General features: G+C 47.1%; 4 protein-coding genes and 2 non-coding genes across 10 annotated transcripts in view; 3 read left to right on the top strand and 3 right to left on the bottom strand.

The window, feature by feature from the left end:
* Nucleotides 1–2,778: 2,778 nt before the first annotated feature.
* Nucleotides 2,779–8,883, top strand: SMIM9 (small integral membrane protein 9). Its single transcript, XM_043459870.1, has 4 exons — nt 2,779–2,796; nt 4,276–4,477; nt 5,412–5,541; nt 8,743–8,883. Exons 1-4 carry the CDS (start codon nt 2,779–2,781, stop codon nt 8,768–8,770), a joined length of 378 nt encoding a protein of 125 aa, XP_043315805.1. The 3' UTR covers nt 8,771–8,883.
* A 6,072-nt stretch (nt 8,884–14,955) lies between these two features.
* Nucleotides 14,956–43,620, top strand: MPP1 (membrane palmitoylated protein 1). Its single transcript, XM_043459300.1, has 12 exons — nt 14,956–15,188; nt 26,431–26,574; nt 26,956–27,034; nt 27,935–28,020; nt 33,646–33,714; nt 35,293–35,489; nt 37,499–37,605; nt 38,357–38,437; nt 39,223–39,303; nt 40,405–40,607; nt 40,857–40,931; nt 42,960–43,620. Exons 1-12 carry the CDS (start codon nt 15,087–15,089, stop codon nt 43,134–43,136), a joined length of 1,401 nt encoding a protein of 466 aa, XP_043315235.1. The 5' UTR covers nt 14,956–15,086; the 3' UTR covers nt 43,137–43,620.
* A 1,016-nt stretch (nt 43,621–44,636) lies between these two features.
* Nucleotides 44,637–56,997, bottom strand: DKC1 (dyskerin pseudouridine synthase 1). The gene is made up of 15 exons (XM_043459138.1): nt 56,857–56,997; nt 56,158–56,225; nt 55,621–55,707; nt 54,085–54,176; nt 53,701–53,885; nt 53,004–53,068; nt 52,590–52,716; nt 51,660–51,790; nt 51,101–51,244; nt 49,428–49,548; nt 48,156–48,274; nt 47,470–47,573; nt 46,665–46,743; nt 45,889–46,017; nt 44,637–45,575 (listed from the first exon to the last, which is right to left on the bottom strand). The coding sequence occupies exons 1-15, from the start codon at nt 56,870–56,872 to the stop codon at nt 45,510–45,512; spliced, it is 1,533 nt and encodes a 510-aa protein (XP_043315073.1). The 5' UTR covers nt 56,873–56,997; the 3' UTR covers nt 44,637–45,509.
* On the bottom strand, nt 46,814–46,942 carry LOC122436185. The gene has a single exon (XR_006267943.1). It is a non-coding gene; the product is annotated as a small nucleolar RNA SNORA56 (small nucleolar RNA).
* Nucleotides 51,424–51,555, bottom strand: LOC122436180. The gene has a single exon (XR_006267938.1). It is a non-coding gene; the product is annotated as a small nucleolar RNA SNORA36 family (small nucleolar RNA).
* A 12,265-nt stretch (nt 56,998–69,262) lies between the features above and the next one.
* Nucleotides 69,263–69,743, top strand: part of GAB3 (GRB2 associated binding protein 3) — a 77,306-nt gene continuing 76,825 nt past the window's right edge. For 2 of the 5 annotated variants that reach the window (XM_043459534.1, XM_043459532.1), the window contains exon 1: nt 69,266–69,743. This exon is cut by the window's right edge and continues 70 nt beyond it. In XM_043459534.1, coding sequence (XP_043315469.1) covers nt 69,742–69,743 — 2 coding nt within the window. In that variant the 5' untranslated portion in view covers nt 69,266–69,741. The other 3 variants (XM_043459537.1, XM_043459535.1, XM_043459536.1) reach the window with 3 other exon arrangements.

Genomic DNA, 69,743 nt, shown 5'->3' with positions numbered 1-69,743 from the left:
CAAGACCCTGATGAAAGAAATTGAAGATGACACAGATGGACAAAAGACACTGTGTTCATGGATGGGAAACATTAATATTGTTAAAATGACCATGCTACCCAAGGCAATCTACAAATTTAAGGCAATCTTTATCAAAATACCCATGGCATTTTTCCAGAACTAGAACAAACAACTCTAAAATTTATGTGGAAACCAAAAAGACCATGAACAGCCAAAACAATCTTGAGAAAAAAAGAGCAAAACTGGAGGAATCAGGCTCTCTGACTTCAGACTGTATTACAAAGTTACAGTCATCAAAACAGTATGGTACTGGTACAAAAACAGAAATATAGACTAATGCAACAGGATAGATAGCCTAGAAATAAAGTCATGTGCCTATGGGCACCTTATCTTTGACAAAAGAGGCAAGAATATACAATGGACAAAACACAGTCTCTTCAATAAGTGGTGTGGCAAAACTGGACAGCTACATGTAGAAGAATGAAATTAGAACATTTCCTCATACCATATACAAAAATAACCCTATATGCAAAACATAAAAAGAGACACAGATGTACAGAACAGACTTTTGGACTCTGTGGGAGAAGGCGAGGGTGGGATGTTTTGAGAGAACAGCATCAAAACATGTATATTATCAAGGGTGAAACAGATCACCAGCCCAGGTTGGATGCATGAGACAAGTGCTCAGGGCTGGTGCACTGGGAAGGCACAGATCGGGTGGGGAGGGAGGTGGGAAGGAGGATCGGGATGGGGAATACATGTAAATCCATGGCTGATTCATGTCAATGTATGGCAAAAACGACTGCAATATTGTAAAGTAATTAGCCTCCAACTAATAAAAATAAATGGAAAAAAATAATAAAAGTAAAACATAGACTTTATTTAGTTTTTGAACTAAAGAGAATTCTTATTCCTGGATATAGAAGAACCTTATATTAGACATAGACATATATTAGACATAGAAGAAACTTAAATTGTATTATTAGGGCAAATAAAGCTCTTACATATTTGCATAAAAAAATAAACTCAAACTTGTATAATTATTTTGGAAAACAGTCTGGCATTATCTACAAAAGTTGAGCAAACAGATACCCTATGATAATTCTGTTGGGTAATGACCTAGACCCAGAACTGCCATGTGAAACAAGAGACAGGGCAGCACTATTTGAAACAGCTCCAAACAGGAAACAACCTTTGTATATATCTCCTAGTGGCTTATTTTAATTGCTGTATAGTAATCCATTATGGCTTCCCTTGTGGCTCAGCTGGTAAAGAATCTGCCTGCAATGTGGGAGACCTGGGTTTGATTCCTGAGTTGTAAAGATCCTCTGGAGAAGGAAAAGCCTACCCACTCCAGTATTCTGGCCTCAAGAATTCCATGGAGTTGCAAAGAGTTGGACACGACTGAGTGACTTTCACGTTCACTTTCAATCCATTATATAATATACATCACAATTCATTTCAGTTCAGTTCAGTTCAGTCACTCAGTTGTGTCTGATTCTTTGTGACCTCATGGACTGCAGCACACCAGGCCTCCCTGTTAATCACCAACTCCCAGAGTTTGTGTCCATTGAGTCAGTGATGCCATCTAACAATCTTATCCTCTGTCACTCCCTTCTCCTCCCGCCTTCAATCTTCCCAGCATCGGTGTCTTTTCAAATGAGTCAGTTCTTTGCATCAGGTGGCCAAAGTATTGGAGTTTCAGCTTCAGTATCAGTCCTTCCAATGAATAGTCAGGACAATGTATTTATCCATTGCTTTTTGGACTGATACATCATTTATGCCAGTTCTATGGATCTGATCATCCTTTTTAAAATTTTGATTTGTAACAACAGTTCTTTGTATGTTAAGAGCATTAACCTATTATCTGTCTTATATGTTATGGAATTTTTCACTTAATTTGTCATTAATGTTTGATCTTTCTTTACAATGTTTTTCTGTATGAAAACTTTACATTTTTATGCAATAAATTTATCAGTAGTTACACCTATGGCTTTGGGGTTTTATGACATGTTCAGAGTAGATTTTTTTATACCAAGATTACAAAAAACTCATGTTTTATTCCAGCATGTGTATGGTTCTATTTTTGTTTAGTCCTTTGTTTGTTTGTTTTTTGTTTTTTTGTTTTTTTTTTGTTTGTTTAGTCCTTGATCCATCTAGAATTTTTTTCTGTGTGTATGACTCTAACTTCAGTCAATGCATTCAAATGAATAACCAATCATCATATTAAACCATCCTTTTTTCCCCACTGAAATGAAATGCCATCTATTAAACTGCCATATATACACTATTTTAGGGTGTAGTCGATACCATGTGGCAAACAAAATATCTTAGAATTCTTCAAGCTCAAGAGGCTATGACTACCGTAAGGATGGGTTTTAGTATCAGCACAGATGTTTCCACATAGACCGAAGAAAACATCTGTATGCTTAGCTGTCAGATAGAGACTGGGGGAGGGTCAAGTGCAGTCAATGATATCATAAAAGGGAAGAGAATTCTATTTGGAATTTCAGAAGCCTTAAAGGAAGGTTCTGGCCAGCTTCTTCTGAAGACTGAGGCCGGATTCACTGGCTTCTTCGCCTCCTTACCTGACACAGGTCTCAGCAGTGGATGAGTTATCAGTTGTAAATGTCTTAAGTAATAGAAAGCTTGGATACGAGTTTATTTTTGCAGAGCTAGCAGTTGAGAGGTGGGCAGATAAAGGTGTTGGTTTCGTGGCCTAAAATTGTCATAGCTGAATCCAGGTCATTTTCTCATGCTTTTCCTGCTGATCACAAGATGACTCCTCCAATTCAGGTAACACTTAGAGAATGTTCAAGGCAGCATAAATGGTAAACAGTAGCACCATATCTTTTCCCAAGACAGCAGAAAGTTTTCCCGGAAGCCACCCATCAAATCTCCATTATGCTTCAGTGTCCAAAAGTGGGGCCCATAGCCATCACTAGCAGCAAGGATGGCTGAGAAAATGGTATCTTTTCAATACTAAACTTTTCTAGACTGTCAGGTTGTACGTAATAAGTAAAAAGGGGATGGGGATGACCAGCAATGAAAAAAGTCTGCCCAAAGTCTGCCCATTCATTTATTCATTCAAAAAAAAAAAAAACATTATTGAGCACCTGAGCAGCCTATGTGAACCAAACAGAGAGGAGTGTGCGTGGCTTGTTCTTGAGGAAATGAGACTGAGGTGGAGTGATCAAAAGAAGATGATAAGACGTGATTTCAGGGCAGTTTGTAGGGCCCAATCTGACTTACAACAAAGTGACATCTCCTTGGCTCTTCAGTGGAGAAGAAGCTGAAAGGAGGCAAGGATAGTAGCAGAGAGACAGATGATGGGTAGCAGTAGAGGTGGTGAGAAGTGGCAAGATTATGGACACACTTTAGAGAACAAGCCGACCCGATTCCTCTGATAGATCAGCTGTTAGACCCTAAACCACACAGTTTCTACAAAATATACTTCTATTTTCTCCCAAGTTGCGTCAGCAAAGCTGACTCAAACAGGCATGTGTGCAGTGGGAACTTACCACTGCACAGCAAGGAATTTGCTTATGTGGTAGTCAGTGGACTTGGTCCCTAACCTCATCATAAAAATGGCAGGAAGCTATAAACTCTTGTGACCTGTGACTCCCTTCACATCAGCTGCACTGACTGCAGAATTCCTGGGCCACCCCCATGATGGACTGTACCCCCTGATCCCGTGAAATCTATACCAGGTTAACCGTTTACACTGCTTATTTGCTGATTTAGTAATAAATCCTGAGTGCTAACACCACAAGAAGAATTTCAGGGGCTAGGTACTTACTGGGAGAAGGATATGGCAACCCACTCCAGTATTCTTGCCTGGAGAATCCCATGGACAGAGAAGCCTGATGGGCTGCTGTTCATAGGGTCGCAGAGTCGGACATGACTGAAGCGACTTAGCATGCATGCAGTAATAAACCCAACAACAAAGCAAAACACACACCAAAAAGATGTGGGACTGAAAAAGTGAAGTCAAAGACGACACCACCGATTTTCACCTGAACAACTTACAGCATTTCCCACTCATTGAGCTGGAGAAGGCTGAAGGGGGACCTGGTTAGGAGGGAACAGCAGGTGTCTCATCTGCTGAGGCTCAGTAAATTTCCGTCCTGTGTTCTTTCTTCGATGTGGAATCTTTTGCTTGGGAGACTGACTATTGTTCAGGATTCAGTGGTGTCAGTCAGTGAATTTTTTTTATGTTCATTAACAGCTGCAGTTTTGTGATAAAAAACTAAACCATCGTTTTTAACTTTTCAGACAAAGCAATCTTGCAAAGAGCCAAGGGAAACACCATCTGGCCTTGGCACAGGGGAGTCCATAGAAGTCCTGAAGCTGCTGAGCATCACATTTCTGCTGTGCTCTCTGACTTGCCTCTTGCTGGAGACTGTCGCTTCCTCTGTGTCACCTTTATCTGCCTTCAGAGTACAAGACCAGGATGGCCTGCCACAACGCTCAGTGGGTGTGTTTGCTGTTATGATGAAAGTTCCCATCTCCATAGTACCTAAGATTCCCATTGCAGATCAGGAAAAACTGATTTTGTATTTTAAAATAATCTTCATTATTTTTATTTGATTTTAATCTTCATGTACACTATTTCTGGTTGGGTTCAATTTAGTTCAACCAGCACGAGCCCACCTACCATGCACCAATCTGTGTGTTAAACGACATGGATTAGGCATTCACAGGTGGGCAGCCCCACCCATAGGTGTCAACCTTCCATGAAATAATGACAAATGCACCCTGAGGACAAAGGGAGAATTACAGTTGTTTGTGGGGAGGGGTCAGGAAGGACTTGAGGAAGGAAGCAAAATGTAAGCCAAAGCTAATAGGTCACTGACCCACAACTTAGGTGCTCCCAGAGCCCAGTGTGTTGCTTGGGTCCTTCCCGGCTCAAGTGAATTGTGGTGGGTGGTGACCCCTTGTGACTTTAGGTCACAGACACTTGTGTTTACCCTACCTCTCCCCTTGATCACCAGACTCTGTGTAGTTCCTTCTGCCAGCTTCCAAGGCCTGTTCGTCCTCTCTGGGTGCTCCTGGGGCTGGTGACTGTCTCTTCTCTTCACCAGACACTCAGGGACCTTTGCCTCCCAAACACCCTTCTAGGCAAGTAGTTATGAAATCAAGCTCCTCTCTCACAAAGTTCCACATTGATTCATGGAGATAATTGCTCCTATTTGACATACCAGAGGCAAAGATGAAACCATCTGAGGATACACTTTTTTTTTTCCCCCAAATGTGTATTCCTTTAACCGCTTAGCTTAGCAGAATCATTAAAAATATGGGCCCTGGGCCACTATAAGAATGTCAGATCTGGGACTACTCTTTGAACTTGAACCAGAGTTTGTATCCCAACTTCATCATTGACTCGGTGAACATCTGTGCTCTTCCTGCAGAAAATTCCAGGTCCTGGCTGAGCAACTTCAAGGATTACCTGTGTGATCTCGTCAGGAGCCAGATCCCTCCAGCAGCCATTTTTATTTTTCTTATCATGTCAGCATTACTGGGGACCCTCTGCTGCCTCACGTAAGCTTCTGGAAGAGGAGGGAGGGGAGGGAACCGGTACCTAGGGAGAGGCAGGAATGGCCATGTGAGCTCCACCTGTGAAAAAGTCTCCTCCATGTTCTCTTTTTTTCTCCATCCTGCTCCATCCCTTTCCAATCATTGACAGGTGACATTTAAAGACCAGTATTTGCAACTGATCACTTTTTTTAGTAACTTCATTAATTCCTAATTATCCTTTCCTTGGGTATAGGAATCATACATGGAAAACAAATTATTAACTCTTCTTTATTGCCTGGACTTCCCTGGTGGCTCAGATGGTAAAGTGTCTGCTTATAATGCAGGAGAGTGGAGTTCAATACCTGGGTTGGGAAGATCTCCTGGAGAAGGAAATGGCAACCCACTCCAGTATTCTTGCCTGGAAAATCCCATGGTCGGAGGAGCCTGGTAGGCTACAGTCCATGTGGTCGCAAAGAGTTGGACACGACTGAGCAACTTCACTTCATTGCCTCAAAAACTGACCAAAATATTTACTATTAAATCACGTGAAGCCAAAGAGATTCTTGAAATGTCTTACCAAACACTTAAGCTTAGCTAGTTAGTGAAAGTCACTCAGTCATGTCCGACTCTTTGCAACCCCATGGACTATACAGTCCATGGAATTCTCCAGGCCAGAATACTGGAGTGGGTAGCCTTTCCCTTCTCCCATGGGAAGGGACTCTTCCAGGGGAATCTTCCCAAGCCAGGAATTGAACCCAGGTCTCCTGCATTGCAGGTGGAGTCTTTACTAGCTGAGCCACCAGGGAAGCCCAGACAAGCCTCAATTTCATTAATCAATATTTTGCTAAGAGATGACCACTTACCTGTCTCTGTCCTGGTTACTAGAGATAGAGAAATAACATGATTGAATAATTACAGCCTGCTATATCAGGACTCTGAGGTGAGACAGAGCCCAGGTGGAGAAACCTGGATTGAAAAGGCTTTGTGTAGGGGACAGCTGTTTTCAAACTGCAGAATCTAATCAAGTGGCTGTGGTCAAAGATCAGGTGAAGGGTGTGGTTCCTGACAACCTCAAAACGCCCATGGATGGAGAACCATGTCTGGGAAGCAAAGTTGGGTATGGTTCCCAGCATACTAGACTGATTGGAGCCACACAGAACTCAGTGAGCTTATTTGTTGTTTGAGCTGTAAAGCAGTATTTGGACCTGGGAAGGACACGGGCTCTGAAGGCCCCAGAAGGCTTGCTTCCTGACACTTCAGATGCAGCCGCAGGGAACAGTAGACCAGAGGAGCCCCCCAGAGGATGGGCCGTGGTGGGCCAGGGAGCTCAATTTGATGGAAGACGGCCTGCTGAGTGTCTGACCAGCAGGATTCCAGAATGACTACAGAGCAGGGGCTGTTACATGCCTCCCGGTTTTCCTCTTTTCCAACGGGAGGGTTGATGGCGGTTGTCCACTTCCTGTTCCTTCACTGTATGGAAGATGGCGGAGGTGGTGATCAGGGGCACACGGGTTGATTTCGGTTCAAAGTTCTTTTTCCTGAGAGGAGCCACACCCAGACTTGAGACCAACAGGCACTCTGGAAGCAAGCTGGGCAGTGGGAGTGTGCAGCATCTTATCAGGATCCCTTATCAGGGATCAACGCCCGTGCAGGGCAGGGGCCGGAAGGGAGAAGCTGAACTGCCTTGCAAGCACAGCAAGGCCTCGAGTGACCTCTTTGGAGTGGTCTTCCCTTTATCAGTACACCTTGAGTGGCAGCTGTGGGACCTAGGCCACCCCAGGAAGTACAGGCTCTGTATTCACCAATCCTGTCCCTCCTTGCCAAGCCCAGAGGAAGACTGCATGTTGCAACTGCAGGAGCCGGGAGTCAAACCAAGATGCATGCGATTCCATATCTTTTAAGTCCTTGTGGCTTCAACTCTGGCCGGCAGGCCAGCTGCCTCAGAAACATCTGAAGGATTTCTGCGAAGATAGTTAGGCAACATGCCAAGAGAAAGACTTCCTTCTTTGAAGTAAATGGCTCAGCCTGGGGAGAAAAACCAATAAACCTTTGCTGGAAACAAGCAAGGACGATAAGAGCAAAAAAAAAAAAAGACGTGGATGACAAAATATAAAAGGAGATAGGGAAAGCAGGACCCCAAAATCTGGCTCTATCAAATAAACAAAGACTTTAGAGAAAGTAAGATTAGAGAAAAAAATGATAGATGCAGGAGACATATCACGAAATTTTTGGTAGATAAAGGACCAAAATAACACAACAGAAACAAATACTTCAAGGCATAATTTTGTCACATGTGGTGGAAACAAAGGAAAGCTTGAGTCTCAAGTCATACAGAAAGACGGGCACTTGGGACTGAGCCCACAGTGGACCGGCACTAATACTTGATTTTCTATGATTACATTTCGCAGTAAACACTGCAAACAGTCTCTCTGTGCCTCATTATTCACCCTCTATAAGCATTAGTGGTGGCTGCAATGAAGGCTTAGGATAAGCTGCTGGGTAGCTAAACAAATCCCCACTGAAGCCTGGAGAATTCTCAGCTCTCTGGCGGCAATCATGAGATGCAGAAATACTTGTATAAGGAATTTTTAGTATGGTTTTCACTAGCAAAGAAATAGAACCAACTGAAATGATTCTTGGCTGGTTAAAGAAAGCCGTGAACATTCATACATTGTTGTAGAAGACTAATCACATGGAATCAGAGTCATGAAATACTGTTGAGTTAAAAAAAACACCTATTATAATGGAAGATATACAATTCCACCCAATTTATTGTGAAAAAACTATACTTCCAGGGGAAAAAAACCTTGAAGGATCTAACCAAAGATTTGAACATCGGTTATCTCCTTCAGATAGTGACTAGGTGATTTTAATAATCATGATTCTTGTTGTTACTTAGTTTCAGGTTTATTTTTGTCTGCCCTTTTCAATCTTTCCACAACAAAGCATATTGTTTAATTAGGGAGTTTTTAAAAAGAAACTTCAAAACAAGAAAAACTATCTGAACTTACTTCCTCTCTACCTCTACATCCAATCCCACACTCCTACTTTCTCAAGTCGTGAAAGCCTTTTCCCGATATGAAATCACTTGGTTCATACTAACAAAAAGCCATCCAAAACCCTATCTTGGAAAAGGTGATATAATGACAAAGTAACTCTGCAGATCAAGACAGTGTGTTGGAATTTAAATTCAGTTCAGCAGTCATCATTCTCTTCCTTTCCCAGTGTTCTAATAGGTGAGCCAGTCCAATGAAGTATGAGAAGATTCAATGGGACAAGTGTAATGCTTAGCTTGCTGGATTCCAAGAGAGTGGAGAGTGTGCTATTTGTGTACAATAAGGAAGTATCTACCAGGTAAAATTAAATTGTCTTACATCTTAAATGATCTTTGCCTTTATTTTCTCCTTTAAAACATGCAATTGAAACAAAATGATAATAGACTCATTACTGTTTTAATTATAAAATCATACATCATGCTCGTGCTCAGTCGTGTCTGACTCTCTGTGACCCCATGGGCTGTAGCCCACCAGGCTCCTCTGTCTGTGGGATTTTCCAGACAAGAATACTGGACTGGGTTGCCATTTCCTCCTCCAGGGGATCTTCCCAATTCAGGGATGGAACCTTTGTCTCCTGCATTGGAAGGTGAATTCTTTCCCACTGAGCCATCTGAGAAGCCCCAAATAATACAGACTTATCACACAAAAAATCATAAAATATAGAAAGAAGAGAAAATACCCATAATTATAGCACCCAGAAACAAACATTCTTTACTTCTTGGTGTATCTTCTTTCAAACTTTTTTCTATTCTTATACTATCAGTTTCCCAAAATCTGTTCTCAAAAGCAATAGCTCTGTTTTAATAAATGTTATGAGACAATAGGACTGTGTGGCCAGTTAGGTTGGAGAGATGCTGAATTAAATAAGTGTAAATGTATTTCTTTGCTCCAGCACTTCTAAGAGCCTTTCACAAGCTAACATGGATCTCCACAAAAGAGTAGAACAGGCATTTCCCAAACAAATGTAAACATGGGCTTTTTTAATGGAGTGAATGCTGATGTATACACAATTGCAGAAAATCGCTCATTAAGATCCTTTCTTTCACCAACCTATCATATTTTGTAGCCTACTTTTTCCTTCACTCTATGACATATGGTGGCTATCTTTCTGTGTCAGTAAGTGCCGCATAGTATTTCTTGCAGTGGATTCAACTGAAGTCATTTAACCACCACCCCATAATAACTTACCCCATGCACTATACAGCCCATGGAATTATCCAGGTCAGAATACTGGAGTGGGTAGCCTTTCCCTTCTCCAGGGGATCTTCCCAACCCAGGGATCAAACCCAGGTCTCTCGCACTGCAGGCAGATTCTTTACCAGTTGAACCACCAGGGAAGCCCTAGGGTGTTCCTACTTGTTCACTATTATACATGTAATGCAGGTTATAGTTTTACAACTTATTCATTTGCTTTCCACTTTGCTGTGGCCACCTGATACAAAGAACTGACTCATCGTAAAAGACCCTGATGCTGGGAAAGATTGAAGGCGGGAGGAGAAGGGGACGACAGAGGATGAGCTGGTTGGATGGCATCACTAACTCAATGGACATGAGTTTGAGTAAACTCAGGGAGTTGGTGATGGACAGAGAGGCCTGGTGTGCTGCAGTTCATGGGGTCGCAAAGAGTCAGACATGACTGAGCGACTGAACTGAACTGCACTGAACTTGCTGTTCCGAATTGGAAATCACTCACCCCGTGAACACTATGGCACACCTCCTGTTCTGAGCAAGTAACAATGCAAACAGCAAGCTTGGCTAGAGTGGAAGACACGGCAGCGCCAGGGGGCTAGGGTGAGAGTAAGCTTGGGGAAGAGCTAAGACCTGGTGGGCCTCCGAAAGGATCTGGGTTCTCCTGGGAGCCCATGGAAAGTGGGGAAAGTCATTTGATGGGTGTTTTTAGAGGGTCATCTCAGTCGCTATGTTGAGAAGGTCCAAAGCAGGGAGACCAGCCAGGAGGTTTCCCAAAATCCAGGCGAGACATAGCCTTGTTGGCACCAGGGTGGGGATTGGCAGAGTTACAGTCAGTGTCAGAATATGGATGGAGGGAGAAGCGAGAGCTATCAGGATTTGATCAGTGATTGGATGAGGTATGGGAAAGAACTGAAGCTTCGAGAATGCCTCCTGGACTTTGGGCCTGAGCAAGCCAGGGGTGGGGTCAGGGCAAACCACAGGAGGTTAGGAATTTACTGCCTCAAAAATGCAAAGAGAAATACCCAACGGGTGTTCTTTTTTTTTTTTGGAATATACTTATCATTTATTCTTGAGGTAAATAGACACTTAAGAATAATTTAAATTACATGCAACTTAAGCAGCATAGGTATATAAAAACTGGAAAGCGGACACAAATCTGTTAATTTTTTAAAAGCTAGTGAGTTGTACACTTTTTTTTCTTAATTTTAATTGGAGGCTAATTACTTCACAATATTGTGGTGGTTTTTGCCCTACATTGACATGAATCAGCCATGGGTGTACATGTGTTCCCCATCCTGACACTCCCTCCCACCTCCCTCCCAATCCCATCCCTCTGGGTCATCCCAGTGCACCAGCCCTGAGCACCCTGCCTCATGCATCAAAAGGATGTTCTGATTGATACAGGGGTGAGATCCCACCACACACCCTCCGTCTCAGACGCCACTCGGTGGGAGGAGACCATCCTCTGATCAGACTTGAAGAGGAAGTTGAACTGACCAGCTTGCACTGAGCTTTCAGTCAGCCAGGGGAGGGAAATCTAAGCTGCCTCCTTACACACACCTTCACAGTCCTTTTTATCTTGCCCACGTTGTTCCTTAAGGCAAATTGCTGAACTGGGAATGGCTGGGTCAGAGGCTGCAGGCATGGTACCATGCCGGTCTTGTGCAAGGCTCACAGACCTTCCCCTCCTGTTCTCTTGAATATTCTGTTGTGTCCTTGGTTTGCTTTATATTTTTGCCAGTTATGTTAGGCAATCCACTATTTAATTTTGCTGGGATTTTACAAATTCCTGAAGTCTCCCTAAACTTGCTGCCCCAGACTTTTCAAGCTTCTTTTTTGCAATATAACCTACCTACAGCAAAGAGCACAAGTCAAAGGAAGTTTGGAGACTTCCCACAAAGCGGACACATTCACCGTCCTTCTCCCCTTTAGGATCAGCAGCCCCTCCTCACGCCACCCCCCCCCGCCCCCGCCGTAATCTTCATCCTGTCTCCTCATGCCAGAGTCTTGCCTGTTTTTAAGTTTTCTGAAAATGAAACCACAAGCATGCACTCTCTTTTGTGCTTTTCTTCTTTTTCGTTTTGAGCTTCTGCCACGTGGATGCCTGCCTGGAGCTGCAGTGACCCCTTTGTAACCCAACTGCATGAAAAGACCTCTACTCATTTAGCCCATTGATAGTGGACAGACACGTGTATTGTTTCTGTCTTTTGTATTCTGAATAAAGCCTCCAGAAGTATTACTGCACATGTCTAGCAGGGTACACGTGCGAGAGTCTGTCTGAAGAGTGTCATCTGTGATGGCCTTTCTGAGTCAAAGGCCAAGTGCCCCCATCACCCCACACCCTGAGAAGATATAACATCATAGTCTTCATTTTTTTTTTTTTTTTGTCAATCTGGTGGATAGAAAATATTATCTTATTGTTTTCTTACTTTGCATTTCCCTGACAACTGATGACATTGAAGATCTTTTCTTGTGTTGATAGGACATTTATCTTTCCCTCTTGTGAAATGCTTGTTAATGAATTGTGCCCATTTTTCAAATTTTAGCTTCATTTATTCCTTATTGATCAGTAGGACTTCTTTGTATACTCAGTATACTAATATGTTGTAGGCTAGAAATGTGGAACATAGTGTCCTTCATTCTGAGGGTTGTATTTTGATTTTAATGTTGTCTGATTTGGTGATAATTTTTTAAATTTTATTTGGAGGCTAGTGACTTTACAATATTGTGGTGGTTTTTGTGATTTGGCGATAATTTTCCTTGTGTCTGTTTAAGGACCCCTTTCCACCCAAAAGTCATAAAGGACATCTCCTATGCTGTCTTCTAACAGTTTTACAGTTTTGCCTTTCACCTTTATGTCCTTCAGCTGCTCGGAATAAAGTTTTCTTTGAGGTGAGGTCAAGTCTAATTTCAGTTTTTATAGAAAATTGTGAGAAACGATGTTTTTCCAGTCGTGAACTCTGAACTGAATTTCTGTGCCTCAAGGCAGTTCTAGCAATTGAGAAAAGCAGATAGCTGCAATAAATTCCAACAAGCAATAAATTCTCAGGGGCAAGGCCTCATTCTGAGCACTGAGCACACTGAACTGGAACCAGCCGACCAGCAACAGGCGAGCGCATGTTGAGAAGAAGACCAGCTGTATGACCTGCCCTCCTCGGAGTCAGACCACTTGCCTTCCCAGTACTTTTCCACTCTGATCTTGGCCTCAGGAAAATCTTCAACTACATTTTGCTGGAGGACTCCCTGCCTCTGAAGTTGTCCGGCGGCCATAGTTTCAATAGCCTGTGTGCCTTCACCTCTGACCAGTCTTGGTTTCTGTTTTGATCCCCAGTTGCCCAGCTGCCCTAAGTACACGTGTGTCCTTTCCCTACTGGTCTGTAACACCTCTTGTCATGTCACCATTTCTTGTCTCTTTTCTGTTCCATTGGTCTATTTGTCTCTTTCTGCGCCTGTCCTACACTCTCCTAGTTACATAACTTTGTAATATGTTGTGCTATCCGGAAGCCAAGTCCCTCCACATTGTTCTTCACAAGTCCACACACATTTTAAAATGAGATTTTCCAGTTTCACAAAACCTATCTGTTGAGACTTTTATTGGAATTGCATCAATATATACATCTAGGAGTGGGGTTGCTGGCTCAAAGGGGAGATGCATGTTCAGTTTGAAGAAACACAAAGCTGTTCTCCTAAATAGTACTGCCAAATGTAGACTCACAGCAGCAATGTTCAAGAACTCACATGGGTTCTCATCTCCTCTAACACTTGATATTGTTAGACTTTTAAATTTGTGACAATTTAATGGAGGCACAGTGGTTTGGTTTGATCACTAATGAGGTTGAACATCTGTTCATATGTTTATTGCTCATGTGTATTTCTCCATCTGTGAAATGCTTATTCGTGTTTTTTTTTTTACCCATTGATCTGCTGGGTTGTTTGTGTTTTTGTTATTAATTTGTAGACCTTTATATATTCATAATTGGAATTCTTCATCAGTTGTATTGAAAATATTTTCTGCAAGTCACATCTTGTCTTTTTTGCTTTTTTAGTTTGCCTTTTGATGAGTGAAATCTCTAATGTTAAAGTCAAGCTGATCAATATTTTTTTACAGTCGATGATTTGTCTGCCTTGTTTAAGAAATCTTTCTCTATCCCAAAGTCTAAAAGTTCTTTGCTGATGTTTTCGGTCAAAAGCTTTGAAGTTGTGTTTTTGACAGAGAAGTCCTCTATCCATCTGGAATACATTTATTTCTGCATATGGCATGTAGAAGGGTTCCAGGTTCCTCTCTTTCAATATAAACAAACATTTCCTAACTGTGGTTAATGAAAAGTTTCTCTTTACTCACCTAACATGGCACTTGTATCGGATACCACAATTACACACCAGCCAGTGTGCATCTCTGCATTTTCTAATCTATCTTATTGCTCAATTAATCTATCTGTGCACGGTATCTCACTGTCTTAATTTTAATAGTTCCCTTTCCTCTGTGTGTGTGTGTGTGTGTGTGTGTATCTATGTCTCCCTCTGTGTGTGTGTGTATGTGTGTGTCTGTGTCTCTCTACCCCTGTATGTGTCTCAGCCTTCTATAGTTCCTTGAGGGTAATCTTGGAGAAGGGAGCCATCAATCAATAACATGAGCTCAGTCTCTCAGCAGAGAAAACTGGGTGACTTGGCTGCAAATTCTTGCCCTTGGATTTTTCTCTTCGTGGCCAAGAAGTCCTGGAAGGTCGGAACAAGATTACACAGAGTAATGTACTGCTTGTAATACTGCGAGGTTATTCCCTTCGGGTCAAGGAGCCAGGTGTTTATCAGGCAAATGTGTGTACAGATGGCGCGCAGCTCTGAATTCTGTAAGCACAGGAAATGTTTGTTTTGTTCAGCAAGTCTTGCGTGCCTTCGCTGCTGGGGTGAACGCCACGAAGGTGTGAGGGTGCTAAGGAATCCCGCTCTGGTCTTCATAAGGAATGTTGGTCTTTTTGCTGCCACTGAGCATTCCATTTTTTTTTTGTTTGTTTGTTTGTTTTCGTGGCTTTAGTCGTCGGAGATGTAATTCTGCGCCCCTTCCGGGCGCCCAGGTGCGCAGAGCCGGGCCCCCGGGGGTCTCGGGGGCGGGGACCAAGCGGGGGCGTGTCCAGGGGGCGGGGTGGGGCGGGGCTCCGCCCCCGCGCGCCCGGCGCGCCTCCTGCGGGGTGGTGACGGCCCAGGCGCGCCGAGTCCCAGCAGCCTTCGCCGCCTCCGCGCGCCGCAGGTCCCCGGGCTCTCGCGCTCCAGCTTGTGCCCGGCCCCACGGCCCCCGCTTCCCCGGCGGCCCGGCTCTCCGGCAAGATGACGCTGAAGGCGAGCGAGGGCGAGGGCGGGGGCGGCATGCGCACGGCGCTTTCCGATCTCTACCTGGAGCACTTGCTGCAGAAGCGCAACCGGCCCGAGGTGAGCTGCTCCCGGGGTCCCCCCAACTGCGTGCGATGAGGGCCGGTCCCCGACTCTAGGCCCGGCCGCCCGCCCTCCTGCCCTCGGGGTAGGGGTCCTTGACCCCCGGGGCTCGTGCGGGACTTCTGGGCGCCGTGGCTCGGGACCCCGCGGCGCCTCTAGGCGGGAATCGGCAGAGGCCGCGGCCCCCGACCCCGAGAGCTGATGAAAGGTCGGGGGAAACTTCTGTGTGGACGGGGTCGGGGTCACGGAGAAGACTTTCAGGCCCAGGGGAGGTCTGCTTAAGTGCTTGTGTCAGCAGAAAGGGTTGGTGGTAAGAGCCAACGCTGGCCCCAAAGTGCTCAGTCACCATGCCGTGGCATTTCTGCGGGGGCCGCTGGTGCTGGGGGGTACCCGGGGGGCCTGTGTTTGTTTGTGGGCAGGCATCATCTCAGGAGTAATTCTGCCCTCCCCCGCCCCCCGCCCAGATTCCTGCGATGGCCCATAAATAGCGACTCACCTCTATCCTCAAAGATGGCCCATAAGGAATAGTTGATTCTCTTGTTATCTTGGGGCTTCCCTGGTGGCTCAGAGGGTAAAGTCTGCCCGCAATACGGGAGACCGGAGTTCGATTCCTGGGTCGGTAAGATCCCCTGGAGAAGGAAATGGCCACCCACTCCAGTACCCTTGCCTGGAAAATGCCCTGGAAGGAGGAGCCTGCTGGGCTACAGTCCATGGGGTCTCAAAGAGTCTGATAATGACTGAGCGACTTCAAGGTAAGGCTGCACGCCAGGCCCACTCACTCACCTGAAGGCTGAAGCTGGGTCTCAGTGGTCAGCCATCAGCCAGCACCCACCGGTGGCCCTTCAACATTCCCTGGCCTCCTCACAGCCTGCTGGCCAGGTTCCAAGAGAGGATGTCCACAGAGACACCCAGAGATAGAGGGCTCAGCAGACACTTGCTGGCCTGGGGACTCACAAGTGTGAATCTTTTTCCTAGACGGCCAAGATCTTCCAGGGCAGGGCTGTTTGTACACTCACTTTTCCCAGGTGAAATGCCTGATCCAAGGGGCCTCGGAAATGGTTCCCAAATTACTTAGTGCCTGAAGAGGTGGACGTGCTATGCAGCGCACCCATCCGCTTGGGCACACGATGAAACTGCAGATCCCCCAGGTCCCAGCAGACTGGCGAGCAGGCTGGGGACTGTGGACTGGGAGGCATCAGAGGGAGGCTGCATTCTGTATCTGCTTTGAGCTTGCTGCTTCCCTCAGGGCACCGTATTCAGGCTTGTCTGTCTTTGCAAATCAGGATCGCTGTTGTCTAGGCTTCCAGGAGCAGTGGGGATGATCAGGTGGGGAAGACAAAGTTGCAAGTTAGGCAGCAGCATGTGCATTGGAGGGGATCAGGCTCTGAAACTCCTTGATTCCCCATAAGCTTGGAAATGTGATTTTTTGCTTTTCTTCCCAACAGTCAACTCACTTGGCTGAGCCTTAATTCTGTCCCCACCCCCTGCCAAAGTCTCTTTGTTGAATTTTCTTTTGGTAACTTTATTGAGGTTTATTTGGCATACATAGAATTCACCGATTTGTGCAGTTCAGTGACACTGGACACATACATCCCACCCTGTAGCTGTGACCTCACAGTCCTTGAGGGTTGCCCCCCACCACCTGCCATCCCTGGAAGTATGGAACCCCCCCCCCCCGCAACATCTGGAAAACACTATCACTTTGCCGTTTTGAGGCTGTCCTACAAATGGACTCCAGTTTACGTAGGCCTTTCTGTGTGCCTGCTTTCACTTTGCACAACCTGAGCGTCACCTGTAACTCAGTGTCCCGACCCCTTGGAGATCCTTCTGCCCCTGGTGGGAAGGCTGGGGAGGTTCGCTGTGTGCAGTTTTGAACAGAAGCCGTCACTACTCTCTGAGTAAGCAGCAGTTTTTGTGGAGCCATGAGTTTATCCTGCAATACCAGATACAGTCTCCTGCCTATGTAGTTTGTTTGTATGAAAGGATTTGAGGGTGGGATAAGAAAAACTGGTAAAGCACAGAATGAAAAGCTTCCAGAACTGCCCAACTGTGGACCCCGGAAGGGGAATCTCCATGCCGTGAGGGGTGGCCTGACCCCAGGAGTCGGCTGATTTCTTATTTCCTGAGGTTCACCTTCCCTCTGAGGAAGCTGTTGGCTTTAAGGCAATTCAGAAATTCCTGTTGCCAAACACTTCATTGAGGAGGATTGCTTTCGGTAAAAGTTCTAAAGACTCGAAACCCAAAGTTTCCCTTCTGATCGTAGTCTGCATTTGATATTGAAAAAGTCTTATCAGAATACAATGTTGTAGTATGTTTGAGGTGGAGGCTCCATCCCCTATTTAACTATAGGTGTCCTTCCTCAGAGAAACATCTTATGAGCTCACTGTGACCTTGTTCTTTATGGCAGTCCCTTAGCACACATAAAATGGGTTGTAAAATTCCTACTTGTCTCTGCCGGCCTGTTTGAAGTTGTCCCTTTCCCATGACCTGAAGAAATAGGTTGCAAGTCCCTGAAAGTTCACTCGGGCCTAATGGCCAGGAATGAAGTCTGGCTCCAGCTGAGTATCCACTCAGCAGAGCTCCTGGCCAGCAGATTCGACCTCATCTGCTGTTGTACAGGTTTGGGGCTGGAGATATCCAGGGTGCCATCGGCCAACAGTGCTCCAGGCAGGGGACATTCAGGGCTCACAGAGGTCTGAGGTGGGGGAGATGAAATCAGGTGACATTTCATGGATGGCAGAGATTTTTTTTTTCCCTTAAGCACCAGTTGCTCAAGTTTTTCACTGTTGCTCAAAAGAGGAGAACTGACTCAAGGGCTGGGAAACCGGAAGACACGCTCCGGATTAGGGAACCAGAGTACAGCTTGGTGTAACATAGAATTTTCTGAGGCTTCACTTTGCCTTTTTCCTTCATGTGGAGACATAGAGTTGAGCCACATCCATACGCATCCGTTCCTCCATCCCTCTGTCCCTGTGGTTCATCCACGACCACAAGCCTCCAGCCACCAGCAGAGGCCACTGACCCTGGACTAAATTGTGTGGTGCTGCGGGGTTGACTGTGCAAGAAATAATCAAGCCGGCGGACCCGTGGCAGCTCACACCCATTGTGTCCAAGGGCCGATTTTACACATTTGTGCTCTGAAGTCACCAGCCTGCCAGTTCTGCTGCAGGTGCTTTGTTTGCCGGCATTCCAGGCACCTAGTTCATCAGGACTGAAGCCAGGACTTGCAGAAAATCCTGCCTCTGAGGCTCTCCTCTCCTCCCAGCCCTTTTGTGCAGCTCTTGTATTTGTGGGGAAACAGTGCCCCCTTTCTTCTGGTACCTTGAGCCCTCTTGGGTTTTCTCATGTTTTTTTTTTTTTTTCTTGTGTTCTTTCCCAAAGCGGAGCCTGCCCTGGCCCAGGAAGACTGATCAGCTGGTGTCTGGTGTGGGCAATCACTTGCCTACTTGGCCTGGGCCTTCTTCCGAGTCTGTGCAGGTTGCTCAGTCATGTTCAACTCTGGGCGACCCCATTGATTGTACAGTCCATGGAATTCTCCAGGCCAGGATCCTGGAGTGGGTAGCAGCCTTTACCTTCTCCAGGGGATCTTCCCAACCCAGAGATTGAACCTAGGTCTCCCATACTGCAGGCGGATTCTTTCCCAGTTGAGCCCCCAGGGAAGCCCAAGAATGCTGGAGTGGGTAGCTTAGCCCTTCTCCAAGGGAACTTCCCGGCCCAGGAATCGAACCCGGGTCTCCTGCATTGCAGGCAGCTTCTTTCCCAACTGAGCTGTCAGGGAAGCCCCACAGTACCTGGAAACAGTGGGCAGAGGGCTTATCTGTCGGCCCAACAGATGTTGGTTTTTTCCCTCCGGTCACTGGCACCGGCTCTTAATGTGATTTGGTGGCTCCTGCTCGAGTCATCCACCCCCGCCACCCGCCGCCAAGTTTGTTTTTTCATCTCTCTCTTTTTTTTTAATCCCAGCTTCCTCTGAACTGCTGCCTCTGCCCTTTGAACCCGCCACAGATGTTTCCTCTGAAGAGGGTTTCAGAGGCCAGGCCTTGCCACCCCAGCAGTTTGTGTGATTATGGGCCCCTGAGAGGCTGCGGAGCAAAGGGCGGCCCAGCACCCTCCTCGCGCAGGACGGCCATCCCCCATCCTGACTAAGCGTGGCTGGGGGCCCACCCCCGGCCAAGGCGGGTGCTGGTGTCCAAGTTGCGAAGTGTACCCCGCATAAAGCAATTGAGCACCTTTGCCCGATATTGTTTGCTCAGCATTGCTTGTATCACTTTGTAATCACCGGCATGGGTGCTTGTGACACTGGGAAGGATTCAACATTGTGGTCCAGCGTGGGGCCAGTAAGTCCCAGAACAAACCATGGAAAGTCTCTGCCACCCATTGGAAGGCGCATGTCTTACCAGCTCTGGAAACATGCCAAGTTCCAGCAGTTGAGGTGCAGGACAGGGGAGACGTGGGGCTGACTGCAGCCTGTGGCCCCTGCTCCACACGCATCTGTCTGTCTGTCTAACCCTTCCCTGTGGATTGTCTGCAGGCTGGGGGTGCCAAGGGCTGGCATGCCAGGTGCCATCAAAGAGTGGCCAGAGCAGGGTCATCAGGTGGTGCTTGGGGGGCGCCCCACGGGTACGAGTTGGTTCTTGGGGTGCCAGGTCAGAGCATTCCGGGTATCTTGCTCATCACTGGCAGCTTCTGAGGGAGTGTGATAGCAGCTCTGAGTCATTAGGAAGGGGGGCTGTCTTGACGGATAAGCACACTGAAAAGCCCAGCATTTGGCATAGCAAGTGTTGAACTTTCTGGGTTTGGTGTGTTCTACCTCTGGCAGGCTTTGCGGAGTCCTTAATTTAAACGCTGACATGTCCTGGAGCTGAATGAAGAGATGAGGCCCCCAGTCACGCAGGCATCCACCCCCTTGCCAAGTTCACTTTGTCTTCCGTGGATTGACTTTCGACTCTGTCCTTGTTGAGAATGTTACGCAGGGCTCCGCCATGTCTGCAAACCCAGATGAATCATCAGAAATGCTTTCTTGATGGTACTTTACAGCACATGATAAGAGAATCTGATCTGTGTTTCCAGACTTTATGGCCACCTTTACCTGCTATGGTTATTGATGGATCCCTGGTTACATGGATCGAACCCAGGTCTCCCGCATTGCAGGCAGATTCTTTACCAGCATTGCTGGGTTGTAAGACTCGTAAGTGGTAGTTGCTGGGAGATCCATGGAATGAATCTGTGGGTTTGATTTTGAGCTTTCTCAGCCCCACAATTACTACTGAACAAAGATTTGTAAATCAGAATCAAGGCAAGTCAGGCATGCAGTCAGTGATCCTTGGACTCCTCAGTCTATACATTCAAATCTCTTAATACCTGCAACATGGTAAAAACGAATAAGGTGCTTAATTTAACAGAAAGAATTCTTCCAACTTGATGCCACATGCTTCCAGGTCGCTGTGGGTAATGCTTTGAGAAGCTCTGGGGTCACTGTGTGCTGTGGCCAGTTAATTTCCAACCCCAGATTCCTGCAACTTTCTCCATGGTTTGTTGTTGCCTCTCCCCATTGGTTACTGTGCTCTCTTAGTTACAGCTCTTTGGGTGCAAACAAGTGCTACCTGCCAGCTATTTTGCTACTTTTCTGCAATAATTTCAACCCTGTCTCCTACAAGATCAAAAATAGTACATTGTCAAAACCATGGACTTGACATTGCTGTCACATGTGAGTGTAGCTCTGGGCCATTTTGTCACATGTGTGAAGATACATATACACCACCACTAGTCTGTTTTCCAGCTCTATAATTTTGTCATCTCAATAATGTTATATACCTGGAATCAAATCATTGGCAATATTTTTATTGCTGGGAATCGTCCCAAAGTCTGGATGGAACATAGTCTGTTGAGCTGCTCACCTATGATAGACACTCCTGGTTATTTCCAGGTTTGAGTTACTGTGAGTAAATCTGTATGAACCTTCAGTTCAGTTCAGTTCAGTCGCTCAGTTGTGTCCGACTCTTTGCGACACCGTGAGCAGCAGCATGCCAGGCCTCCCTGTCCAACACCAACTCCTGGAGTCTACCCAAACTCATGTCCATTGAGTTGGTGATGCCATCCAACCATCTCATCCTCTGTCATCCCCTTCTCCTCCTGCCTTAAATCTTTCCCAGCATCAGGGTCTTTTCAAGTTAGTCAGCTCTTTGTATCAGGTGGCCAAAGTATTGGAGTTTCAGCTTCAGCATCAGACCTTCCAATGAACACCCAGGACTGATCTCCTTTAGGATGGACTGTTTGGGTCTCCTTGCAGTCCAAGGGACTCTCAAGAGTCTTCTCCAATACCACAGTTCAAAAGCATCAATTCTTCGGCGCTCAGCTTTCTTTATAGTCCAACTCTCACATCCATGCATGACTACTGGAAAAACCATAGCCTTGACTTGACAGACCTTTGTTGACAAAGTAATGTCTCTGCTTTTTAATATGCTGTCTAGGTTGGTCGTAACCTTCCTTCCAAGGAGTAAGCGTCTTTTAATTTCATGGCTGCAATCACCATCTGCAGTGATTTTGGAGCCCCCCAAAATAAAATCAGCCACTGTTTCCACTGTTTCCCCATCTATTTCCCATGAAGTGATGGGACCAGATGCCATCATCTTAGTTTTCTGAATGTTGAGCTTTAAGTCAACTTTTTCACTCTCCTCTTTCACTTTCATCAAGAGGCTCTTTACTTCATCTTCACTTTCTGCCATAAGGGTGGTGTCATCTGCATATCTGAGGTTATTGATATTTCTCCCGGCAATCTTGATTCCAGCTTATGCTTCATCCAGCCCAGGTACAAACCTTCATGTAGCAGGTTTTGCACTCACATTTGTCTTGTTCCAGTACAGTGAAGACAGTGAAAGTCACTCAGTCACGTCTGACTCTTGGCAACCCTATGGACTATGTAGTCTGTGGAATTCCCCAGGCCAGAATACTGGAGTGGGTAGCCTTTCCCTTCTCCAGGGGATCTTCCCAACCCAGGGGTCGAACCCAGGTCTCCCGCATTGCAGATGATTCTTTAGCAGCATTGCTGACTTGTGAAGTACTCATTTTGTTTTCTAAGAAAGCACCTGATTTCCTGAATGGCTGTCCCATTTTACATTGGCACCAGCCATGGAAGAGAGATTCAGTTTCTTTCCATCCTTACGACTATTTAGTTTTGTCACTGGTTTTGATCATAGCTGCTCTGATGGCTATGTGGTGATATTTCGTTATGGTTTTCTTTCTTTCTTTCTTTTTTTTTTTTTAATAGCACTGGTTTGTTTTTCTGTTTTTGTCTCTGCTGGGTCTTCATGGCTGAGCACAGGTTTTCTCTAGTTGTGGCAAGCAGTGAATCCTTGGTTCCACAAGGACAAGCCTTCTGACTGTCACTAAATGCAACCCAAGCGTATGGCCAAAATCCAGCTGAACTAAAAATTCTCCATTCATTCCTTTGGCGGCTTCCCTTCTCACTGGTCTCCCAAGATCGGAATATCCTTCCCTTCATTCTTTTCTGTCCTATGTGTGTGGACCTTGATGTTGTCAAGGTTCTAACATTGACAGTCTGTTCTTTACCTACAATTGTTTTGCAACTTGCTGTAGGTCGATGCTAAAAAGGGAACATCGGTAGAGGCTTTTGTATTATTCTGACTGGTGGCCAACCCAACAGCTTTATTCTGTTTCTCACTGATACAGCTTCTCCCCAATCTTGTTCAGGATGACCAGACGCCCAACTCAGTTCTTCTTTTCTCAGCCCCTTGTGCATCCTGGGACAGCCGGTTCTCCAGTTCTGGTTGATGAGACACCAGCTTCCTCCTTCCTGCAGTCCTCCCCAGCTTGTTTCTTCTGGGTGCACATTCTCAGCTCTGCTGTCTGCTGGAACATTTTTGAAATCTCTCATCCTCATGACTTCCTTTTTTGTGTGTTTGGGTTTCTATTTACCCTCCCACCTTGGGCTCTCCTTTCAATAGGGCCCAGGGACTTTTCCCAGGCTCAGACTTTTCTGTGGGTTCAATCCCTCCTCTGGGAACTAGATCCTGCAGGCTGCAACTGAGACCCAGCACAGCCAAATAAATGAATATCTAAAAAACAAACAAACAAAAAAACAGGGTCTACACTACACACAAATCCTTAAGCTCCCAACTTGAACCTAAATGACACTCATTTAGGAAAATTCTATCTTGCCACAAGAGAAGGCTTTCATGTGCCTGTTTAGAGATTAATCTGAAATGAATTCAGTTTTCTTCTGAGCCCCTTCTCTTGTCTCCCAGTTCCTCTGTGTTGTTCACTTGTCCTTGCAGAGAGAGATGGCACGTTTACAAGCAGATATGAAGATTTTCTTCTGTTTCACAGCATACCTTTCCTCCTCCCCCTTTTTTTTCACTTAACAACATTTCTTCAAGATCAACCCCTGAACCTCCTTTTCGTGGCTCCACAGTATCTGTGTGTGCTAGGACACCTTGCACAGACATAGAGGTAACTCATCTACTGTAGATGGCCTTGAAGTGCCCTGTAGCTCTGGTGTCCTGAGTTACATCAGTTACGTCTCATCAGTTACTTTGCTAAATACAATCCTTTGTTAGATGCTTCTGCTTTCATAGCGCTGTGGAAGGCCGTGTCACGTGAGTTTGAAGAAGTGCTAGCTGCTGCCCGGGCAGTTTCTCTTTCTTAGGACTTCCCTGATTGCAATAGATCTTGAGAGACAGACACATAGATGGGGCTAGCTGTTCCTCCCTGGGGAATCTTCCTGTTTCTCCTTTGCCACCAACTGGCTGATGAGGTGTCCTTCTCCTGGTCCCACCCATTGGGAAGATCTTCCCTCCCCATGGTCTCTGAGGGGCACCCCCACCCCCACTATGGCTGGATCGCAGCCACCGTCCATGTGCAGCGGAATCCTTCCCTGTCGTCCTGATCGGATATTTGACCTGGAGTGGGTGGGAGCATTTTCAGAGTGCTCCTTGCCCTTCTCCAAGCCCTGGGTTACTTCAAGAGCAGTTAAGTTAGAAAGAGGAGGAAGAACCAGCAAAGGAGACTGAGGAATGTTTCAAGGAGATCCATCCATTTATTCTCATTGGCGTGTGATGTCAGAGCCACACTGTTCTTAAAATTCCAAAGTCCATCCACAGTAGGACAGCACCCGAGGGTCCCAGTTCCATGCTCTGTGGCCTTTTCTCACTCTCCTGATGCCATTCCTTCCAGTGTTTTATCTGCAAATTTTCAAACCCACTGCAAAGAACGAACAATTTGATAGTAGCTTCCATTTGACATACCTCCTAGATTCTACCATTAACATGTGGCCATGGATGCTTTGTCACGTGTCTATCCACAAGCCATTTATTCACCTTTTTTTTTTTGCACTTCAAAGTAAATTCTGTGACTGAACCCTGTGCCTACAGCCTGTGCCTTGCAACAGGACAAACCACTGGGATGAGAAGGCCACTTGCCACATCTAGAGAAAAGCCCAGCAGCAGCAACTAAGATCCAACACAGCCATAAAATAAATAAATGAATCTTGTTTTTTTAAAAAAAAGTTGCAAGCATCAGAGCAGTTCACCCCTAAAGGCTTCAGTGTGCATATCATGGATTAGTATTCAGTATTTCTATATGATTTTTTTTTAAATTTTGTGGTCCAAGGCCCATCCGGTGAAATGTACTGGATGAGTTTGAATAAATACATACACCTGTGCTTCCCCAACCCTGATCACAGTTTGGAGCATCAACACTCCAGAAGTTTCTCTCATACTCTACCCAGTTTACCCCTTCCCATCCCATCAGAGGCAACCACCATCTTCAACGTTGTTACTGTCGTTTTGGCATGTTCTAAAAACCTCACGAATGGGCTCATCTAATGTGTACTCTTTTGCCTAAAGCTTCTTTCACTCAACATCACACTTTTCAGACTGATGCATGTTGACCCCTGTGTCAACATTTTGGTCCTTTTCTTGTTTCTGCCACCTCCTGTGGGTGAATAAAGCCCTGTGAACATCCATGTGCAACCCTGTGTCTTTTCTTTTGGGTGAACACCTCGAAGTGTGGTTGACGGGCCTAAGATCCGTGTGTGCTAAACTTGTCTTTTTCGCCATCAGCTCCCTAGTACATCTTATGAAAAAGCCCAAAAGAATTTTTTGACCCACCCAATATTTCCCTGATTACAGTGCTTGTAGGCTCTTGTAGTGCATGTGGCCTTCTGAAATGAAGCATCTGTTCAAATGTTCTGTCTGTCTTTTCCTCGCTTGTCATCCTGTTATTGAGTCATAAAAATTCTTCACATGTTCTGGTATAAATAAGTCTCTGTCAGATGTATGTATTGCAGCTTTTACAGTCAGGCTGTGCCATGCCTTCATAGCTCTTGATCGTCTTTTGGTGAGAAGGTGTTAGTTTTGATGGGATCAGTTGTCCGCATCTATGATTATTGCTCTCTCTGCCTACTAAACCTTTGCCTGTCTCAGGGGAGTTTCTTTACTTCAAGGTCTTTATATTTTTTAGTTGTCATGCTGTCATTTGGCTCTTTCGTGTCAGATAGAAGGCACCTCTGCTTCCTCCCCGGTTTTGACAATGCACTGTGCTGCTTTTCTCAAAGCTTGGCTGTCTCACCTTTTCTCTTTGGCACTGCCAACTGTCTGGTTTTGTCTAGAAAGTCAGGTGGGGATGAACATCCCTGCTGCCCATGCGGGGTTGACCTGGCACCGTGGATTACCAAGACCAGCCTTCTGTCTGTCCTGCCCAGGCCAGAGGCCTTAAATTAACTTCAGATGTATCATGCAGAGTCTTTCCAGAGTGTAATTCATCTGGCTGTGCTGTCTGCATGGTTGGGGTCAAGGGATCACAGTTCACGTGGCATCTTGGGCCGATGAGAGGGGTGGCCCATTGGATAAATAACATGGCCCATCAAGTTGAATGCAGTCGGCTACCAGCCTAAGGAGATAAGCATAGGTTTACGTAGCTTGGGCTTCCCTGGTAGCTCAGATGGTAAAGCACCTGCCTGCAATGTGAGAGACCCGGGTTTGATCCCTGGGTCGGGAAGTTCCCCTGGAGAAGGGAATGGCCACCCCTCCAGTACTCTTGCTTAGAAAATTTCCTGGATGGAGGAACCTGGTGGGCTACAGTCCATGGGGTTGCAAAGAGTTGGACACGACTCAGTGACTTCACTTTCACTTTCTGTAAAGTGTTGTAGACCTGCAGTGACATCCTGGGGGTCCCCTCAGCCACTTGCTTCATCCAATCCTCTGCTCTTTTGCCCCGCCAGCCTGTGTCACCCCAGCTGAGTGCTGTGATGGAAGACATGTACACCAACGGGCCCGCTGCCCCAGGGAGCCCGGCCCAGACTCAGGGCCAGGAGACCCGGAAGGTGCGGCTCATCCAGTTTGAGAAGGTCACCGAGGAGCCCATGGTAACCCCTGTTTTTTGCCACCATCACCCCCCAACGCCCCCCCACCTCCAGAGCAGGCTTCCTGCCTCCTTCCAATGGTTGACACCCCAGGTGGTGGAGACAGAAACTCTTTCTCCCAAGAAATCACTTTCAGATGTCTTAAAGATCAGCTCAGCCTGGAGACGGAAACAGCAACTAACTCCAGTATTCCTGCCTGGAAACGCCCATGGACAAAGAGGAGCCTGTCGGGCTGCAGTCCATGGGGTTACAGGACTGAGCACGTGCACATGAGGGTGGAGGGTTGGTCGCCATAAACTGATAGAACTAAAACAAACAAACAGAAAAAGATCAGCTCAGAAATAGCTCACAGTTAAGCATGCTATGGCCTTGTCTGTCTTCCAGGGAATCACGCTGAAGCTGAACGAGAAGCAGTCGTGTACGGTGGCCAGAATTCTCCATGGGGGCATGGTCCACAGACAAGGTATACGTCCAACCTTCTTCTATACTTTGTGACATGACTATTTTTCCCTTTAGGTAACATTTGAGCAATTACTATATGCAACCCCTTTTATTTGCCTCTGAATACATAGCAGTGAAGCAAAGAGACCATCTCTGCCTCCTGGGGCTACCAGTTAAAATGAGAAAATAGGGAATTCCCTGGCACATCAGTATTTAGGACTCAGTATTCTCACGGCCGTGGGCCCTGGTTCAATCACTGGTTGGGGAACGAAGGTTCCATTAGCTGAACAGCATGGCCAGAAAAAAAAAAAAAAAACAACTAAGCAAATAGACATTAACACATATTTCAGTAACTGCTGTATCTCCTTCATGGGAAGCAGTCATCAATTTGCAGATGCATCCGTTAGTTAAAGCACTTTTCTTTGTATCTAGGGGAGTGCAGGTAAGATAACCACTCTTCACAGAGAATCACATAGATTCTAAACAGTGATTAACGTGACCACTTGGTTTTGTTTGGAGGTTTTAGCTTAAGAGCAAAAAATCATCAAGCTTGCTGGTGACTTCAGAGTGCCAAGTTCTTCACTTTCTGGTCTTCTTTTAGTGTGTATAGCTGTTATCAGAGGCCCCAGAGATCAGGGGCACTCTAGTTCTAGGACATTTTGAGGATCAGGTACTTTTATTCTTCACTTGGAGTCCTGACGTCAAGGCAGATGACATAGTCAACTTCCCAGTGCTTGCTGGTCCTCATAGGACCCAGAGGGCCATCAATAGAATATTCCGGTCTCTTGTTGTCGAATACTTCCAACCCTGTGTTTTTTTACACAATCTATTGCATCACGTGCTACAAATCACGGTTTCTTTCCTGCAGTGTTTTGACTCCTATTGACAGCTCTTGTCCGAACCTGTGTTCTTTTGTTGGTAGGCTCGCTTCACGTTGGGGACGAGATCCTAGAAATCAACGGCACAAACGTGACTAATCACTCGGTAGATCAGCTGCAGAAGGCGATGGTGGGTATCCACCCTTCCCTTGTCTTGGTGAAACATGGATCAGGATTGCTGTCCATGTACCACATTTTCCTGTGAAAGTGTTTATACCTCATTGAAGGGCCTCTTATCACTCAAGAAATGACAAATCTCTGTTTTCATTTAGTAAACTTCTAAAACAAGGCAGATGACCCAGAGTGTCTGTCTAGAAAGAGCTCTGTACTGAGGGCCAGAAGTCCTCAGTCTTTAACGGCAGCCCTGAATCCCACTCTGCTTTACTCCAGCCCCGTGATTTGGAGCAGAATTCACTTCTCTAAGTCATCTATAACACAAAGATGCTAGTAATCACTATTCTTCTGTTATAGATTTCTTACAGAGAGCAATTGGACTAATAGATGAAAAATCAAAATGACAGAATGATCTCTTGTTTCTTTCCAAGACAAACCATTCAATATCACAGTAATCCAAGTCTATGCCCCACTAAGGCTTAAGAAGCTGAAGTTGAATGGTTCTATGAAGACCTATAAGACATTCTAGACCTAACACCCAAAGAGATGTCCTTTTCATTATAGGGGACTGGAATGCAAAAGTAGGAAGTCAGGAGATACCTGGAGTAACAGGCAAATTTGGCCTTGGAGTACAGAATGAAGCAGGGCAAAGGTAAACAGAGCTTTGCCAAGAGAAAGCGCTGGTCATAGCAAACACCCACTTCCAACAATACAGAAGGCTCTACACATGGACATCACCAGATGGTCAATACCAATCTCAGATTGATTATATTCTTTCCAGCCAGAGATGGAGAAGCTCTATACAGTCAGCAAAAACAACACTGGGAGCTGACTGTGTCTCAGATCATGAACTACTTATTGCCAAATTCAGACTTAAAATGGAGAAAGTAGGGTAAACCACTAGACCATTCAGGTATGACCTAAATCAAATCCCTTACAATTATACAGTGGAAGTGACAAAAGATTCAAGGGATTAGATCTGATAGACAGAGTGCCTGAAGAACTATGGACGGAGGTTCGTGAGATTGTACAGGAGGCGGTTATCAAGACCATTCCCTAGAAAAAGAAATGCAAAAAAGCAAAGTGTTGTCTGAGGAGGCCTTACAAATAGCTAAGAAAAGAAGAGAGGCAAAAAGCAAAGGAGAAAAGGAAAGATATACCATCTAAATGCAGAGTTCCAAAGAATAGCAAGGAGAGATAAGAAAGCCTTCCTCAGTGATCAATGCAAAGAAATAGAGGAAAATAATAGAATGGGAAAGACTAGAGATCTATTCAAGAAACTTAGAGATACCAAGGGAACATTTCATGCAAAGAAGGGCACAATAAAGGACAGGAATGGTATGGACCTAACAGAAGCAGAAGATATTAAGAGGTGACAAGAATACACAGAAGAGCTATACCAAAAAGATCTTCACGACCCAGATAACCACGATGGTGTGATCACTCACCTAAAGCCAGACATCCTGGAATGCAAAGCCAAGATGGCCTTAGGAAGTGTCACTACGAACAAAGCTAGTGGAGGTGATAGAATTCCAGCTGAGCTATTTCAAATCCTAAAAGATGTTGTGAAAGTGCTGCACCCAATATGCCAGCAAATTTGACATACTCAGCAGTGGCCACAGGACTGGAAAAGGTCAGTTTTCATTGCAATCCCAAAGAAGGGCAATGCCAAAGAATGTTGAAACTACTGCACAATTGCATTCATCTCACACACTAGCAAGTAATGCTCAAAATTCTCCAAGCCAGGCTTCAGCAATGCATGAACCATGAACTTCCAAATGTTCAAGCTGGGTTTAGAAAAGGCAGAGGAACCAGAGATCACATAGCCAACATCTGTTGGATCATAGAAAAAGCAAGAGAGTTCCAGAAAAACATCTACTGCTGTCAAAGCCTTTGACTGTGTATATCACAACAAACTGGAAAATTCTTCAAGAGATAGGAATACCAGACCACCTCACCTGCCTCCTCAGAAATCTGGATGCAGGTCAAGAAGCAACAGTTAGAACTGGACATGGAACAACAGACTGGTTCCAAGTTGGGAAAGGAGTTCATCAAAGCTGTATATTGTCACCCTGCTTATTTAGTTTACATGCAGAGTACATCATGAGAAATGCCAGGCTGGATAAGCACAATCTGGAATCAAGATTGCCGGGAGAAATATCAATAACCTCAGGTATGCAGATGACACCACCCTTATGGCAGAAAGTGAAGAGGAAGTAAAGAACCTCTTGATGAAAGCGAAGCATGAGAGTGAAAAAACTGGCTTAAAACTCACCATTTAAAAAAACTAAGATCAAGGCATCCAGTCCCATAACTTCATGCCAAATACATGGGGAAACAATGGAAACAGTGACAGACTTTATTTCTTGGGCTCCAAAATCACTGCAGATGATGATTACAGCCATGAAATTAAAAAATGTTTGCTCCTTGGAAGAAAAGCTATCCCCAACCTAGACAGCAAATTAAAAAGCAGGAAAAAAAAAAGGCAGAGACATCACTTTGCCAACAAAGGTCCATCTAGTCAAGGCTATGGTTTTTCCAGGAGTCATGCATAGATGTGAGAGTTGGACCATAAAGAAAGCTGAGTGCCAAAGAATTGATGCTTTTGAACTGTGGTGTTGGAGAAGACTCTTGAGAGTCCCTTGGACTGCAAGGAGATCCAACCAGTCCATCCTAAAGGAAATCAGTTCTGAGTATTCATTGAAGGGACTGATGCTGAAACTCCAATACTTGGGCCACCTGGTGCAAATAACTGACTCATTTGAAAAGACCCTGATGCTGGGAAAGATTGAGGGCAGGAGGAGAAGGGGACAGAAGAGGACGAGATGGTTGGATGGCATCATCAACTTGATGGGCATGAGTTTGAGCATGCTCTGGGTGTTGGTGATAGACAGAGAAGCCTGTCCTGCTGAACTCCATGGGATTCCAAAGATTCGGACATGACTGAGCGACTGAACTGAACTGAGATGAGACATTGAACGTGTCCTCTAGATTCAGTTGTGCTGGGTGTTTGCCCCTCCAGATTCTTCACCGTGGTTCTTTAGCCCTGCACACAGTGGAGACCATTCCTGTAAGGAAAGCAGGAAAAATCACATGGAGTATTTGGGCGTCATTGGCCACTGCTGGTAGGAAGCACCCCTCAGGCACTTAGCATGGGAATAAAGCAGAGAATAGAAACTCGAAGACAAGTGTGGTTTGAACCAGAGATGAGAAAACTGAACATTGCCAGAATTACATGTTAACATTCCTTTTAAATTTCTGCCAATCTGATGGGTGCAAAGTACTTCATGGTTGCTTTATTTTTCTAATTTTATTCCCAGAGCCAAAGTTGAGCACTTTTCAAGAGCTCATTGGCCATATGCTTTTCCTTCTTGTATCTTTTTGCCCTGTTGTCTATTGGGTTGGTTATCTTTTTATAACAGAGTTTGAGTGAGCCTGATTGTTAGTTGCTCAGTCGTGTCCACCTCTTTGTGATCCCATGGAATGTAACCCACCAGGCTCCTCCGTCCATGGAATTCTCCAGGCAAGAATACTGGAGTGGGTTGCCATTTCCTTCTCCAGGGGATCTTCCTAACCCAAGGATCGAACCCGGGTCTCTGGCATTGCAGGCAGATTCTTTACCATCTGAGCCACCAGGAAAGCCCATATAACAAAGTTTAGAAGCACTTGAAAATTGGTTATTAACTGTCTGCCTATTATATGCACAATAATATGTTTCCAGTAAGTAAGTCAGTGTTAGTTGCTCAGTCATGCCTGATTGTTTGCAGCCCTGTGGTCTTCAGCCCACCAGGCTCCTCTGTCCATGAGATTTTCCAGGCAAGGGTACTGGAGTGGGTTGCCATGTTCTTCTCCAGGGGATCTTCCCAACACAGGGATTGAACCTGGGTCTGCTGCACTGCAGGCAGATTCTTTATCGACTGAGCTACAAGGGAAGCCCATTATGTTTCCAAGTTTATTGTATATGGTATATTTTGCCACATGACACAAATAAATTTTATATAGTTGATTATATTTACACAAATCAAAAAGAAGTGTAAATTTTGAATGTTCATATATTTGAAAAAGTTGTTTCAAGACTAAGGGATACAGCCTTGCCGTGGGCTCAGAAAAAAACCTGTGCATCACATTCTATTGAGAGGAAATGATGAAGGCCAGGTGCAGAGGAATGTGTTCTGTGCAGGGTACACTGTGAGGATACAAGTCAGCTCCTCAGGCTGGTGAGTGTGAAACACTCCAGCCAGGGTCCCGGCAGGAGACAGGTGACCCACTTCAGAAGGTGGATAAAGTGCTGAATGAAGGGGCTGTTCACAGAGGGGAAGGCCTAAAGATAGAGTGGAACAAAAGCCCCTGATGCTGGGAAAGATTGAAGGCAGGGGGAGAAGGGGACGACAGTGGATGAGATGGTTGGATGGCATCCCCAACTAGATGGACCTGAGTTTGAGTAAACTCCGGGAGTTGGTGATGGACAGGAAGGCCTGGCGTGCTGTGGTCCATGGGGTCACAAAGAGTCAGACATGACTGGGCAACCCAACAACAACAATAATTACTACCACCTGGGTCTGGGGCACGTGCTTTGGGTATTTGCATCAGGATCCAGGTCATATCCACACACTGTGGTTGATGGATACATCGTTTAAGACTCTGAATCCTTCTGTTTTCTGATCTGATCTTTGTGGAAGAAACTCGGTTGTTGGTCCTATAGAGTTTCTCCTGGTGAGAGTGGAATGTCTGTGGAAACATAAGTTGAGGATAGCTCTAAAAGTGTTTTTACCATTTGATTCCACATTTCTCTCATGGGGTTCTAGTCTGTACAAATCAAATGCAAATATATAAGGACATATGTTGAAGGGGGTCTCTGCCAGCAGGTTGTAAGAAAGAAAGTGAAGTCACTCAGTCATGTCTGATTCTTTGCAACCCCCTGGGCTGTAGCCCACCCAGCTCCTCCATCCGTGGAATTTTCTAAGCAAGAGTACTAGAGTGGGTGGCCATTTCCTTCTCCAGGGGATCTTCCCGACCCAGGGATCGAACCCGGGTCTCCCGCATTGTGGGCAGGCACTTTACTGTCTGAGCCGCCAGGGAAGCGCAGGTTGTAGAAGAAAAAACAAAGACTGGCGACAGTGGACACGCCCACTAATGGGGATGGTGGCTGAGGCCGCCGGCACACAAGGAATGTAGCTGAGCCATCAGAGAGAGTGAGTGAGACCTTCATATATCGACCTGGAAACAAGTCATTGAGTCATGCTTATAGTATAATCCCATTTTGTTAAAAACAACAAAAATGCATAAATATGAATATGTGTATGAATATCTGTACATGTTTGTATTGTATAGAAAAGTGTGGACATATGTGTTCATTTTAGGGGTTCATTTTAAGTACTTCTGGGGATCTTTTGTGGTCACTGGTGAAGAGGAGGGACAATCATTAGCCTTTGGTTCCTGTTGTTATGCTGGTTTACGGGGCACATGACATTTCTGTCTCGAAGAAACTGTTGTGCTACAACATTTCAAAGTGCAATGGTGGCTATTGGGGAAAAAAATAAAACCTCATGGGCCTTTAGGAGGGGAAAAATGACTTCATGATACCTCCAGTCAGCCAAGTTCATTTTACTTAACAGTTATTTCTTGTTTCTTTTTGTAATAGAAAGAAACCAAAGGAATGATCTCATTGAAAGTAATTCCCAACCAGCAAAATCGACTTCCGGCACTGCAAGTAGGTGGCAGCATTTTCTCTGTTGCGGTGACAGCAGGATTCAGACCCAGGATGTTCTCAGAATTTGATTGAATGTGTGATTCTAATCAGTGGAGCTGCCTAGTACTCTCTGAGCCAAATTGACACATGTTGCAGACTGGCAGGCCTTTGCTGCATGTCCTGCATGTGAGACCAAAGGCCCATCTCCTGATTCTGTGGCCCCCCGTCACACACAGCGCATCGTGGCTTAGGAGGGAAATCGCTTGGGCAGATGAACTTTGACAAAAATCAATCTGAAGTTTCTGTCCCAGGTTACTTAAAGTGTGATGGTATAATTTTCTTGTCAAGTAAACTTTTTAAGATTGAAGTTTTGGTATATATGGGCACATAGACAACAAAGTATGCAAATCGTAAGTATAAAACTAGATGAATTTTCACAAACTTAACACACCTATGTGACCAGCACCCTGAGAGTCCCCATCCCCATTTAGAGTCCACCAACCCTGACTTCTGACTCCAGAGATGAGTTTTGCCCCTTTTGGGAATTTGTGTAAATTGACTCACACAGTACGAATCCTTTAGCGTCTCGTTTTGTTCACTGGGTATGAAGTCTCTGCTGTAGCAACTGGTGATTCCTTCTTTTTTTGTTTGTTTGAAATTTTAAATGTTTTTTTAAAAATTTTAATCAGAGGCTAATCACTTTACAATATTGTGGTGATTTTTGCCATACATTCACATGAATCAGCCGTGGGTGTACATGTGATTCCTTCTTCTTTCTCATATGAACATGCTCTTGAGGGCCTTCAGCAATTCCAGCTTTTTGGTTCTTACAAAAAAACAAAAAACAGTGCTGCCATGAACCTCAGTATTTCTGAGTTTCAGGGCATTTCTGATGAGTTGTGGAGCATGTTCAACTGGTAATATTGTGCAACTGTTTTCCAAGGTAGCTGTACCATTTTCCAGTTCCAGCTCCACCACATCCTTGCTGAGAATTCTCTGGCATTTTCCCCCTTCCTTTTGGCCGTTGTGTTGGTGGTGTTACACTTTGCTGTCTGCTGGGAAGTGGAGTCTTCTCTCATTTTTTAGTCGGCCTGAATTTCATGAATCTTCAGAGAACCAGTGTTGCCTCTCTTGATCCTTTCAACCCTATTTTTTCCGTTTCATTGCTTTCTGCTCCTTCCTGCTTTCTTTCTTTCTCTGGGTTGGATTTACACCCCTGATCTTCCTATCCAAGATAGCTGGTATTAACTTCTAACTTAATAGCTTCTTCCAGTCTTTTTGGCTTCCGTGTATGAAAAAATACTAAATTTCAAGCATAGTAGGTGTTGTTTTTATTTGATAATTTGATAATCAAACACATTTTATTTGCTTGATTTGTTTTGATTTGCTTTGGTTGGAAATGATCTTCTTATTTTATGTGATATCAGCAGCAAGACTTGGGGCACATTTATAAAAGTAGCTGCTTTGTACTCCAGAGTGGACAGCTGAGTCCTAGTAACCACACAGCGTCTTTGCCTCCCTGCTGTCTAGGCAGTGCAGACCCTGCTTATTTACAGCCAAACTTTCCACTAATGCAGCGCCCCTTGCCTGCGTTTTCAGATGTTCATGCGTGCGCAGTTCGACTATGACCCCAGAAAGGACAACCTGATCCCTTGCAAGGAGGCGGGACTGAAGTTCGTCACAGGGGACGTCATACAGATCATCAACAAGGATGACAGCAACTGGTGGCAGGGGCGGGTGGAAGGCTCGTCCCAGGAGTCAGCGGGCCTGATCCCCTCCCCTGAGCTGCAGGAATGGTGAGCCACAATGGACAAGGACCCACGCCTGCCACAGAGAACTGCCCAACTTCTGCAATCTGTCATGCTGTGTATCCTTTCTGTTGCTCAATGAGGCCAACTTCCCAGTTTTCCTAGCAGAATGGACGGGGGCAGGGGCAATGATGCCCTTATGAGCTTGACTGGCTGTTTTATGGCTAAAGGAGCCTGACGAGTTCTCCCTGCATCCACGGATCTCTGTGGCCACAAGTGCTTTCCCTAAGCTTACAAAGCAGGCTGTGGCACTGGGACTCCATCTCCCCTCCCCCAGTGCCCTTCTGAACCATGATCTTCTTGAGTTCTGCAGAAAAAGTGAAAGTGAAGTCGTTCAGTCACGTCCAACTCTTTGCGACCCCATGGACTGTAGCCCACCAGGCTCCTCCATCCATGGAATTTTCTAGGCAAGAGGACTAGAGTGGGTGGCCATTGTCTTCTCCAGAGGATCTTCCCGACCCAGGGATCGAACCCAGGTCTCCCGCATTGTAGGCAGACTCTGAGTCCTGCTGAGAACAGTCAGATTTTAAGGATGTGTCCTTTATGCATATTTGTGGTACATAGAAAAGGTTATCCCTGTCCCCAAGTTGGATTGCCATCACTAGCAAAACACCCGTAAAATTTTTCACCAATGTAGAACAGTCATGAAACTTATTTGGAACCACACACACACACAAAAAACAGCCCTGAGTTGCCAATGCAATCTTAAGAAAAAAGAACAAAGCTGGACTTAGGACAGTCCCTGACTTCAGAGTATACTACAAACCTACAGTCATCAAAAGAGCATAGTCCTCCACTGCTATGTAGCAGCCTGGGTGGGAGGGGAGTTTGGGGGAGAATGGATACACGTATACGGATGGCTGAGTCCTTTTGCTGTCCACCTGAAACTGTCACAATATTATTAATTGGCTATACCCCAATACAAAATAAAAAGTTAAAAAAATAGCATAGTACTGGCACAAAAACAGACACACAGATCAATGGAATGGAACAGAGAGCCCAGAAATAAACACATGTACTTAATATCAATTAACCTATGACAGAGGAGGTAAGAACATGCAAAGGAGAAAAGACAGTGTCTTCAATAAGTGGTGCTAGGAAAACTGGACAACTACATTTATTTTACAAAATAAAATTAGAATATTTTTGACACCATTTACAAAAATAAAAGGGATTAAATACCAAAGTGTTAGACTAGAAAGTATAAAACCCCAAGAAAACATGGAGAACACTAGAGAAACATAGAAAACAGTATTTATTTTATATGTTATACTCTTTGTTTTTTCTGGCTGTGCCGTGTAGCTTGCAGGATCTTAGTTTCTCAAACATGCGTTGAACCCACACCCTTGACAGTGAAAGTGCAGAGCTCTAAGCACTGCATTGCCAGGGGAGTCGTTATATTCCATTTAAAGTTATAAAATAATGGCCTTATGTCCCTATACTATATAATACATCCTTGTAGCTTATTTATTTTATGCATAGCAGTTTTTGTATTGATACCTCTTAATCCTCTATGCCTATATTGCCCCTCCCTCTTCCTTTTCCTCAGTGGTAACCACGAGTTTGTCCTCCATATCTGTGAGTCTGTTCGTTTTGTCTCATTCATTCGTTCGTTTTATATTTTAGATTTCACATACAAGTGATAACTTAGAGTTTTGTTTTTCTCTGAGTTTTCACTAAGCCTCTAACATGGACTCTCTAGGTCCATCCATGTTATTGTAATTGGCAGAGTTTCATTCTTTTTATTAATGGCTGAGTAATATTCCTCTGTGTGTGTGCACATGCGCATATGTGCATGTTACATCTTCTTTATCTGTTCATCTGTTGGCGGACATGTAGGTTGTTTCCATGTCTTGGCTATTGTAAATAATGCCTTGAGAGAAAGGGCCGGAGGCAGATGGTTCTAGGGGTTTCATGTAGAGGGACTGCACAGGCAAATGACCCAGGGCTTTTGCATCAAGAAACCACTGATGTCCTCTGTTGTCTCTTCCCTCCAGGCGAGTGGCGAGTGGGGCCCATTCTGCTCCGAGTGAGGCCCCTAGCTGCAGCCCCTTTGGGAAAAAGAAGAAGTACAAAGACAAGTACCTGGCGAAGCACAGCGCAAGTACGCTCCCTGACTCGCCGCTGCTCCTGGTCTCCTGTGACCATATCCCTCTCCCCGGCTCCACACACTCAGGGCATGTGGGAGGAAGGCTGCCCCCAGGGATCCACCCTGACCACCTTCCAGACCTTTCTCAATACATCAGCCGACATCAGTCTGACCCAGTGCAGGGTTCGAGCTGCCTCAGACAGCGGCCTGTTTTCCTGAACTAACTCTGACTGTGTTCTTTACCTGCTGTGGGCACAAGCAGGTTTTAGATAAGAAAGGAAGAATCATCCATGACTAAGCTATTGTCTGTTAAATGCTTCCTTCCTGCGGGGAGCATTTACGAGAAAGATAGGAGCAAATCACAGGACCTGAAAGCACCTGCTAGGTCAGGAGTCTTCACGGAGCCGTAGAGGGCAGTTGTGTGACATGGGAGGCAGCAGGATCAGAGTCAGGATGACACTCACGTCCCCTGAGACAAGGGCCAGTGCAGGCGGTACTGGGGAGATGACGGTGCTAGGGCTGATAGCTGGGGCCAAAAGCTTACAGAAAGTTTGAGTGCAAAGAACTGACCAACAGCCATGTTGAGTTTCAATGGCAGGGGGTGTTGGGAAAACCAAGACATAGACCCCAAGGAAGGGCACCCACCATCAAAGGTCAGCCCCACCTGCAGTTGTCCCCACCAGTGTCTGAGCCTGTCTGGCTGATCTCAGCCTGCCCAGTTTGCCCAGCTCTGGGATGACCTTGGCTTGCTTTTCTTTGTCCCTAGTTTTTGACCAGTTGGATGTTGTTTCCTACGAGGAAGTGGTTCGGCTGCCCGCGTTCAAGAGGAAGACCCTGGTTCTCATCGGTATCTTCTTGTTGCTTTGCTACTGGACACATTTCTGTTTGTGTTCCACTGTCTGCAGGATGTACCCTACCTCCATTGCCTCCCTGCCTGGAGGATGTAACCTACCTCCATGTCTTCTCCCCATTCTGTTCCTTCAAAAAAAAGTAGGCAGTGAGGAAGAAAAGGAAGTGAGAACTGTGTCTTGGGCCTCCATATGGAGCAGATTTAAGAGTTTTCTGAGCCCTTACCAGGACTCACCTTGGTTCACGTTGCTAGAGAGCGTAAACCTGATACGGTTTTCAGCGACTAATTCTTTTAGGTGTTTTATCCGTCTGGCCAGCAGTAGGGATGCTCTAGGCCTATGCTTGCGTTCTCCAGAAAAAGATTTAGGGCTCTTTGAAATGGAGCAAGTCCTCCCTGTCTCTACAGCAAAAAGGTTAGTTGGTTAGAGGATCGGTATTAAGGTTCTGTTTAAACTTGCAGGAAGAGCCTGTTCCATTCATTTGGGGGGAGTCTAGGAAGGCAAATAGCCTTCAGAAAGAAACCGAAAATGCCCTGTGGTAGCCAGCTCCTATGTGCCAAAGACAGCTGTGTTCTGAATTGTCATCGGGACACTAGGCCCTGAAACCCTTGATCCTCCTGACCCCAGCCCTTCAGAAGCCCATGCACTTTGCTTTGACCTGTCACTGATCGTGAGCTCTGAGAGATGAAAACCCAAGTGTTAATCCTCTTTCTAGCCCTGTCTTTGTTTCTGGGGAAAGAAATGGAAGCATTGATCTGCATGCCTGTCTCTTCTGTCCACGCAGGAGCCAGCGGGGTGGGCCGCAGCCACATCAAGAATGCCCTGCTCAGCCAGAACCCGGACAAGTTCTCATACCCTGCCCCGTGTGAGTAGCTCAGGGGCCTGAGGGCCGTGGTTTCATAGTGGTCTGTCTTTCTGTGATTTCTTTTTCCTTCTTGACCATGCCACATAGCCCGGGATATCCCAATCTCCCTGGCCAGGGACTGAACCCACGCTTTGGCAGCAAAGACATAGAGCCCTAACCACTAGATGGCCAGGGAGGTCCCTTCTTTGTGATTTTTTTCCCCCAAATGTTTGATGATCAAAAGAAAAGATCATTTGGAAAGATACAAATTTGTCCCCAGAGTTGCTGCAACTAACAAAGTAGTTTCGCTGTTGGTCTGCATAAGAGACATAGTGACACTTAGGGTCATTCAATAACTTAAAATGCAAACTGAGTTCGCAAGAGTGGGTGAAAGGTAAGGAGAAGTTGGGTCAAAGAAGGGAGACTTTCAGTGTGCTTCCCAGAAATCCAGACTATAGCCTGTGATCGGTTTTATTTATTTTTTTTTTTAATTTTTTCACGACACTGCACGGCACGTGGGATCTTAGTTCCCTGACTAGGGTTCAAACGTGTGCCCCAGCCTGCATTGGAGGGTGGAGTCTTAACCACTGGACCACTTGTGAAGTCTCTGCGGATCTGCTCTGCAAAGATTTCCAGCTTCTGTGTCCCTGGGGTTGGTGTTGGAGAGAGAGGCAACTTTATGACGGCAGGAGGATGGGCGCTCACTCTGGAGCATTTAAACGTGTTCCCGGCCCACTCATTTTCTTGAGTCAGGCCCTGAGGGTCCTGAATAAGAAAGTGAAGTCGCTCAGTCGTATCCGACTCTTGGTGACCCCTGTGGACCGTAGCCTACCCAGCTCCTCCATCCATGGAATTTTCTAAGCAAGAGTACTGGAGTGGGTGGCCATTGCCTTCTCCAGGGGATCTTCTGGACCCAGGGATCGAACCCGGGTCTCCCATGTTGTGGGTAGATGCTGTACCATCTGAGCCACCAGGGAATCCTTTAGAAGATTCCCTGAATCAGAAGCCCCTGCACTAAAAGCAGCTGGGGTGGCAGTGGCGATGCCAGGGTCTGTGCCCCCGGGAGCCATGGAGGGGGGCCCCCAAGTGGCTCAGGGGTTGATCAGGGTTCTCGGGGTGCAGATACGACACGGCCGGCCAGGAAGAGTGAAGAAGATGGCAAGGAATATCACTTCATCTCCACGGAGGAGATGACGCGGAGCATCTCCGCCAATGAGTTCTTGGAGTTCGGCAGCTACCAGGGCAACATGTTCGGCACCAAGTTCGAGACTGTGCACCAGATTCACAAGCAGGACAAGGTCGCCATCCTGGACATCGAGCCTCAGGTGGGTTGGCAGGGAAGACCAGAGTAGATGGGAGCAGGGTGCTGAAGAGCACAGCTCGGGGGAACCTGCAGGGCGTGCACCCTGGCTTCACGGGCTGTCACTGGGGTCACTGGGAGGAAGAGCTGGTCCAGCCGTGCCAGAGACAGTCCTGGCCTTGGCGAGGCCCTAAGATGCCAATTGCCAGGGGTCTGCTTTGACTGCTGACTCTTTTTCCCCTCTCTTCTCCCTCCCTCCACTCCATTTTCTCAGACCCTGAAGATCGTTCGGACAGCAGAACTTTCACCTTTCATTGTGTTCATCGCACCCACTGACCAAGGCACTCAGGTGGGTCTGTGCAGGGGGGCGGGAGACCTGACAGATGGTTGGCAGGGTGCTGGCAGAGCTCAACATCTTGGCTACTGCTGTCTTGCTGCACTTGAGGCCAAGAGGACAGAGTACATGCGTCCAGTCTGTTCAGTTCAATTTAGTTCAGTCACTCAGTTGTGTCTGACTCTTTGCGACCCCATGGACTGCAGCACGCCAGTCCTCTCTGTCCATCATCAACTCCCGGAGTCTACCCAAATTCCTGTCCACCGAGTTGATGATGCCATCCAACCATCTCATCCTGTCTTCCCCTTCTCCTCCCACCTTCAGTCTTTCCCAGCATCAGGGTCTTTTACAATGAGTCATCTCTTTGCATCAGGTGGCCAAAGTATTGGCGTTTCTGTTCAGTGGGGAGTTGTTAACCCACTAGCCGGGCCATTGTTCCAGAATCACAGGGATGGATGGTGGGCTTAAGAGGGGCAAATGTGGGGGACAGGGACCCTGAACATATGTGGCCCTAGGCCCACAGGAGGCATGCTGTGGGGAGGGGGGACCATGTAGAGAAGCCTCCCAGCTCCCTAGGGCCGATGAGCTCCAAACCCCACTGCAGACACTTGCTTTTCATCGAATGCATCTGTGGAGACCTTCCTGGGCCTTTCTCAGGAGCTGTGGTCTCCCATCTTGTGGATTTAGCAGAATTATTTAGTTCCCTAGGGATTCCCTGGCGGCTCAGACAGTAAAGCGTCTGCCCGCAATGCAGGAGACCCAGGTTTGATCGCTGGGTCGGGAAGATCCCCTGGAGAAGGCAATGACCACCCACTCCAGTACTCTTGCCTAGAAAATTCCATGGATGGAGGAGCCTCGTGGGCTACAGTCCATGGGGTCGCAAAGAGTCGGACACGAGTGAGTGACTTCACTCTAGTTCCCTCACTGCCTTCTTGATGGATGTTTAGGTTTAAAACTTTTAGTAGCATCAATATGACAATCCACGATTATGTGCGTGTACCTCCCGTGTGCAAATCTGTCTGTGGGAGATTGCAGGCGGGGTCGTGTTGGGAATTTTGGATGTGGCAGGGGACTTGCCCCCCTGTTTCAGGAGCATATCCTGCACTTTCATCTTTGGAGTCTGCTGAATGGGGAAGTGGAATCTCATTGAACTTGAGTGCTTGACTGGAAGCAGTAAAGCATCTTGTCTAGACTCCCGAGGACCAAGTCTGTCCATTTTTCTCTGAACTACCTGGTCAGCTCCTGAGCTTATTTTTGTTCGGTCACTGGCCTTACTAATTTCTGGGATCTCTGTGTGAGGGTCATTAGCCCTTAATAGTATCAGTTGCAACCACCACCCCCCCCAATCTCAATTTGGCCTTTTAGTGTTTATTGGGCTTCCCTGGTGGCTCAACTGGGAAAGAATCCGCCCGCAATGCGGGAAACCTGGGTTCGATCCCTGGGCTGGGAAGATCCCCTGGAGAAGGGAAAGACTACCCACTCCAGTATTCTAGCCTGGAGAATTCCACGGACTGTGTAGTCCATGGGGTTGCCAAGTGTCCCACACGACTGAGCGACTTGCACTTTGTCTTTCACTTTCGTGTTTATTGCTACCGAGACGTCTTCAGGGAGCACCTCTCCACACCCCAGCCCCTTAACATTCTCAGGCAAGGACTTCAGGGTTTTAGGCTTTTTTTTTTTTTTTTCAGTGAAGTGAAGGTCACTGAGTCGTATCCAACTCTTTGCGATACCATGGACTGTAGCTCACCAGGCTCCTCCGTCCATGGGATTTCCCAGGCAAGAATACTGGAGTGGGTTGTCATTTCCTTCTCCAGGGGATCTTCCTGATCCAGAGATTGAACCAGAATCTCCTGCATTGCAGGCAGATTCTTTACCATCTAAGCCACCAGGGAAGCCTTTAGGCTTTTCAGCATGTGATTCAAAGTTGGGTGGTGGGCACGACGATCAAGTGGTGGGCAGGCCTCCACTTGAACCGTCTTGGGCCTCCCGGGCAGGGCACAAACAGCCTGCTCCATCCGTGGGCCTCCCCCTTCTCTCCTCCAGACGGACGCCCTGCAGCAGCTGCAGAAGGACTCGGAGGCCATCCGCAGCCAGTATGCGCACTACTTTGACCTCTCACTGGTCAATAACAGCGTTGAGGAAACCCTGAAAACATTGCAAGAAGCCTTTGACCTGGCGTGCCGTTCCCCACAGTGGGTGCCTGTCTCCTGGGTTTACTAATCTTTGCACCATAGTGGGCAGCAACCAGGGGCCCCTGTCCAGCCTTTGGAAGTCCACCCTGCCTTGCTCTTTTAAGACCACAGGCTCGCTAGCTTTGTGTCAGCTTCCAGCTCTCTGCAACTCTCCTCCTCATGAAGCCGGTGGGTGTCTTGTCTTCTTCACATTTCTGAAGGGCTGGGCTGATTTCCCCACGGAGCAGGATTTCCAAAGGATCCCTGTGAATTGAGGGACAGAAGCACTCGGCCAAGGCAGCTGCTGATCACAGCTGGTGCACACAGGGAGGAAAAGCAATGGACCCCAGCCCTCTGAAGCTTGCACCCCTTTTACCTTCGGCCACACCGGGCATTTCATGTGTCTTTGATTTGAAGAGAGCATTTGTCACTGCGAGTTTCTACCCTGCCAAATCAAACAGCTGTGCAATAGGATGGGTCTGCTCTAGGGAAACCCTCAAAAGCAATAAAGATATTGCTGTGTTAAAATGCCAGTGAGCTTGTGCCTTTTGACTCTCTGGTTCCCAGCCGCGCCCCAAGCCCCTGGAGTGCAGAGATGCCTCTCCCATGTTCTGAAGTCTCTCTCAAGCTTGTGACGACCTTGAGCCTGGAGGTCAGGCTCAACCGGATTTCCGGGCACAGGTGGCAGTGTCTACGTGCACATGAGCACGTGTGTGTGGTGTACAAAGACATGCTGGGAGCCAAGGTGTAAGGGGACTGACTCTCCATGCTGCTCTGGGGGCGAGTGCTCTGAACTGATTTGCTTCCACTTGCTTTGGACTTGATTCTGATACACATACCAGATCTTTTTTCCTCCAGAAAGCTACTCCCTATTAGATTTCTCTTGCATTCTGGACACCCAGACCGACTGCCCAGGTGAAGGTAACGTCCCCAGAATAAACTCCTCCATTGGCTACCAGAAGCACAGGTGCAGCTGTGCCCTCAAGACTCACCTGAGGTTTGTGTCCATGTACAGGCACCCGAGAGTGTCTTACCCTGGATGGGAACCCACCATGGGTGCTTCCTGGAGGCGTTGTGTCCTGGCATACCTAGGGCAGGGGAAAGCCAGCCATGGGCTGGTGTGTCCAGGTGGCTCTCAAGGGTCCCAGGCAGTGGAGGCCACCAGAAACCATCACTGGGTATGTGGCCCTGACCCTCACTGCATTTGCACTCCCCTCCCCACCACTCCGCATAGTTTTTGGTTCTAAATCACCTCCCCAGCCATCAGCACAAGCTTTGGCAGCTCCTGGCGTGGGTGTCTGAGCCCAGATGTGTCTGCAGGTGCCCAAATGACCCCTTGTCCCCCACCTCCTGCCTGCAACAAACACGGAGAACCTTCCTCTTCTCTCTGATTGTGGGGATCACCAAATTTGGGAAGGTTCTTTGGTTATCTCATGTCTTGAAGATGCTGGAGTACCTGATCCCATACCAGGCCCCAAGGGAAATGTTACCAGACAAAGAAAAAAGGTAACCACACATACAGGAAAAACACCACATTTCCACTAGGACATAAACACCTCTACAGTTTTAATTGCCATGTCTTGTTGTTGTTGTTCTACTAACTTGTAGATCAACAATTAGAAAAATCCAACAGGAATACTTAAAAAACCAGAAGGAAATTTAATCAGTAAAAATTACAACCTTCTCCCAGCAGGGAAAGGAACAGAGGGGTAAAACGAAGCCTGGAGGAATTTTTTTTTTTTTTTTGGGGGGGGAGCTGAGCTCACAAACACAACTAGCCAGGTGGAGTCAGGTGCCTGAGGTGGTATGTATATGTACAAGCTGTGAAGTGTACACAGGGGAGGGCATGGAAAGAGCGCACAAGACAAGCATGCCAGAGCCCTCAGCCAGGCCTCCACCTGGAAAGAAATCCAGGTGACCGAGGGAACTCTTGACACGAGAGTAGACCGCTGTCCTCAGCACGTTGGCAAAAAAAGATTATTCCCTCAATAACATGGTTCAGTTCTGTTTTTCTTTTTTCACTTGCTCTAGAACATTTTGTGGAACAGCCTTTTTTTGCTTACAAACTTTTTAGACGAGGGAAGTGAGAAGCCAACTGGGAGAGGCCCAGGATAGTCAGCTGGCCCCGGGAAACAGCCGTGGGTGGGCACTGGGTCTGCATGGGAGGTGCTGTGAGTGTCCTGGGCGGAGCAGCGTACAGTGCCCAGTCCGCCCCCTTCACCAGGGTCCTTACAACAGGACGCGATGGGGCAGCGATGCCAGGGGGCGTTGGTGAGGGCTCCGTGAGCTGCTCCCACATGCTGGCCTCTCCACCCTTCTGGGGACCTCGGGTCCCCTCCCTTGAGGACCAACGGAGCTCCAGGTTCACAATAAGGCTTTGATGGCTCCTCCCACCTGGGCACCGTGCCACATGTGGTCGCCCTTACTCGGAGACCATTTCCACTTTGATTTTCTTTTTCTTCTTCTTCTTCTTGGTGCTGTCACTATCCTGGGAGGAAAAGCAAGCAAGCAAGCATCTCATAAGCACCGCCAGTTTCCCAGTCCCACCCCGTCAGGGTCACCAGGTGATGCTCATGGCTCGGACGTCCTGGGTGACCTCAATCTTGTGCATCACCGTCTTGAGTTTTTCACTGATGCCTTCGCCTTCACACTCCCCAGCTCCACAGCCTCCCAACCCATCACACACAGAATCCTAACTGAGCCGATTCTAGGAAACCTGGGCCCATCCCATCCTCCCTACTGGGCAGTGGGCAATGCCTTCCCCTCTCAGGAACCCAGGTCCTGGGCCCTCCTGCACACACCCCGGTTCCTGGCTCCTCCGTGCTCTCCATAGCAGCTTTGGCCTTCTCCTTCTTTTTCTTCTTCTTTTCCTTCTTGACCGCCTGCAGAGCCGCCGGGGACGTGTCCTCACTCTCGCTCTCTCGCTTCCGCTAAGGTGGAGACCACAGATGGCATGTTAAATCTGAGACCAACGTGGACAAGAACGTTTACAGTGAGTCACAAAAGGTGGGGAGCCAGCTCGCCAAGAAGATCCTGATGGGATCCAACAGGAAGTTTGTGAAAACCCCCGACAGAGCCTGGTTTAGCAGGCATTCAGAGACTGTCATGCCTGAAGGCCAGGAAGCCGGGGGCACTGCCGGAGTGCCAGGGCAACACAGAAAGGCCGCCTCCTCCCTAGGGTGCTCGCAGGAGGCCTCAGAGGGGGCAGATGGGTCAGGAACCCCACCTGCCAGGTTCCACAGCAGGCCCTTTTCAGGACATTCGGTGCCACCCGCAGTAACAGACAAGCCACCATGCCATCTGATGCCAGCGGCCCCCAGCCCTGAAGCCACCACATGCACAGGTGTTCGCTGGCCTTCTGCCAAGTTCCGCCTGGCCCCGAGTGTCCCCGTCTTGATTCCAACACACTCCTGCCATCTGTCAACCCCACTGTTTCACGGCTGTGGCCTGAGCTCAGCCAGTAGCCCAGGCCAATCTAACCCCCAGGCCCACAGACCACCCCCCCAGCAGACACAACAAACCAGCAGCTGGAGGGGCTGGGTGGTGTGTTCCAAAGCCAACACGGCACACCACTCACCTTTGGGGTTTTTACCACCTCAGCAACTATCGGCATGGCTTTGACTGCTTTGGCTGGCACATCTTTTTTGGCAGAATCGCTATGAGAGGAGCAGAAGCAAAGGGTGAGGGTCACAGACATGCTGTCCTCAGAGGCCTGGCTGCACAAAGGCATATATGGCCAGTCGAAAGCCACCGTCAGAATACTGATGCTGGACAGAAGAGCTCACCACTGCCACTTGCAACCTGACTCCATCTAAAGTCCCGCAAGCCAGGCTGGCAAGGGACAACCATCGGCTGTGCAGGGCCCAATGCCCTGACTCACCCGGGGCAGCCGGGGTTCAACGCCAGCCTCCAAGGCAAGTCCCAACAGCCCTGCCCTGAATATGTTTCCTCCATATCTGGCTCCGTACTCATTGGAAGGACTGATGTTGAAGCTGAAACTCCCAACACTCTGGCCACCTGATGTGGACAGCTGACTCATTTGAAAAGACCCTGATGCTGGGAAAGATTGAAGGCAGGAGAAGGGGACAACAGAGGATGAGATGGTTGGATGGCATCACCAACTCAATGGACATGAGTTTCAGCAAGCTTCGGGAGTTGGTGATGGACAGGGAGGCCTGGCGTGCTGCAGTCCATGGTCTGCAAAGAGTCACACATGACTGAGCAACTGAACTGAACTAAGTTGAGTTCCTCACCAGAGTGACTGGGAGGCAGAATCCAGTACAAAGAACTCCACGCCCTTCCCTCCTCCCCTGCCGTCGAGGAAGTCCAGGATCTGGGCAGGCCCCCTCTCCACCGCGGGGCTGGCCGACAGCCGCCCTCACCTGTAGTCGACGTACTCTTGCGTCCAGGTGGCAGGCGTGCTATCAGTTGGCTTGCCGTGCTTGTCCAGAAGGCCCTGCTTGATCATCAGCTTCTTCTGACTCGCCTGGAGGACGGGCAGGGTGTCCAGGTTACAACAGTATCTACGCAAAGCAGGTCTCATAACCACACACACACAGAGTACTCGGAACTCACCCTCTCTTCCACGGGTGCAGACATGGGACTTTCAAAGGGATTGCTGTATTCCTGGGAGCCTCTGTGGTCTCATTTGTACCCCTGCCATTCCAGCGGCCCCAGATGCTTCCCTCCCCACTTCATCTCAATATGTCACACCATATATTTCCACTGGCATGGCTCAAGCAGCGATCCCCTGCCCCAACTCCCTGACCAGGCCAAAGCCCTCATGGTGGACTCAAGGTGCCAGGGACCTTGCCACACCCCTTCACAGGGCCCTCAATTATGCTGAAAGTCACCATCCCATGGTGCAAGTGGACTGAGGTCCATCTATGGTCCCCTTAGCCTAAATATCGTCAGGTCCAAGTGAGGCACATTCCCAACCAGCACCGACTTCCCAGAGCCCGGCACAACGCCAGCACATGGCAGTGGAGACATACCAAGAGCTGCTCGAGTATTCAACAAAGCAAAATACAATGCTGCACAGGGCACAGGCCCAGCCCCACTTACTTACTTTTGGCCCTAAACCCCACTTTCGAGGGTAAGTGTCTCTCTCCATGATAACTCTCTTGATCTTGGCTACAATGCCGTGGTCACAGGTGGAGATCACTGCTGTGGTCATCAAAGCAATTGCTGCAGGTGTTGGAAAGAGATAGAAGGAAAGACTTGATAAACAATGAGGCCAAATGCCGCCATTTTATACAAGTTTTACAAACTTCTTGAAAACTTCTAAGCTTGGACTTCCCTGGTGGTCCAGTGGTGAAGAATTCACCTTCCAATACATGGGACACAGGTTCGATTCAAAGTTGGGGAACTCAGACCCCACATGCCACAGGGCACCTACGCCGGGGTGCCACAAGCAGTGAGACCACGCACAACCGGAGAGAAGCCCGCACAGCACAATGAAAGATCCTGTGTGCCGCCACTAACACCCAACACAGCCAAACAGATAGATGCTTTTTTAAAAAATAATCTAATTGTTGAAATAAAACTCTTAAGCTCTACTGCCTTGAGGTTTCCATTGTGGAGAGGTGCATATGGAGAAAATCCACCATCACGGGAAAGCAGCCTGTGAAATCATGTTCCACTTATCAAGTGCAAAAAAATACTGATACTGATCACTCATCAAAATCTATGTTTTGGATGTCCTCAGATGAGACTTCTTAAAAAGTATTCGACTGGCCAAAAAGTTCGTGTTTTTCGGTTACATGTCTCAGAAAAATCCAAATCCATTTTTTGGCCAGGCAGATACATCCAAAGCTCCTTGTTTAATGTGCATTATTTACACCAGGAATAAAGTGTGTCATCAGGATCCCTTTCTAGCTGTGCACAATCAAGGTGGCCATAGAGTGGCCAGCAGCCAGAGGGGAAGGGCCACCTCGATATCGAACCCCAAAGACATACACGTCATGCTTGGAGCTCAGACAGGAATAATCCAACAGTAGCTAAAGTTGCGCAGGTTAGCGTTGCACAGAGAGGGAGCAGACTGAAGGCTCCTCAGTTACCACCTTTATTCCTCCCCATCAGTTGATGATTTCTTCTCTCACTGGAGAGCTAAACCGCTGAGACAGGGCACCTAACAGCAGCTGGCGGGACAAGAGGAAACCCCACTGACCCCTTCTCACCCATGCCTGTCCGAACTGGACCTTTGTGCTGTGACCACCCCACAGACCCCAAGGAACACAGGGATTCATTCAGTCACTCCACAAGGCCAGGCCTCGGGCACCCCCTCTGAGGGAGCCTGGCTGTGACGGTGCAGAGCGGACAAGGGTCGCTTGCCTCTTACCCATGCAGATGGCCTCCCCTTTGGTGGTGATGACCACAATCTCCTGATTGACCTCAATGCCGTCCTCGTAGCGCAGGACGCCTGGAAGCATGATCTTTGCCCCGTAGCAGATGGCATTCACCTGGCAGGATGGCAGCCCAATGAGTGCCCCCGTCACAGGGCAGCCCCTGCCCTCTGCCCCACCCCCCATTGGACCAGAGGGGGTTGGGGGGACCAGCGAGGACCCCCTGCCCATGCCAGAGGCCCGATGGCATCCACAGGCGTCCATGCAGCTTTGATCACAGCCGCCACCCACCACAGGTTGACTCAGAAACATAACCAGGGCTGGAAGTCACTACTCCTGTCCAGTTTACCTATTCCCTATTCCTCAGCATTGGAGAAGGCAATGGCAGCCCACTCCAGTACTCTTGCCTAGAAAATCCCATGGACGGAGGAGCCTGGTAGGCTGCAGTCCATGGGGTCGCGAAGAGTCAGACATGACTGAGCGACTTCACTTTCACTTTTCACTTTCCTGCATTGGAGAAGGAAATGGCAACCCACTCCACTGTTCTTGCCTGAAGAATCCCAGGGATGGGGTCGCACAGTCAGACATGACTGAAGTGACTTAGCAGCAGTAGCAGCAGTATTCCTCAGCGTGAAGGGAAAACACCCTGACACAGCTAGGTAATAACTACCTTCCCAGGTAATATTCCTACATGATAATTACATCCCCAAAGGAATGCACAAGCAAGACTGCCAAGGCCCACTGAACCAAGCCTGCACGTGTTGACATGTCCTTTACGGACCCAGAGATACACGTCAAGGCCAACTCTCCCCGAGTCTGCCCACACTCGAGGAGTCCAATCCACCCTGAGGGAATCTTGTCTTCACTCACCATATTTCTCCCCCCCTTGAAACTCCCCCAGAAGCCACTAATTTGACCCTAGCAAAAGGGAATCACATTCACGTTGTCTTGTGTGTTGTTTTCTCAATCATTATAGGGGCAGACAGTGGTATGCCTCTTCAGTTTTTTGTCTTTTATTATAAACTCTAACATCTATATAGTCAAACATGTATATAGTTTAAGATCTGAGTATGAATGAACAAGCTCAAATTATTAAATATATAAACGATTACTTTCTATGAGATTATTTAGTATGCATACTAAGAAAAAAGGCTTGATAATCTCCACCATGTTTAGGTTTTATGGCCTCAAATTGGGATTTATTTCAACAAAGCTCTAAATGGAGATTCTGAAAGGAGAACTAGCCAACTCTCTAATCTCAATCTTTTATCCCCATCAAAACAACTTTTTCTAGCAATAGTTTAAAAAAACCCAAGGTGTCTTAGGCACATGTAAAACTACCAGTTTACAGAAGACCAAATTTTATGTACCACTAATAGTCTATTTCTTGAACCAAGTTACTCTAAGTGTTTAATGGAATTAGGCCCAGTAAACTTTTACTTTATATTTGGTTTTCACTTAATAAAGTTAATCATAAATGCTTCCATTAACAAAAATAAATTAATCCAGGTCCAATATACAAAACCAGAAAAAAAGAAAATAAACCCCAAGGAAAATAGTGGTTGTGAGATCACAAAATCCTATTTTCTCTCTTTAAATAGAATGAAATTTTCAGGCCACGGACCACATCTCCTCTCTTGAGCTCCCATTTTGTGCAAAAAGAACTTACTGCACTGTCTTTCATGACCAGCCGTTTATGAGACGTCAACAGCTTTTCCAAAGGGTAAACAACTCGCCGCAGGTAACTCTCATCCTTGTGGTTGTCATACAGCCATTGGGCATCAAGCACGTCATGCATTGTCACCATGTGGTCCTGGGAAGTAGCCGCGCATGAAAATTAATCAAGGGCCATTGTACCCCCAATAGGCAAATGGACCTCACACTTCCAAACACTGAATCAGTTTTGTCTCATCTGCTAGTCCAAGCTCATTAGTCTTTAGTCTGTTTGCAGTCACCTCTGTAACTGGTGGTCTAGTAAACCTAAGCAGGCATATCTGTAGGCTAGGGAGTAAATGAATAGAGTAACAGTCTCCATCCACACACACCCCAGTCTGAGTTTTAATGTCCCAAAGTTTAATTAACAGAACAAGGAAGCTGCCCTGGACTGAACTCAACACTTTGGGAACTGCCTTTTCTGGGATGGGAAGTAGGTGGAGTTCCACCAAGGGCTGGAAGATCTAAGTATCAGTCGGCTTTAAGAAAAACAACAACTCCCACCAATGACATACCTTTTCACTCATGACTCCAGAACGAACCCTCCGGAGTTCCTGCATCTGACCACCAACTCCCAACAACAAACCAAGGTGAACACACAGCGTCCGAATATAAGTGCCGGCCTCACAACTCACCCAGAAGATTCCTAAAACACACACACACACACACACAAGTAGCACATATTTTCCTAAGTAAACACATGAAAGAAAGAAAAGAAAGTGAAGCCGCTCAGTCATGTCTGACTCTTTGCAACCCCATGGACTGTAACCCACCAGGCTCCTCCATCCATGGAATTTTCTAGGCAAGAGTACTGGAGCGGGTTGCCATTTCCTTCTCCAGGGGATCTTCCCGACCCAGGGATCGAACCTGGGTCTCCCGTGTTGTGGGCAGAATGCTTTACCGTCTGAGCCACCAGGGAATCCCTTAGGGAGAAAGATATTGAGTATGTTTGCTGTAATTCTTTCTTTATGGATACCTGTATCAGGTTGAGGAATTATTCTTCTATGCTTAACTCATTGAATAGTTTTTTATTATAAAAGGGTGGGCTTCCCTGGGGGCTCAGATGGTAAAGCGTCTGCCTGCAATGCGGGAGACCTGGGTTTGATCCCTGGCTCGGGAAGATCCCCTGGAGAAGGCAATGGCCACCCAGTCCAGTACTCTTGCCTAGAAAATTCCATGGATGGAGGAGCCTGGTGGGCTACAGCCCATGGGGTCGCAAAGAGTCAGACACAATTGAGTGACTTCACTTTCTTTCTTTAAAAACACATGACCAGGTGAGAAACCCAGTTATTTTCTACCTGCAGCAGTGAAACTGGAGATGACACAGGCCACAACTACCTCATATGCTCAAGGCAGCTACTTTTACCAGACTCTGATTTTGGAAAATTCATTCAACACCAGAGTGCTCTGTGTCAGCTCAGTGCCCCACAAGCCTGAGGACCCACCTAATCGTCTTTCAGGGTCATACTCAATCATTTTGCTCTCGTAGATGGTTCTGACTCGGAGTTGCCTCTTTACTGCAGCAATAAGTGGGGGTCGTTGGAATAAGGCACCTGTCAGGGTTTCTAGGGCCTAGGAAGAAACACAAACAAAACTGCTCTTACTGCATGGACTCTCAAAGACGATCAAAGGGCAGATTTGGAGAGTTTAAGGGCACAAGTGACACGTAGAAGGTCTCTTGCAATCACTAAAAGGGACTTTCAAGTTTTGATTCCTTCTGCAACTCCACATGGGTGGCTCAGGACTGATCAGAAGCCTCTCCTCAGAAGGGACATGAGCAAAAGTGTCTCTGCCTTCTGCAGTCACCTGCCCAGGTTGGCCCAGTGGCTCAGGTGGCTTCCCTCCAATGACAGACTTACCCTGGAAAGCTGAGTCCCCCCTTCGATAGCATTGTGCAGCCGGACAATCCCCACATACTCTTTGCCTGTAAAATGACAAGAGTAGTCAGGTGTGGCCACTGAGTTTGCTGTTATTTCACATATGCTTGTATCACTCGTAATCTGGTGCAGCCAGGGAAAGCAGGCAAATTTCTATCAAATTTGCAGGAAGAAAGATTTCAGGGTGCAGATGTAGGAAAGGAACGAAGACCCTAATGTCACAGGTTCAACTCTCAACATGCTGAGGTCAAGAACACCTGTGGACAGCCTGCCTGGAGGGCACCTTGCAAGGCCAAGGAGAATTTTCCCTGATGACAACGAGGAAGCATTATTTTAGGCAGAAGCTGCAGGGTATTTCGAAGAGCCCAAAGTGACAGGCCTGCAGTCGGACTTGGACTCAGATCTGCCTCAGGGCTAGAAGCAGATCCACTTGGCTCCACGTGCTTGTCAAAAGCACCCAGAACACCCAACAAGGCAGCCTCATCAGGATCTGGCAGAAGACAGAAGGCACATACCAAGCTAGAGTATCCCTTGCTTCTGTTTTTTTTTTTTTTTTTTTGGTTTGTAAGATTTTACCAATGAAGAAATCACTTCTGAAAGCCACATGCAGAAGGGCAAGGAAACACAGAAAGCCTTCCCATCTTCAAGTTGCCCCGTCGTTCCTCCCGCTCTGATTTACCTGCGCTCTGCTGTGATTTCACCAAGCGAGTCGCTCGTTCGATGCACACTATTAAACAACCAGTCACCTTGGGATCCAGGGTTCCACTGTGTCCCGTCTTCTCAACCCGAAGTATTCGCCGGATCCAGGCTACCACCTCATGGGAAGAGGGGTTGGAGGGCTTGTCAAGGTTAATAAAACCTGTCCTAGATTGGGAAAGAAATTACTGTGTCATCAACTCTGGGCCTCGGATGAAAACTAAATTTGCAGAGTAAAGACCAAGTGCTGACCATGGGCACAGGTTATCATATATATTGAGGGCATGTCACCACCTCCTTGAATAACTGATGTGAAATGGTCATTGTGCAAAGAAGTGGGAACAGTGCTTGCTCCCAACACGCTTACCTGATGTAGTCCCCAATCTCCCTCTTCAGAGGATTTGAACCACAAGGAAGAGGTGTGTAATGTGTTGTCCTTACATTTAGCTTATCAAAATTCTAGAAAGCAACGATACAACACAAAATAAGCAATAAATCATTAACATGTGGAAAATTAAGTCAGGACCACTACGAACCATGATAAGGTGACCCTTTGGGTTCCTGTTTTGGATCTTGCTCCTGTATTTCCATTCTGCTGTGACAGACTGCTAAGCCCCACTACATGCTGGAAAAATTATCTAAGTAAGAAGACAAATGTGCTCCCTCCTCCAGAAAGGCCTCCTGGGGTACTACAGAACAAACGTGGCTTCACTGTACAGGCACAGGCTTATGAGTAAAATACAGACTAGCTTTGATTTTCTCAGGGACCAAAGATAGCCAGCTGGAGGATGACTGGCAACATGGTTCCTCACACCTAACTAGCTCACTCCTGCCTTCGATGCTCCCATTACACTCCTTATATCTGCTTCTCCTCGCTCTTTCCAAGCTTCCACCACCAGTTTGAAAACGCTCCCTTCAGTGCAAGTTCATTAGCTTCATGTTGGTACTTCCCACTAGCAGGAATTATTTTTAACTGCCTGTATCTCCCACCTCTAGATTTTACGTTCCATGATGGTAGGACTAATTGCCAACATGGTTTACTGCCAGGTAAAAACAAGAGAACCAAATACTATCTAAATGGCAGACACATCTGGCCAAGCAGAAATTCAACTGCATTGAATTATATAAACAAATCTTTTACCTCCTATTTAGTGGTCAATTCAAATTTTCTAGGCAAGAATACTGGAGTAGGTGGCCATTTCCTTCTCCAGGGGATCTTCCGGACCCAGGGATCAAACCCAGGGATCTCCCACATTGCAGGCAGACATTTTATTGTCTGAGCCACCAGGGAATCCTGTCTTTCAGTAAACTTACCTCTTAATCTCATAGCTAGCACCCATTATGTCAGTAACAAAATTTTAATTCTATTCATCACTGAACTACTTTAAGAAAAATACAACACAACAGTCAATAACTTCTAGAGTACGTGATACATGCTGGGCACTTTGGCATGTTTCATGGATCACCTCCTACAACCCTCAGTGGGCCTTCTGAAAGGAGGTATTATTCGCCAAGAGCCTCAGAGAGATCAAGATTAGCCTAAGGTCACACAGTGCCTGACCCAAATGGGTCTAGCATCGAAATATATGCTGTAAAGTATGTACTACTCCACAAACCAGTAAATGTCTGTAAAGTGAAGCTAAGTACAGAAATTGAGAGTTGTTTATAAAATTTGATAGCAGTCTCACATTGTTGCAAAATTTACCTGTATTCCACAAGTGTTGGGTACACTGGAAATTAATTAAAAAAATAAAATTCAGGTCTTCATCTCAACTACCTTGAGGAACACTGATTTAGGCAGCCTCACCTAGCCTTGCCTAAGTCCAGGATCCATTCTTAATCAACTGTTTAATACTCAGAAACAGTGTAAAAGCCAGACGTTGAGCTGATGCAAAACACATACCTTTAGCAACAGGGGCCACTGAGACGTGTCCAACTGAGCCACTTTGGATTCAGGTTTGATGAGAAATTCTTCAGCATGTTGTATTTCCTTCCAGAGGACAGAAACACAACCTGTTAAGACTCCCCACTTGAATCTGAACCCTTCCATTATGACTACCAAAGTCTACACCTGTGCAATAAAAAACAAGGTGTCTATGCCTTTTCACTGAGATCTCCAAAGGAAAGAGAAGAAATGAAGAACTGAGAAAAATAAGTGAAGTGGCATCAAGATGGGAATAGCCAATTTAAGAGAAAAGAGGAATAGTGGGTCTGATAAGAAAGACAATTTCAGGGAAAGCAGTCACTGTGGGCAACACCATTTAGCAAAGTGTGCCTGACAGCAGAGAGACCTAGGCTGGATGGAGCTTTGTAGTTTCTATCTCAGGACCGCGCGCGATGACACCCCATTCCTTCCAAATCTTTAGAAACAGTTCTTTTCTGCAATCTGGCCTCTAAGAAACCTTTCGAGTTGGAGCAGAGTAAAAATATTCCTACTCACCGCCACAGCCTCCTCTGGTAATGATTTCCGCTCCTTTTTCTTCTTATGTTTCTTCGGCAAAATAAGGACTTAAAAAACACACACAAGAATTGGGAGTTTTCCCCGAAAATCAAGGCGATCGAGTTGAAAATAGAGGACACATCAGGGCAGCTGAAAAACGGCCGTCTGGTATAGGCTCGTAGGGGAAGCGAGCGGGGGTCAGGCCAGTGCCCGGGGCGGCCGGGCGGGCTCGCGACAGCAGCCGCACGTGTCGCCCTCCAGCCCTGTTCACCACGTGGCCGCGCGGGGCTGAAAGGCCCTCGGGCTGCGGGCCCGTAAGTTCCATCAGGGACCGTCCGACGGTCCTCGAGGGCTTGGGGCCCCTAGAACTTCTTTTTCGCCTGGGAGGTCCGCGCCCGCCCAAGCCCCTCGGCCCCTTCTCTTCCCCTCCTCGCGCGGCGCTGACCATGGCGGCAGAATGGGGGAGCGCGACCCAGGCCCCGTCGGCGGGAGGCCCGGGCCTCATGGCGTCACGTCACCGCGGGGGCCTCTCAATCTCTCGCCCTCACCCCGTGGAACCAAGGCCAAACGACAAGGTCGGCGGGAGGCGCGGCGGCTGGAGCCAGCGGACAGTTCTGGCCTCGACGTCCGCCACCCCCCACCCCCGGCTTCCCCCCGTCGGAGGTCGCGACCCGGGCCCGGCCGGCCAGCCGCCCTCACCTTCCGCGTCCGCCATGTTGCCCCGCTGAGCTCGCGAGCCGCGTGGGCCACCGCCGCCGAGGAAGCTACTGCAGGCTCCCGCCGCCGTCAGGCTGCGCCGCTAGGCCCCGCCCACCTGTGCGCCGCCCCGTGCGTGTCGTGCAGAGGGGTGAGGCGAGGCGGCGCGGAGCCCCAAGCGCGCGCCGGACGGCTGCACCATCTCATTGGCGGCCGCGGCGGCCCGCGCTGGCGCGGCCGCGCGTGCGCCTTGGGCTTCGCCCCGCCTTCAGCGGCCCGGCCGGGGAGCGCCTGCGCAGCCCACCTGGGCGGGGCTTAGCTGTGGGCGTGGTCGGGCGAAGGTCTAGTCTTTCTCACTGGTTTTTTGTACGGGAAACTTGGGCACCTGGGCACGTGTCTCAGCGTTCCTTGCTTCCCACGCCCCCGCCCCGACCCTTCAAGGTGGCTGTCGGCAGTCCCGATGCCGAAATGAAGACAGACGTCGAGGCACATAGAGCTTTGCAGCTTCTAATTTCCATCCTGCTAGAGCGGCACTGCCCAATAGAAACAGAGTGAGAGTTCCTTGTGGACTTTTAAATTTTACAGCATCCACTTGAAAAAAAAAGCAAAGTAGAAGGTTGCATCGGTTTCAGTAACAGACTGTATTTAACGCAGCAATCGGCAATATTATCGTTTCAGCATATAAGCAATGCACAACATTATGAATGACATATTTTACTATTTTTTTGTTTGGTTGGTTTTTTTCTGTACCAAGTCTTCCGGTGATGCTTTCTGGTTACAGCACAGCTGGATTGCAGCTCCACTACGGGTCTCCTTGGGCTTCCCTTGTGGCTCAGCTGGTAAAAAATCCGCCTGCAATGCAGGATACCTGAGTTCAATCACTGGGTGGGGAAGATCCCCTGAAGAAGGGGAAAGCTACCCACTCCAGTATTCTGGCCTGGAGAATTCCATCGGGTCGCAAAGAGTCGGACAGGACTGAGCAACTGAACTGAATGGGGCTCCAGGCAAAGTGATCAATACTCACAGGTCACTTGCGGTGGTGATACTAGACCGTCAAGCAACTAGCGGCTCCAGGTTCCAGATTTTTCCCTCTTCCTTTGGTTCATTTCTCTTCTCGCTCTCAAGTGGGGATTCTTACACCTAGCCCCCATAGACTTAATTGATCCAGAGTTATTTCTTTATTGCTATTGTCAATGGAATTTTTACCATCTTTTCTAACAAGCTGCTACTGACAAAAGAGGACAACTGTTGCTCTTCTTCCATTTCCTCCTGTGCCATCCAAAGATTAGGAATTTTCCCATTTTATTTGTGGCTTAAAATACACGCAGTGACAGATTTCCTCTTCTTGGGATCTAAAATCACTGTGGATGGTGACTGCAGCCATGAAATCAGAAGACGTTTGCTCCTTGGTAGGAAAACCATGACAAACCTAGACAGTGTTGAAAAGCAGAGACATTACTCTGTTGGCAAAGGTCCATATGTAGTCTTCCCAGTGGTCACATAAGGTTATGCGAGCTGGACGGTAAAGTGGAGTGCTGAAGAATTGATGCTTTCAAACTGTGGTGCTGGGGAAGACTTCTGAGAGTCCCTTGGACAGCAAGGAGATCAAACCAGTCAGTGTAAAGGTAAATCAACCCTAAATATTCTTTGGAAGGACTGATGCTGAAGCTGAAACTCCAGTATTTTGGTCATCTGATGCAAACAGCTGACTCATTGGAAAAGTCTCTGATGTTAGGAAAGATTGAGGGCAGAAGGAGAAGAGGGTGTCAGAGGATGAGATGGCTGGATGGCATAACCAATGCAATGGACATGAACTTGGGCAAACTTTGGGAGATGGTGAGGGACAGAGAGGCCTGGTGTGCTGCAGGCCATGGGGTTGCAGAGTTGGACACAACTGGGCTACTGAACAACAACTATATATATGGGCTTCCCTGGTGGCTCAGATGGTAAAGAATCTGCCTGCACTGTGGGAGACCTGGGTTCAATCCATTGGTCAGGAAGATCCCCTGGAGAAGGAAATGGCAACCCACTCCAGTGTTCTGGCCTGGAGAATTCCAAGGACAGAGGAGCCTGGCAGGCTACAGTCCATAGGGTTGCAAAGAGTTGGACATGACTGAGTGACTAACACTCATTTTTTATCAGTTCAGTTCAGTTGCCCAATCATGTCTGACTCTTTGTGACCCCATGGACTGCAGCATGCCAAGCCTCCGTGTCCATCACCAACTCTCAGAGTTTACCCAAACTCATGTCCTTTGAGTCGGTGATGCCATCCAACCATCTCATTCTCTGTTGTCCCCTTCTCCTCCCACCTTCAATCTTTCCCAGCATCTTTTCAAATGAGTCAGCTCTTCGCATCAGGTGGTCAAACTCTAAACCCTGCCAGATCCCCCCTCACCAGCAGAAGTGGTTCCTCCTCCCCTGTCTGATAAGGCTGCTTCTACCTTCTTTGGAGACCTTATAATGATATCACCTAGTCAGTTACCAAGCAATGGGATGCCCGTTCTTGTAACCTATTCCTCCCATCCCTTGTTGTCTCCAATCCCAAGATTTGGGGAGTAGGATGTTGGAATGAGTTGTCATGTGCAACCCACTGCCTCGCCCCTTAACTAATGTCATCCCTTCGGGTGACATTACTTTCAGCAAAACACTGAGACATACTTTGGTGAACATTCTGGAGAACTAGTCTCGGGAAGGAGGTGGGAGGTCTTGCCATGGAAACAGTCTTGTGCTCTCAGTGGGAAGGATGGGATCCCAGAGAAGTAAAGTGTAAGTGGTGGCACTAAATCCCATCGAAACAGGACAGGTAACACAAGATACAGCAGGGCTGGCAGCTGGAACTAAGATGGTTCACCCCCAAGGATCTTTGGGGGTGATTGATCATGCTGTCATAAGTAAGCTCTGGGAGTTGGTGATGGACAGGGAGGCCTGGCATGCTGCAGTCCATGGGGTCACAAAGAGTCAGACATGACTGGGCAACTGAACTGAACTGATAAAAAATGAAAGTGTTAGTCGCTCAGTCATGTCCAACTCTTTGCAACCCTATGGACTGTAGCCTGCCAGGCTCCTCTGTCCTTGGAATTCTCCAGGCCAGAATACTGGAGTGGGTTGCCATTTCCTTCTCCAGGGGATCTTCCTGACCAACGAATTGAACCCAGGTCTCCCACAGTGCAGGCAGATTCTTTACCATCTGAGCCACCAGGGAAGCCCATATATATATATAGTTGTTGTTCAGCAGCTCAATTGTGTCTGACTCCTTGCAACCCCATGGACTGTAGCACACACCTGTAGTAGACCACCACCAACCAAAATCCTCAGTCTGATGAACAGCAGCCTACCTTTAATCACCACCATGGAAAATCATGGCCTCTCATCGAATTTCCAGACCCAGTCAATTCACAGGCTCAGCTCTCAAGCAAGGGTGAGGCCAGGTACACGGAATACTACAAGTGTGTACTCTTAACCTGCCTCTGACTTACCCTTGGGACCATAGAGGCCACTGTGGTCCACTAGTCGGAGATGGAATCTTAGTCTGGATCTCTCTACCTGTGGACACCCAGTTCCTGCATAATTGGAAACCAACACAATTGGCAGCTGGAAGAATTCCGATGTTGGGAAAACCATCCAAAGGAAGCCCCAGGCACTGTCCCGTCAATTATCTGGCACGTTATCATAAAGAAGTCACCGACTGATTGGATCATCTCATTCTGCCCCAAACCATCATGCTGGCCTGCTCCATTAATGGCATCATGCCGAATGGACCAGATGCCCAGGAACTAGCAAGTATTTCACCACTGAGTGAAAAATAAGCCCTATGAAAATCCAGGGGCCCAAAACTTTTGCAAAGTTTCTGGGCACCAGTGGACTGAGACAGGTTGACAGGGATGGTCCCTCTAAAGAGAAACAAAAGTTGCTGAACCTGGAACTCACTATCATAAAGAAAGAACCCTGACAATTGCTGGGCCCTGGCTGGGAGTGGCACGCCCCGCTAGGATGGTTTTACATCTTGGCCAAAAACCAGCTGGGGAAATTGATGTGGGTCTATTTCTGGGTTCTCTATTCCATTCCATTTATTTATATGTTTCTCCCTCTACTGATACTAGGAAGTGGCAACCCACTCCAGTACTCTTGCTTGGAAAAATCCCATGGACGGAGGAGCCTGGTAGGTTACAGTCCACAGGGTCACAAAGAGTCAAACACGACTGAGTGACTTCACTTTCACTTTTTCTACTGACACCACACAATTTTTTTTTTACTTTTTAAAAAATTTTAATTGTAGGCTAATTACGATATTGTGGATACCACACAATCTTGATCACTGCAGTTAAATAATGAGCCTTGAAATGTGTTGATCTTGTATCCTGCAACTCTGTAAAACTCACTTATTGGTTATGGGAGTTTTTCCGGTAGATTCCTTTGGATTTTCTATGAAGACAATGATATAATCTGCAAATTGAGACACTGTTATTTATTCTTCTCAATCTGTGCACTTTTTGTTTTTTTTCCCTTTATTGCACTGGCTAGAACTTCCAACATTGTGTTGAATAAGAGTAGTGAGGGCAGATGGCCTTGCCTTGTTACCAACCATAAGAGAAAATGCCCTATTTTTCACAATTTAACCATGATGTTAGTCATGTCCTCCATAGATGCTATTTAACAAGTTGAGGAAATTCCCCCTCTAGCCTTAGTACTGAGTGACTTACACTTCATGAGCATTTTGGTCTTGAACTGACATTGGGTTTGTCAAATGTATGCTCTGCATCAACTGCTACAACCATGTGACTTCTTTTGCTTGTCAATATAGTATATATCATTGATTGGTTTTTCATATATTGAATGAGCCTTTTATCTCTGGAGTAAATCCCACCTGCTCATGGTGTATAATTCTTTTTATGTGTTTGTGGATGTGAATTGTGAATTTTACATTATTGGCCTTTCACACACATGTATAGCTATCTCCCCATGTCTGTCCCTCATCTAGAAATTGGAGAAGAATTTTCTTTTCAAATTTTCTCTTTTCACAGAGAATAAGTTAGATGCATGGCAACTTTGCCCCACATAACATAATTAAAATAGAAACTCTTCCTTAATAGTGGATGCTTGCTTTCATAAATCCCTCTATTTACAAGATGTACAGTACTTAACTGCCAAACTAAACCTATTTTTTTTTTTTTTTTGGTGGGGGAAACTTCCTCTTCTCTTGTTTTGTTTTTAAATGTTGTTTACTTATTTTATTGAAGTGTAGTTGATTTACAATATCATGTTAGTTTCAGGTGTATAGCACAGTGAATCAGTTATATGTTCTCTTTCAGATTCTTTTCCATTATAGGTTATAAGATATTAAATATGAACTGAAAGTCACTCAATCGTGTCTGACTCTTGTGACCCTATGAACTGTACAGTCCACGGAATTCTCCAGACCAGGATACTGGAGTGGGTAGCCTTTCCCTTCTCCAGGGGATCTTCCCAACCCAGGGATGGAACCCAAGTCTCCCGCATTGCAGGCAGATTCTTTACCAGCTGAGCCACCAGGGAAGCCCAATATTGAATATAGTTATTCATATAACTAAATAGATATTGAATATAGTCCCCTGCTACCCAGTAGGTCCATGTTGGTTATCTATTTCAAACTAAGCTTAAGAAGCCACAAAGGGGTTGCTTGTATATTTTTGAGATTAATCCTTTGTCTGTTTCTTCATTTGCTATTATTTTCTCCCAATCTGAGGGCTGTCTTTTCACCTTACTTATAGTTTCCTTTGTAGTGCAAAAGCTTTTAAGTTTCATTAGGTCCCATTTGTTTAGTTTTGCTTTTATTTCCAATATTCTGGGAGGTGGGTCATAGAGAATCCTGCTGTGATTTATGTCAGAGAGTGTTTTGCCTATGTTCTCCTCTAGGAGTTTTATAGTTTCTGGTCTTACATTTAGATCTTTAATCCATTTTGAGTTTATTTTTGTGTATGGTGTTAGAAAGTGTTCTAGTTTCATTTCTTTTACAAAGTGGTTGACCAGTTTTCCAGCACCACTGTTAAAGAGGTTGTCTTTTTCCATTTATATCCTTGGCCTTCCTTTGTCAAAGATAAGGTGTCCATAGGTTCGGATTTATCTCTGGGCTTTCTATTTACACGCCAGTCAGGATGGCTGCTATCCAAAAGTCTTACAAGCAATAAATGCTGGAGAGGGTGTGGAGAAAAGGGAACCCTCTTACACTGTTGGTGGGAATGCAAACTAGTACAGCCGCTATGGAAAACAGTTTGGAGATTTCTTAAAAAACTGGAAATAGACCTGCCATATGACCCAGCAATCCCACTTCTGGGCATACACACTGAGGAAACCAGATCTGAAAGAGACACGTGCCACGCCAATGTTCATTGCAAGCACTGTTATAATAGCCAGACATGGAGGCAACTAGATGCCCATCAGCAAGTATGAATGGATAAGGACGCTGTGGTACATATACACATGGAATATTACTCAGCCATTAAAAAGAATTCATTTGAACCAGTCCTAATGAGATGGATGAAGCTGGAGCCCATTATACAGAGTGAAGTAAGCCAGAAAGATAAAGAACATTACAGCATACTAACACATATATATGGAATTTAGAAAGATGGTAACGATAACCCTATATGCAAAACAGAAAAAAGAGACACAGAAATACAGAACAGACTTTTGAACTCTGTGGGAGAATGTGAGGGTGGGATATTTCAAAAGAACAGCATGTATACTATCTATGGTGAAACAGATCACCAGCCCAGGTGGGATGCATGAGACAAGTGCTCGGGCCTGGTGCACTGGGAGGACCCAGAGGAATCGGGTGGAGAGGGAGGTGGGAGGGGGGATCGGGATGGGGAATACGTGTAACTCTATGGCTGATTCATGTCAATGTATGACAAAACCCACTGAAATGTTGTGAAGTAATTAGCCTCCAACTGAAAAAAAAAAAAAAAGCCATAAAGGGAATCCAACTTGTAGAAAAACACTTGCTCTTCATATTATCTACTCTCCTCAGGCTGGAGTGCAAACCAGCTGCCCTCTGACTACCATCATCTCAGATGAATGGAACTTGATTGTTTCAACAATCATGGTGAACATCATGCCGGGCCATTATACTGAAGACATCATGCTTACTACACTTGGTGGCCAAGAGGTACCAAAGACGCTTCATCAAGACACATGTCTGGAGGAGAAAATGGCAGCCCACTCCGGTATTCTTGCCTGGGAAATCCCATAGACAGAGGAGCCTCATGGGCTACAGTCCATGGGGTTGCAAAGAGTTGGACACAACTTGGCAACTAAGCACATGCACGCACACACACTGTTGCAATGAAGGAGGAAACAGACAGAGCTGGACTCCATCTTAGGCCAGACTGCGAACATTAGGCTACATGCATGGTCACCCTCACAATGGACTCTGAACTTTGTGTCTGGTGTCTATAGAAGTGGCATACTAATGGAAAACCAGACCCCCCCCCCCATAAAAGAGCCTCAGGACTTGTACTTGAAGTCTCCATTGCCTAAAAGAATATGCTAATTATCTCTGTAACAGACCAAGTCGTAAATGCCATTATGTTTATCGGGATATGACCACAGTCCTATTGATAAATGTCCACTGTTTATCTAGTCTTGTGATACATGAATCAAGGGTTAATTTTGATCATATTTCTCTTTTACCTTGTCCAGACTAGTTTCAAGGGATTTGGGGAGGTGGGTTTGAGCAAGTACACTTAGGGTATATAAGGTTTTCACAAAAACTGGTCGGGGTCCTTGGCTAAGAGGAGACTCTGCCTTGGACCCGCCAGTGTAATAAACTGCATTCCACCATCTGCATTGTCCTTCTGAGTGAGTTTGTTTCCCGGAATGTGTGGCTACAACAGCAACAGGGTAACAAGGACATCCCCTGATTCCCAAAAATAATCAGAAGGGAAAAAAAGACACATTTGTGCCAGAGTGTGGAGTGTGAGAGATCAAGCCCATGAAAACCCAAGAGAATGACCCTTAGTGATATTTTGAGATGGTCTGGACCATGCTAGGTATTCAGTAAGTTGCTGCACCTCATACCACCTCCCACTCAGGCACCACATTTGGTGGGGTTCTTCAGATTCTGTAGGCAACATATACTACATGAAATTGTGCCCACCAGTGCTTCAGCAAGTCACCTAAGAGCTGACACGGTTTTGGTGGGACACAGGGCAAGGGAAGTTTCTATGGCAGGTACCAGTTACTCGACACACTGCAAGGCTGCATGGAGCTTATGACAAGTCCGGAAAAGAGAAACATCCTGTGGAATCCTGAAAGACATCATGCCCTCTACTACAAACATATTTTCCTTTTGATCAACAGCTTCTGGCTTATTCCTGGTCTGTGAGAATGTCTGAATGTCTGGCCATCTAATCCTCCATGGGAAGGGGAAGATTTGAGACCAGACTCCTGCAGGTCTGGAAGGTATAGGACAGTCGCTCAAGCAGGTGGTTCCCAGCTCTGCGGCCCCTGTTGTGGATGACCCTTTCCCTTGACTGCCAAGTGTCACCTCCTAGGTGTCTTGCTCAAGGTCTCCAAAGGAAGCAAGTGGCAGACTCCATGTGTTGGACTGAGAGTCTAATGGGGAGAATTGTTTTCACAGAGGAAAGTGAAGTCGCTCAGTCATGGCCAACTCTTTGGGACCCCATGGACTGTAGCCTACCAGGCGCCTCCATCCATGGGATTTTCCAGGCAAGAATACTGGAGTGGGTGGCCATTTCCTTCTCCAGGGGATCTTCCCAACTCAGGGATCAAACCCAGGTCTCCCGCATTGTAGGCAGACGCTTTAACATCTGAGCCACCAGGGAAGTGAGAGAGTAACAGGCAGGAAGGCCAGGGGTCTCCAAATGGAGGAAATAGGCTGCAAGTTTCAGACATTTTTATCTCTCTTAAGCGGCAGGAGAAAACAAACTATAGATATTTTTTTCCTTCTCTATACAAATTTAAAAGGAGCTTTCTTTAAAATATTGTGTTGCCATAATGACACCTGGTTTCAATTGAAGTTAACTATTCTCAAACCTTGAGTTAACCAATGCATTTTTCTTATGGAAATGTTTGTCTTAAGCTATGTTAATGTACTATTCAATTACCCCAGACTCTGTCTTCAAGTAGGTTCTGCCTAAAGGCTCAAAACCTACCTGACAAACAAGTATGTTATACTCAGATATTGTTCCCCTAATCTATGTAAATGAAACTATTTGTATGGTAATCTGCCCTTCTGCAAGATTCAAGTCAATCATTTTATGGCCTGGGGTGAATCATCTGGTGCCAAGATTATCCCAAAATGCCTCTTATGGGTGAGGGGCCTGGTGCCATTCAGAGTTTTAAGACATTCCTTTCTTTCATTAACAGACTGCTAGTGACTATATGGTGGCTTAGAGGTTAAAGCGTCTGCGTGGAACGCGGGAGACCCGGGTTTGATCCCTGAGTTGGGAAGACCCCCCTGGAGAAGGAAATGGCAACCCTCTCCTGTACTCTTGCCTGGAGAATCCCATGGAGGGAGGAGCCTGGTAGGCTACATGGGGTAGGCCCATGGGGTCGCGAAGAGTTGGACACGACTGAGAGACTTCATTTTCTTTCTTTCTAGTGGCTATATAACATCCAGCTGAAGACTAGCAGGGGGGGTACACTTTCAGCCCCTTTCTGATGCCTATGTCAGAAGCTTTCTCTATCTCCTTTATACTTTAATAAAACTTTATTACACAAACGCTCTGAGGGATCAAGCCTCATCTCTGGCCCCAGATTGAATTCTTCTCTGGACGCCAAGAATCCCGGCATCTTTTTGTTCAGCAAAAACCTTTCAGAAGTTTACAGAGTAAAGGAATAAGCAGAGAGTAGTGAGTCTCCCCTCCCAGGAACTACCCTTAGGCTGCAGCCACTGGCACTGCTATGTACTCATCCTGTCCACAGCAGAGACCTACATTCATCCCCCAGTAAGGGAGCCTTTGGACTTTCCAGGTAGCTCAGCTGGTAAAGAATCTGCCTGTAATACCAGAGACCCCTGTTCGAGTCCTGGGTTGGGAAGATCCCCTGGATAAGGGATAGGCTACCCATCCCAGTAGTCTTGGGGTTCCCTGGAGGCTCAGCTGGTAAAGAATCCACCTGCAATGCGGGAGACCTGGGTTTGATCCCTGGATTGGGAAGATGCCCTGGAGGAAGGCACGGCAGCACACTCCAGTATTCTTGCATGGAGAGTCTCCACAGACAGAGGAGCCTGGTGGGCTGCAGTCCATGGGGTCACAAAGAGTAAACAACATGGCTTGAACAACTAAGCACAGCACAGCATGGTGGCCTTCCCGGGGGAGGTGGCCACAATTTGTCCTGGCTTGAATAGGTACTTATCTTAGGCGACTTTTTGGATGACTTGGCCCCCCATAGACTTACTGTCTTGCATTCACTTTAGTAATCTTTCACATAACAGTGCTTCCGACCAAGGTAATCCCTGTAAGACACGAGACATGTGCCCTGTGCTCACAGTGAGGGACTGCCCTGAAGACCCAGGCTGGAGACGGTGGGGATGGTCAGTCTAGTAGAGGTCAGTTCCTACCCTAGTTGGTGAAAAGACACTGAAGGGGAGCTGCTGTCTTACAGGAGTCAAGACTGAGGTGGTGGCCATTGTATGGTGGTGTTTCTCCTTTGCTGGAATCCACGGTCTGTGAATCAAGAAGGGGGAATGATTCCTCATGATTAGGAGTCATCATTCCTAATCGTCTACTCTCAGGGCATTTCATCCCCTGCCCGCAGCTTGGAGCTCTGTTGGTTCCCAAGAAAGGGATGCTTCTACCAGAATCCAAGTGTTGGTTCCATCATATTGCAAGTTGAGATTGCCATCTGGCCACATAGGGTTTTTTATGCCACTGAAACAATAGGCAAACTACCAGTCTACTGAGTAGGCTTGGATAGTTGACGTTGTTTTTTAGTTGCTCAGTCGTGTCTCTCTGCAACCCCATGAACTGCAGTACGCCAGGCTTCCCTATCCTTCAAGGGATCCTTTGGGGTACCTCTGACTCCTGCCACATCCAGGCAGACCACACAGGCTTCAGGCTCAGTGGGTAGAAATGTTTGAATCACTTACCAGGTAAAGGATTCTGACCAGCTGAGGTTGGAGAGCAAAAGGAAGGCAGGGAGCGTAGTGAAGAAGGAAATTATAAAGACCAAGGATGGTCTCAAAATCAGTTACAGAAAGAATGGTAGTAGCTGTTGGAGGGGAGGGACATGTCAACTTTACAATTTTCTTTCTCTGCTGATTTTATGGATGTCAAAGAAAGGTTGATCGAGGTTAGCTTTAAGTTTTCCTTTAGGTTTGAGACTGTTGAGGTGAGATGGTATGTGAACCAGAAGTCAAATCAGTATCCCCTAGAGATGGGTATAGTGACTTATGGGCATTGTGGTCTCCTGTTTTAGGGAGTGCTGTTTCGTTTGTAGGAGGAATAGCATAGCAGCCTTAAATTTGCCAGGAACCAGTGGTTGTTGCTAGGGGTGTGTATTGATATTGGCTAGCGAGGGGTTTTAGTACAGTGGATAGTTGGTTTTCCCTTAGCTGCCACTGACTCCTGATGCTACAGCACTTCCAATGGTTTTGTAAGCACCTTTCTCCTTAAGGGCTTCCCTGGTGGCTCAGATGGTAAATGCAGGAGACCTGGGTTCGATCCCTGGGTTGGGAAGATGCCCTGGAGAAGGCAGTGGCCACCCACTCTAGTACTCTTGCTTAGAAAATTCCATGGATGGAGGAGCCTGGTGGGCTACAGTCCATGGGGTTGCAAAGAGTCGGACATGACTGAGGGACTTCACTTTCTTTTGCTCCCTGAATTAAATCCCTTTCTGCTTGAAACCCCTAGAGCAAACTCTGTTCCCCACAGTGAATCCTGACTGATTATAGAACAACACATGAACATCAATGTACAAGAATCATTGCTCTCTGGAAAGACATGGTAGGAGGCTGAGAAGTCTTTTTTGTCAATCAACGAAATGATGTGACCTTTGTTGCTTCCAAGTGTCCCTTCTGAGGGAGAGGCATCACACGGGTTAGAACTTTAGGTGCTGATCCTAATTTTGCTATTCGTGCTTTTGTGTTTACCAAGTGTGTTCACCAAGGGCAGAGTGTCCGTTGAAGAGCATACAGCCAGGCGTGGCTGAGTCTCAGTTCCTCCGTTGGGTGACTCTGGCAGGGGATGTGTCGCTGTGGCTGAGTTTACTCACCTGCACGATTGAGACCGTGAAAATAGGGGGTGTGGATCTAGGGAGCTAGCCGCCTGTCCAGCGTTTGGCATAGTTACGGGGCCCTGCAAGACTCAGCAAGTGTCGTGTGGGTGGCTGTTGTTTACCGGCCTCAGTCCCCGGCTGCATTGTCTTTCTGGGATCCCTCTTTTCAAGTCTGCAAACAGCCCTTGCCTGTGTGAACCTTTCGATCGGGGAGGACTTGGGTTCAGTCTTGCCGCCAGAGTCTGAGATCTTTGGGGGAGAGCTCTAGCAGAAGCAGTCCTTGGCGAACCAGGGGAAGCGGGAAGTCACGGGGCGCTTAGGCTGCGTCCGTGAGCTTTGACTCCGCAGGTGCGGGTGTAGATTTCGCCTCTCGCGACTCCGAGGCCCGAGGCCCGGAGATCAGCCCTTCTTACGCTGCCGATAGGGGTGGGAGGGGAGGACGGGGGGCGAGATTGGCGGTGGGGGGACCCGCTCTGGCCCGCTGGGCTGGGCTGCCTGGAGCCGGGTGGTGGCGCCCGCCCCCCCCTCCGGGCCGAGGGTCGCGGGGCCGCCGGGGTGGGGGGGCGGCGCTGGGCCGGCGATCGGGCGGGAGGCGCTGGGCCCGCCCCGCCGGCAACCCCACCGACTTCCTCCGCCGCGGGCGCTGGCCGAGCTGGAGGGAAGGCAGGCACCAT

Source organism: Cervus canadensis, chromosome X (assembly GCF_019320065.1).
Source record: "Cervus canadensis isolate Bull #8, Minnesota chromosome X, ASM1932006v1, whole genome shotgun sequence".
Lineage (NCBI taxonomy): Eukaryota > Metazoa > Chordata > Mammalia > Artiodactyla > Cervidae > Cervus > Cervus canadensis.
The sequence above is the reverse complement of the archived record's forward strand: the minus strand, read 5'-3'. Positions and strand labels throughout refer to the sequence as shown.

Bases quoted from the DNA above. Each gene is read 5' to 3' on its own strand.
- SMIM9 (XM_043459870.1), top strand. The intron at 4,478-5,411 runs GTGTGTTTGCTG...CTCTTCCTGCAG, and splicing joins CCTGCCACAACGCTCAGTGG to AAAATTCCAGGTCCTGGCTG. The intron at 5,542-8,742 runs GTAAGCTTCTGG...TTCCTTTCCCAG, and splicing joins GGGACCCTCTGCTGCCTCAC to TGTTCTAATAGGTGAGCCAG.
- DKC1 (XM_043459138.1), bottom strand. The intron at 51,245-51,659 runs GTATGTCATTGG...GCTACTTCCCAG, and splicing joins CTGGAGTCATGAGTGAAAAG to GACCACATGGTGACAATGCA. The intron at 46,018-46,664 runs GTGAGTGGTGTG...TCTCCACCTTAG, and splicing joins AGGTGGTAAAAACCCCAAAG to CGGAAGCGAGAGAGCGAGAG.
- MPP1 (XM_043459300.1), top strand. From the start codon at position 15,087: ATGACGCTGAAGGCGAGCGAGGGCGAGGGCGGGGGCGGCATGCGCACG. The intron at 26,575-26,955 runs GTAACCCCTGTT...TCTGTCTTCCAG, and splicing joins AGGTCACCGAGGAGCCCATG to GGAATCACGCTGAAGCTGAA. The intron at 38,438-39,222 runs GTATCTTCTTGT...CTGTCCACGCAG, and splicing joins GAAGACCCTGGTTCTCATCG to GAGCCAGCGGGGTGGGCCGC.